The following is a 72,089-nucleotide window of genomic DNA, read 5'->3' as shown; positions in this document are numbered from 1 at the left end:
ATTGCTATTATATTCAATAAATAGAAACTGTTGGATACAGCGCCCCTTATTGCTTTTTGTTACTATTTACTATGAAGCAGATCCAGATTTCTGCTTGAAGGGAGCTGCGGTCCGAACACCATATACTATTAATTGATTCCTAGCGCCTTAATTTTTTGTTTTACTGTATTTTATAATTTTGATAGCAGCTAATTAACCTACCAGTATGTTTTTGGAGTGTGGGAGGAAACAGGAGCACCCGGAGGAAACCCACGCAAACACAGGGAGTACATACAAACTCCACACAGATAAGGCCATGGTCGGGAATCGAACTTATGACCCCAGTGCTGTGAGGCAGAAGTGCTAACCACTTAGCCACCGTGCTGCCCATATGCTTAAGCGTCACTTTTACCTTTGCAGTCTGGCTGGGCCTAGATGCAAAATGTAGACCTCATGTATCAAACTCCCATAGATTATAAAAAAGTTTTGGATCACCATCTGTTGTCTGCCCTCATTCTCTCAAGTGCCATTTTAGAAGAGACAACGTGTATGTGTCACGAGCCGCGGCGGTACGCCGCATCCTGGAGTGAATTAGCAGCCGGGTCCATGCTTTAGTTTCTATGCTCTGTTATTATCCTTGTGGTATAGATGTAGGAGAGTGTAGGGACATCCTCCAACACCAGGGGAAGCTCTCATATGATTTAAACTGGTTCATTTATATTTTAATACATGCTTCCTGGTTTATGTAATTACCTATGCTAGTACTAGCTAGCAATTAATTAGCTGCCTCCTGAGGCTGATTGTCAGCCCTGTCCTCCTCTGTCCTAATTGGCTCTTAGTACTATTTAAGGCAGTTAGATCTGAGCCTCACTGCCGGTTATAGCTTCTCTATTACAGTCTTGCTGACCTGCTCCTGCTTCCTAGTCCCTGTCCTGTGGATACTCCGTTTGATTCCCTGTGTATGACCCCCTGCTTGGATTATTGGACTCTGCCTGTTTTGCTTGTGACCCCTGACCTCGGCTTGTTTGTTGGATACGCTTTCTGCTGTCGGCCCTCGACTCTTGCCTGGACTTCACTCTGCTTTCCTGGGTTCTCCCCAGCTGGTACACATTTCACAACCCTCTGTTAGTCTGCGGCCAAGTCTGTCCCCAACCCTAGGGGCAACAGTGAACACCAGACTTTCAGAGCAGACTCCGGATTTGGCTGTACTGGTTGGAGGGGTTGATAACATTAAAACCGGCCATACAGACATTCAGGAGACAAAATTGCGATGGATGAAAGCGGAACCAAATTGTCTTCATTTCAAGCCCTAGCGGGTCATGTTGAGACCCTGTATCAAATGGTCCGGAGATTGTCACAACGTTTGTCCGCTCAAGAGGAGGACTCCTGGACTACATTAGCCATCTCCTGACCGAGTTGCCTCCGCTGAGGCTCATCTACGGGCTCTAAAGCAAGGACGACGTCCTGCAGAAGAATACTGTGCTGAATTCCGCAGATGGTCGCCTGACAGTGAATGGAATGATCCATTGTTACGCAGCCAGTTTCACCTAGGACTGTCAGAGCAGATTAAAGAGTCCCTTGTGCAGTATCCTTCCCCCACCCCGCTGGAGAGCCTTATGCAACTCGCCATTAAAATTGACAGGAGAATCAAGGAGAGGAAGACAGAGAAAGAGGCATCTTCCTTTTTGTCTGCATTTATCCCAGTTCCCATGGATGTAGAGGAGCCTATGCAGTCAGGGGCGTATCGCCTCTCTCCTGAGGAAAGAGACAGAAGACGGTTACAATGCCTATGTCTTTATTGTGGTAATAAAGGCCAATTCTCCTGCTCTTGTCCTTACAAACCTGAAAAAGGAGCATGTCCAGGGAATGAAGGGAAGGTCCACCTAGGTCTGCAAATTGTTTTCCCAAAGAATGCTGTCCTGATACCCGCACAAGTCACTTTTGGTGCCAGTTCTGTGGCTCTGTTGGCCTTCATTGATAGTGGAGCTGCAGGCAACTTCCTCGACATCGGGTTTGCCCACTCTGCTGGGATTCCAACTGTGAAGCTCAAATCTGCCATTACTGTCGGTGGCCTAGATGGGAGTCCATTGCCCGGTGGAAAAATCCTTTGAAAAACTACTATGCTGCAGCTAACCGTGGGTGTTCTTCACTCGTAGGCACTGTCATTCTTCCTAATTGATTGCCCGTCTGTTCCTTTAATTTTGGGCCATCCCTGGCTTTCCCTCCATAACCCTGTTGTAGATTGGGTCAAAGTAGAGATTATTCACTGGAGCCCTTATTGTTCACAGTCCTGCTTGACCTTGCCACTCCGGATCCTGCAATCAGTTCCTGAGCAGCTTCCCTCTCAATACCATGAGTTCCTGGATGTGTTCTCAAAACAAGCTGCTGACTAACTACCACCTCATCGCGACTTTGACTGTGCCATCGAGCTGATTCCTGGTTCCAGGTTACCTAAGGGTCGCTTGCATTCTCTCTCTGGTCCCGAAACCAAGGCCATGCAAGCTTATATTGAGGAAAATCTTGGGAAAGGGTTCATCAGGCCATCTAAATCTCCAGTGGGAGCCGGATGCTTCTTTGTTTCAAAAAAAGATGGTGGATTGCAGCCCTGCATTGACTACCGGGGCCTTAATCAAATTACAGTCGAGAACACATATCTTCTCCCTCTCATCTCAGTGCTATTCGATCAGCTAAGGGGTGCCACTGTCTTCACCAAAATCGATCTCCGTGGAGCATACCACCTCATCCGCATCAGAGAGGGAGATGAGTGGAAGACGGCATTCAACACACACTCCGGCCTCTACGAGTAGCTGCTCATGCCATTTGGCCTCAGTAACGCACCTGCTGTATTTCAAGACTTTATTAATGAAGTTCTCCGTGAATTTCTCAACCACTTCGTGGTTGTTTATTTGGATGACATCCTGATATACTCTCAGTCGCTGTCCTTGCATCGGAGTCATGTTAAGCGTGTTCTCCAAAAACTTCGGGACCATCATCTCTTTGCCAAGTTGGAGAAGTGCGAATTTGAGGTACAGAAGGTGTCATTTCTGGGATACATCATCTCCCCGGCTGGCTTCTCCATGGACCCAACTAAAGTCCAAGCCATTCTCGACTGGGTACAACCCAACAACCTCAAAGCTGTGCAGAGGTTCTTGGGCTTCGCAAATTATTATAGAAGGTTCATCCGCAGTTTTTCTGATATAGTGGCTCCTATTGTCGCCCTTACCTGGAAAGAAATGGAGCCTACTAATTGGCCTCCTCAGGCGGTAACTGCATTTGAAGCCTTAAAGAGGGCGTTTGTCTCTGCTCAAGTCCTTAGACACCCCAATCCAGATGTTTCCTTTGTATTAGAAGTAGATGCCTCCGATGCTGGTGCTGGCGCTGGCACTATCCTTTCTCAGAAGGATCCTCACACTTACCATTTACATCCATGTGCATACTTCTCTCATAAATTCTCTACTGCTGAAGCTAATTACGACGTGGGCAACCGAGAGCTATTGGCCATTAAGTGGGCCTTTGAGGAGTGTTGTCACTGGCTGGAAGGAGCGGTACATGTTATCTCCGTGATTACGGATCACAAGAACCTACAGTACATCCAGTCGGCCAAACGCTTGAATCCCAGACAGGCCCGCTGGGCACTCTTCTTTACCCGCTTCAATTTCGTAATTACATACAGACCTGGTTCTAAAAATGTCCGGGCAGATGCTCTATCTAGGAGCTTTATGTTGCATCACGTTCCTGTTACTGATCCCTTGCATATTATTCCTTCCTCTATAATCTATGCCGGACTAACTCAGTATTTAAGTATGACGCTCCATAGATTCCAAAAGATAGCTCCTGCTATCACTCCAGTGAACCGTCTGTTTGTGTCAATCCACTTGAGAAAAGCTGTTCTTTCTGAGGCACATGACAACAAGACAGCCGGGCATCCTGGAATCCATAAAACATTGGAAATTCTTTCTCGTGCCGTGTGGTGGCCCTCAGTATCTGCAGATGTCAGAGACTTTGTCCTCTCCTGTGAGACTTGTGCAAGGAATAAGGTCCCCAGGAACTCTCCTTCAGGCCAGCTTGTTCCATTGTACATTCCCTCAAAACCTTGGACACACTTATCGATGGACTTCATCATTGATCTCCCATCCTCTGCAGGATATAACACCATATGAGTGGTTGTAGATCGATTCAGTAAAATGTCCCATTTCATACCGCTAACCAGACTTCCCAGCGCTAGAGATTTGGCTATTCTCTTTGTCCAACATATATTTCGACTCCATGGTCTTCCTGTTGATATTGTCTCAGATCGTGGCTCTCAGTTTGTTGCGCAGTTCTGGAAATCTTTCTGTACCCTTCTTGGAATCAAAATCAGCCTTTCATCCGCATACCACCCTCAATCTAATGGACAAACTGAGAAGGTTAACCAGTCCCTGGAGCAATTCCTGCGATTATACACCACAGAATTCCAGGACAACTGGTCCTCTCTGTTACCTTGGACAGAATTTGCGTACAACAATTCTTGTCACTCATCCACTCATACTTCTCCGTTCTACTGTAATTTTGGTTACCACCCCAGGTCCAATTCTTTTTCTTCGCTCAGGTCCGCTGGTATTCCGGAGATACGTTCTACAGCTACAGATCTCAAAATTATCTGGAAGAAAGTTCAGTGCTCTTTAAAACGAGCCTCATTTTTCTCTAAAAAAAATTCTGATCAGCACCGTACAACCTGTTCTTTCAAAGTGGGGCAGAGAGTTTGGCTTTCAACTCGCAACATCAAGCTCAGACAGCCTTGCAAGAAACTTGGGCCTAAGTTCATTGGACCATTCACGATCACTAGACAATTCAACCCTGTAGCCTTCAGGTTAAAAATCCTTGCTTCCTTGAGAATTCCCAACACCTTTCACTGCTCTCTTCTTAAACCAGTGTTATATCCAAGCCAGTCTCAGCATTCTCAGCCTTCAAGTTCTCAAGTTCCAGATCTAGATGGTCCCAGGAAATTTGTGGTTCAGAAAATTCTTGATTCCAAGAGAGTTCAAGGTCAGATCCATTTCCTAGTTCAATTGGAAGAATTGTGGTGTTGAAGAACGGTCCTGGGTTCCTCGAAGGCGCCTTCATGCGAAGAAACTTATAAAGGAGTTTTTCAAGCAATTCACTAGTAGGCGTGGGTGTCGAGGTGCCTTGACCCCTCATCAAGGGGGGGTACTGTCCCGAGCCGCGGCGGTACGCCGCATCCTGGAGTGAATTAGCAGCCGGGTGCGTGCTTTAGTTTCTATGCTCTGTTATTATCCTTGTGGCATAGATGTAGGAGGGTGTAGGGACATCCTCCAACACCAGGGGAAGCTCTCATATGATTTAAACTGGTTCATTTATATTTTTATACATGCTTCCTGGTTTATGTTATTACCTATGCTAGTTCTAGCTAGCAATTAATTAGCTGCCTCCTGAGGCTGATTGTCAGTCCTGTCCTCCTCTGTCCTGATTGGCTCTTAGTACTATTTAAGGCAGTGAGATCTGAGCCTCACTGCCGGTTATAGCTTCTCTGTTAGAGTCTTGCTGACCTGCTCCTGCTTCCTTGTCCCTGTCCTGTGGATACTCCGTTTGATTCCCTGTGTATGACCCCCTGCTTGGATTATTGGACTCTGCCTGTTTTGCTTGTGACCCCTGACCTCGGCTTGTTTGTTGGATACGCTGTCTGCTGCCGGCCCTCGACCCTTGCCTGGACTTCACTCTGCTTTCCTGGGTTCTCCCCAGCCGGTACACATTTCACGACCCTCTGTTAGTCTGCGGCCAAGTCTTTCCCCACCACTAGGGGCAACAGTGAACACCAGACTTTCAGAGCAGACTCCGGATTTTGCTGTACTGGTTGGAGGGGTTCCTAACAGTATGGAGTAGGTTAGCTGTGGTGTTCTGCTGATAATACAGCATTCAGGGAGAACAAGGGACATAGGAAAGCAATAGAATCCTGTCATTATTGTAAAGCAGTTCTGTAGAGAATAGTCATCAACAATAGTGTCACACTATAGCAGCAGAATCCAAAAAACAAGCAGATTTCTTTCTTTTAACAGTGAAAGATTATCTAGTGAAAGTAATCTTGTGTGGGGCAGTGACAAGTGAAATAATTTTGAAAAAATCTGGGTGTTTGTGTGTGACATTCAACAGCAGTTGCAGACCCCATAAAAAGCCTATGTATTTTAATCTTTTCTATTTTTTTATACTTGACCATTTTGAAAGGGTCATTTAGTGAAATCTATATTTACATAAAGGCAGTTTGTGAGGGTGAGCACGCAGCAGTACATCCCAAAAAACGCTATATATTTAAAAGTTTTATAATTTTCAATACTTGTCCATTTTGAAAAGGTCATTCAGTGAAATCTATATTGGAAAAAAGGCTGCTTGTGTGTGAGGGTCAGCAGGGTCAGCAGATACACACACCAAAAATAAAAATATAAAACTCATTTGTTAGAAGTATATTGTAGAGCAGTGTCCTAAAAGTATCCTGTAAGATATTGGGTGTTCCCCTTGTGTGGTGGCAGGAATTTACATGTAGCACCAATCTGTTCAAGTAGCATTACTCCTCTTGGCAACCATTGATCACTGCGCTGAACAGATCAGGAGCAGCTCAGTACCAGTAATGGCAGTAGTACAACTGTTATGACCTCTACTAGTAAAAAAGGTAATGTGGGAAGAAAGTTGACGAAAGCGTCCTCAAAATCCAAATATTTTTTGTCAAATTCAATCTCAAAGAAACCTTCAGTTCCTGATGTAAGGATGAGGATTAAGAAGGAATTTTCATCTTGATTCACTTTGTCCAGAACAACAATTCCTCAGCTGTACTGTGAGGTTAAGTCGTTTAGTCCCTAGAAGATGCCATTGTACCAACAGTCCACTTCTTAACTACGGATATGTGTACAAGCAGTCCTGGTCAAGGCAAAGACTATATGACCGTGAGAGCCCACTGGGTAGGTATATTGCCATCAGCAGCAGCGCCAGTAGCTTCCCTATCATCCTTGTCATCAGTTATGCATAGTAGACCTAGCAGTCACTGCCAAGTCATCATCATCATCAATTACTTATATTGAGCCACCAACTCCGAAGCGTTGTACAGAGAACTCACTCACATCAGTCACTGCCCCATTGGAGCTTGAACCTAATTGAACCCCTGTTAGGAACCCAGGCAGCCAGTACCACAAAACCCGGAGTCAACTCCGAAAGTCTGGTGTTTACTATTGCCCCTAGTGGTGGGGACAGACTTGGCTGCAGACAAACAGAGGGTCGTGAGATGTGTACTGGCTTGCGGAAAACCCAGGAACGGAGAGTTATGGCAGACTGTGTTTCCAGAGAATGAGCCGAGGTCAGAGGTCACTTGCAGAAAGGGATAGTCAAAAACACGCCAAAGGGTCGGGGTCATGAGCAGGTCAGCAGAATCGGGGTGCAGGCCAAAAGATCAGGGACACAGGCGAGACGGAAAAATCCAGTAGACAGGCAAGGGGTCATACACGGGTAGTCAAACTTCCAAAGGCAATACACCACTGAGGCATAGGAGCAGGCTAGGCACAGGAGCACTGAGCTATGATCGGCAGGGAGGCTAAACCCTCCGGCCTTAAATACCAATACCAGCCAATAGGAGCAGGCATCGCTAGCCACAGGGGGCTGATAACCCTAACTGCCCAAATTGCGCACACGCCCGGCTGCAGCTAATGCCGGGACGCGACGCTAACAGTAACAGCGTCCCGACTGTTGCCTAGGCAACGGCCGGGACAACCCCGGAAGTGACATCCCGGTCGCCATAGCAATGGCCGGGACGCAGGCGAGAGGGTCGCCGCGGCTCGTGACAACCCCATTGAACCTAATAGTATGTTTTTTAAGTGTGGGAGGAAACCAGAGCACCTGGCGGAAACCCACACAAATATGGGGAGAACATACAAACTGCAGTCTTTTGGAAAAACTCAGGAATGTGATAACAAAATGGCTCACCCCACTAAGATTCTCCTCAGGATCCCTCATCGCAGATAACAGAGCCAACAATGTGTGTGCATGACGACCTGGTGAATTTCAACAAATACCATGCTTTGCACACACAATAAACTTGGTGGTGCAGAATTTCTTAAAAAATGAAAGTGGAGGAGCTGCTGTTCGTGGCCCGTAAAATTTCTGCCTATTGTAGACATTCTGTGACCGCATGCAGAACATTGCAGCAGCTGCAATTAAAATGTAATTTGCCATGCCAGCACCTGAAACAAGACGTAGTAACAAGGTGAATTTCCACACTTTAAATGCTTCAGTGACTAGTGAAACAGTAACAAGATATCAAGACCTACACAGCAAACCATGAGATGAGGGGGGACATGCTATCTTACACCAGCACATTAAAGAATCCTTACTGTTTAATGCAAGCAACTGAAACCCTTTGAAATTGTAACAAATGAAGTGAGCTCAGACATTGCCAGCCCAAGTCAAATCATAGCCATAATCAAAATACTGGAAAAGCAGCTGGCTGGAGAAGCTGAAGGTGGAGATAAAAGTTAGCATTCTAAATCCTGGGACAAAGCTTGACTTCTGTCTGCTGTACTGGAGGCTGCCATCTTTAGTGAGACATTTTGCTACATCCTGCTTATTCTGAGCACCTAGCTTCATCCACCTATTAGATCCCTCTGCAGACTACAAAAAAGTCACCTCCTACACTCAGCTAATTGCCAGTGCAATACGTCCTAGTTTCTGATTTCAGCTTACCACTATTGCTGTTTGCTGCTTCATTCTGCCTGCTGTAATACAGACTTTAGCCGTTAACCCTTCATGGTAATTCAGGTGCCTGCTGTAATACAGACTTCGTCCATTAACCCTTCATGTGAATTTAGCTTCATTCTGCCTGCTGTAATACAGACTTCAGCCATTAACCTTTCATGTGAATTCAGCCTCATTCTATCTGCTGCTGTACAGATTTCAGCTGTCACCCCTCGTGTGTATCCAGCTCTCTTCAGCCTATTCCTGTCTTACCTACTGGCTATTTGGGGTAGTAAGTTACTGCTCTGAGTCTTCCAACTTCTGGAGCCATCTCTGTGTCTCTGGGTACCAGCTTCCAGTTCCAGGCTTGCCTCAGGTTCTGAGTTCTGAGTTTTCTGGGGCCAGTTCCAGGCTTATACAGCTCAGGTGGTAGTCACCAATGATAATCAGCTGCAAATGGGACTGAAAAGGCTCAGATAAATTCTAAACCTTTCCAGTCCCACTTTTGATACTATATTCATCTGAGTTTCTGGAACCTTGGAGGTACTGAGTCTCTGGCCGAGGGTTCAGTCCCTCTGTTCCAGCATCCAGGTTCCAGTCCACCAGGTCCAGATTTCAGTTGTTTATTTTAGTGTGGAGTCCTTTCTAGCATTCCTCCTCCTAACATCTGGTGTACAGGAATGATGCACATCCTCCATTAGCAAGACTTTCATCCTGCCTCCTAATTTCCACTTCATCCCTGCCACAGCTTTTTTCCAAAGGGTCCAGAGACGGATCCCAGAAACCCTATTGCTGTGACAGTTTGCACTGGCCCAATTGATCCAGCAGAAGAACATAGCCCAAGGGCGGACTTAGTCCAAAGCCTAGCTGAATGCATGAAAAAACAGGAAACTACCTAAGAGCAAGTGATGAGATTCTTGCAACAGCTATCGGCTTATATGGAGAACCTACATCTCGCAGTGAAATGGTCACCTAAATAAACCCCTTTGGAGAGTGCCAGTGCCATTGTTGTACCAGGTCCATTTTCTCGATTATTTCTCCCAACACCGGCCAAATACGATGGAGACCCAAACAACTGTTGAGGGTTCCTGAACCAATGCAGTATTCATTTCGAGCTGCAGCCGGCTAATTTTCCCACAGACCGAACTAAGACTGCTTATATTATCTCCCTTCTATCAGGGCAAGCCTTTGACTGGGCATCTCCCCTCTGGGATGAGTCTGATCCCATTCTGTCAGACATCAATCGGTTCCTGATCCTCTTACGGTGAATATTTGATGAACCTGGGAGATCATCCTCTGCCGCTGCCGACATCCTGCAGCTGCAACAGGACCGTTCGTCTGTAGACCAATACTTCATTCAATTCAGAACCCTCTCATCGTCACTCTCATGGAACAATGACGCACCAGTGGAAGTCTTTTGACCAGATCTTTCTGACCGCATTAAGGATAAGTAAGTCACACAATACTTGCCTACCAGCCTGGATGAACTGATCTCGTTCAGCAATCGGGAAGATCCGAGGTTTTGAGAGAGACTATTGGAGAAAAGTAGTTTGGGGTGTGTCAAGTCCCGTCAGACACCTCAAGTCCACTCCACTTCTCCCCTTCAAGAAGAACTCATGCAATTGGGCCCGTCTTTCCACCATTGAGGAGCGTGAACAGAGGGTCACAGAAAGATTTTGCATTTATTGTGGTGCTCCCGGCCACTATTTAAAGTATTGTCCCTAGAGGTCGGGAAACGCTTTCTCCTAACAAATAGTGAGTAGGTTAGGTTAGGAGTAGCAGTTCGTCCTCCTCAAGCTAGAGACTGTCAATTACTAGTGACATTGAGACTGACTCAAAATTCTGTGCTCTCTCGGACTATGGTGCTGCAGGCAACTTCATGCCAGCTCAAGTTAGCCAAGCAGTCAGCCATCCCTCTGGTTATGATGTCTTTACCCATCTTTCTGACAGCTGTAGATGGGAGTCGTATTCCTAGTGGCACTATTTCCTGTCAAATCTCCTGTGACCATGCAGGTAGCAGTCTTGAGACCATTCATGTCATGATCTGCCTACAGCGTATGCATTACATGCTGCCTTGCATGGCAGCTCCTGCCTTTTTGTCATTCTATTATTTGTATTTCTATTTTGTGTTCCAGCAGTACCTCTTTTCACCAGAGGTGCTGCTATCGTGCATTATTCTTGTGCTTAAGGAGTTAACCTGTATGTTCACTAATTATCTCATGCACCTGGGTGTGTCTCATTCCCCTTATATATACCTGATCCTCCCAGCAGTCATTGCTGGTTATTGTTGTCCCATCCTGTGATGTCATTTCCTGTTGTCCTTACCTGATTGTTTCTGGACATTCATGCTACTTGCTGCATCAGCTGGAACCTGGTATTTATCACTGCTCCTTATTACCTGTTGTTATCACCTCTCTGCAAATAAACACAGAGTGTTTTCACCGAATTCATGACTCCTAGCTGTACTTCTGTTTGAGAACCGTGACAATTCAATTCCTAGTGACTCATGAGGAATTCAACCCCTGTATTGACTGGTCTTCTCCCCAAGTGCTCTCCTGGGGCTCTGAGTGCACTAAAGCCTGTCTTCAGAAGGTATTGCTTCATCGTAATACCTCCAGCAAAAAGATACCTGTTGTTCCTATGCCCTACCGAGATTACATGGATGTATTTTGTAAACGGGCTGCAGAGACTCTGCCTCCTCACTGGGTCTGGGACTGCCCCGTTGATTTGATACCAAGGAAGATTCCACCCCGTGGACGGGTTTACCCTCTCACTGTTTCCAAGACAAAGGCGATGTCTGAATATCCCAAGAAGAATTTAGAAATGTGATTCATTCACCCATCTTCCTCATCTGCTGGGGCCAGATTTTTTTTTTGTTAAAAAGAAGGATGGCGTCCTTTGCCCCTGTATAGACTATTGGGGACTTAACAACATCACTGTAAAAAACAGATACCCGCTGCCATCATCACAGAGCTCTATGATCGGGTCAAAGGAGCTACCATCTTTGCTAAACTTCATCTCCGTGGTGCCTATAACTTGATCTGAATTCGACAAGGTGATGAATGGAATGTTATGCCCTTCGGCCTCAGTAATACCCCAGAGGTCTTTCAGGGCCTCATGAACAACAATTTTAGAGATCTCCTGCACAACATCCTAATAGTTTACCTGGATGACATTCTTATTTTCTCTCTGGATATCAAGTCCCGTAGAGCCCATGTCAAGGAGGTTGCACAATTTTACATTTTGGCCGTGGTCTATCAGTTTGTGTAAAAGTAGACAATTCCGGTGTCAACAGTTTTATTAGGTCGCCAAATCACATAGTGGACAGTATGATTAGGTAGACTATTCAAATGTCGACAGTATTATTATAGTGATAGGTCTAGGTATATGGTTAGGGACAGGGATAGGGATAGGGACAAGTCTAGGGATATTGACAGAGTTAGGGACATGAATAAGGACAGGGTTGTGCCCTTATTGTCTCATCATCAGTAAAATAATGTCTACTGATGCAAACGCTGTCTGTTGAATGAGCTCTGATACTGCTACTGCTGTCCCCTCTCCAATGTATTTCTTACTCACCCTCTCCAATGTATTTGCTGCAGTGCTGACCCTTTCCAATGTATTGCTGCTGACCCTCTCCAATGTATTGTTGCAGTGCTGAAACTCTCCAGTGTATTGCTGCTGACCCTCTCTAATGTTTTACACATGCTGCCTAATGGGTACCTACTTGGTGTATCTTCTATATTCTAAGAAAATGTCATTGACGTAGATATCTTCAATAAGGATGATGATTGGTTACCATTGAGGAAGATAACCACTGTTATCCAAATGACTAGAATTAATTTGTCCAATTAAACAACCAACAACCAAAATGTTTGCTTTTGTGGTGGCCCAAACAAATTCAGCACAAACAGTCACTGCCCCACAAATGGGGCAGTGACTGTCGCTAGAGTGCTTGGTTTGTTAACCTTTGTGCATGTCGCTTTCAACATATGGGTGGCCCCAAGGACAATGCCATCTTGCACGATCTTGGCTGCTCCACTCTTCCCCAAGAAACTTTAGATGTCTTTGTTACATTCTTGCACCAAAATTACCTTTTTTGGGGAGCACTTTGTAACTCATTGCAATGCTTAACTGTTTTAAGCATGTTACTAGTGCTGCCAACTGACTGCTGGTTGGGTGACCAATATGCCAAATTCTGTCTCAGAATGTGAGCCTTCAAATTCAATTGTTTTGACTTGTCAAGACAGATGTTTGACAACCAAATCTCCATCAATGTGAGTTATACATACTTGTGTGAGAACGACAACTATTGCCCAATCTGAACTGTCTGGTTTACATTTTATGTAGTCTAGTGGTTTCTGCCTTTTAAAGCTATACAAATATCTATAAATATTTTTATATACAGTACATTCCATATTTATATACATGACATATATTATGCATGATTTATATTTATTTATAATTTGTTTGCTTCACAAGGGCGGCATTATTCAAACCATAAAAAGCACTTATTGTAAAATAAGGTGTTTAAAATCTCTAATCTTGGCTCCTGGTGAATAATTTATCCAACGATAAGTGCATAGTACATAAATAGATGAAAGTGCAGGCCATATTTGTCTATTTAGTTTTATCAATATCTACTGTATTAATTGTACCACTGTCCATCCGATGAACGCTGCTGTTTCTGGAGCATAAGTGTTTCTATCATGGATGCTCTGTTATGTTCTTTCTTGATTATGAAGTAGATCAGACAGAAGATAGGCATCATAAAGTAATCCCCTTATGTTTGAAAGCTTGACTCTTGGCTCCCGGGGAATAGTTGGGCTATGATAAGTACATAGTACAGAAATAGAAGAAGGTGCAGGCCACCTTTGTCTATTTAGTTTCATCAATGTCTGTATTAACTTTATTAATAAACTGTATTAATTCTACCTCTGTCCATCCAATGAACACTGCCTGTTTCTGTTGCATAAGTGTCTATGATGAATCCTCTGTTACGTTCTTTTTGATTATGAAGTAGATCAGAGAGTATAGAGGTATCATAAAAGTAATCCCCTTTTAATGAAGTTACTTATGATCTCTAAAGTGCTTTTTTGCAAGGCTGCCAGATCATCGATTGTGTCCCCTAGTCTAGTCTAATAAACTGCTATGTATTTGTGCCACTGCTATGTCACTCATTTTAGCCAGCCAGATTGCTGCAGACTTTGACCAAAATTGGTAAAAACTGGGATCGTTGTGAAGAGATCTTTAGTAAATAGACTGGAAATGAATGTTAATGAATTAGTAATATAGGAGCAAAAACAGCTCGAAATGATGATTTTACCTATTTATCACAGTTTTCAATTAAATCTAGATCCAACCATTTTGTGTTTGTTCAACAAAACCGATAGCAATGCTGAAACACAAAGTTGGGTTAGAACAGACACCAGCTTTGAAACCGAAACACAAGGGTCAGCCCACCCCACATCTTAATATATTTGTAAGTGCAATTATGTTGAACTATAAAAAGTCGCCTGCCTCATGCTGGATCCACCCCACCTGACGAAGTCGCTTCAGAGGCAAAGCATAAGGGTTTGGATGAGGAGTACTATCTGTGAGGTCTGCTCTGATTTGAACATTTTCAGAGAAACAATTGGAGCAAGTGATAAGTGACTTTTGATATGCTCGACACTTTCTATGATCTCTGGTACAAGCACAATCTATGTGTGTTTTTATGAATAAAGTTGTAATCTGGTTAATACACTATGGAAGCTCCCCATCTGTTTGACTTTTCAGAATAAATATTCTCTGTACAATGCTGTGTAATATGGTGGTATATAAATAAATGATCATAATAATTCCTAGTGAAGAGGGAATTCCAAGTGGGATTAACCCTTATTTAAAAAATGCCTGGAACCATGCTTTCATCACACGGAATATATATAATAAGGTCACATATGCCCACCCTATTCTAACCTTATCACATATGGAGAGGGGTCCAAGCAATAATCTTTCACACAGGCCAACTAAATTCATAAATACCACCACTATTATGAAGAGAGTATGTACAGAGACTTGGCAATGTAGATACTACTGTATGCAAAATTATCAAGGAACCTGTGATTGATTGATTGATTGATTGATTGATTGAGGACATGATGATAGTGGATGATGATATGAGGATTGAGTCTGGATAATATGATATTGGGGGGGATCGATGGGGGACATAATAATGTGGGGGATTGATGGAGGGAATGATGAGTATATGAGGAGGTATGGAGATGATATGAAAATGATTATGGTGCACTAGATACGCCCCTTTTTGTGTCCCTGCCCAGAAACTGTGGAGATTCCTTCAAGGTTTTGCTATAGGGCCCACACATATCTAGTTAAAAGCATGGGAGGAAGAAGTAATGAAAAAAGAGAAGGGGAGAGAGAGAAACATTTTACGAGATAATAACTCAGAGGAACTGCAGTAAATTACTTTCTCCCATGTTCTATGAGCAGAATACTGCAAATGTTTTAGACCATTTGCTGCTGGGAGTTTGACTGCAATGGCAACAACTGTTGAAAGTACAAGCTTACATTTTGTTTTGTAGCAATAACTATGAGGAGACTATTTTTACTATGTACTAGCATTATAATGCCTGGATTTCTGTTGTATATCTACATGGATTGTGAGGAAATATTGCCTCAGAGACTGAGAGCACCATTCTGTTTAAGGTTTATACATGGGTATTGTTTCCTCACATCCTTATAGTAAAATGATGTAAAACCCTTTACCATTATTGTGGCAAATATTGTTTCACCAGCTAGCAAGTTGGAAAACTAAGCTGTGCAGTCAAGTTAAAGAAACTTTGACCAGGAAAGCATTGACTCAAACATAAACCACTTACAATTGCTAGTATATTGCTCTTTTTTATTTTCACCTCTTCATTGTCATACATTGGCACTGTGTTGGCAGTTTGAATAATGCAGTCACTATATTAATTTAGCCTGACATAGACACACTGTAAGCTGAAAACTTGATGATTTTAGAATTGAGATTTAGAGATGACCAACCAAAATAACAAGTGTTTTATTAAGCCCTCATCTTAAAGAAGTATGTAAAAGTCTGGTTGGCCCTAATCCTTCCCATTCTACAACTCCAAGAGGGTGGACTGCAAAGAAAACTTCTATTAGATTTAGGAAAGAACTTGCATAGTCACTATACTTTCGATAAAATGGCCTAGTTAAAATGCCCTCCTTTAGAAAATGTGTGCAGGGGAAGTGCATGAATGAAGTGGGGAGATACAATAAATGTAAATATACTTCTCACATATAAAGCACTTAAATATACAACATATACTAATTGTGAAACTTATATCTTAGTTAGACTAAGTACAGGGAACATATATCACTGGGGAAACCAATAATTATATCTATAATTATATAGTTAAATCTCTGAAAAATAGGCCTATTATAGCAAAGAGAAGAAAAAGTCCTTAAAGGGTGATATATTGAAAGCTTTAATATATTTACTTAATGGCTTCCATTATTTTTCATTCTTATTTCTTATCTTATCTCCAGAGTGTTACATGTTTTACTGCTGGCATAAGCCCTCCATCGGTGTTCTCATGTAGGCCTAATTGGTGTCGGGGTTTATGTAGTCGTTTAAGTGACTACTACCAGATGGCAGCTGTATCCCCCATAAAAATGGCTGCAGCAGTGTGAATATATTAAAATAAGCTGCTTCAGGTGGTGCCCAGGTAAATCTCAGTTTGTGCTTGAAATTTCCCTCTAAAATTGCTACTGTTGTCACTGAAACACACTGCCAAAAATAGAGCCTGACAACATCACAGTATTCATTTGTCAGAACCTTAAGTCCTGTTCTTGGACAATTATTTACAGTGTGGCACAGAACCATACAGAAAATGAGATGTGTATGTCTGGCGACCTATACTTCAGTGTGAATCTTTGTCTGCAACTTCCCAAAAGGACGTGAGATGTCAATATTGTATCTGATCTGATTAAGAGACCCTGTTCATTTTCAAATTTTAAATCTCCTTCTTTGCACATTTTATATCTTAGCACTGTAAATGTTTATAGTTATTCACTATGACAAACTTATTAAAAACAAGTGAAAGAACAAAATACTGTGTTGAAGCTCAGATATAGGTGAGAAAAAATCCTAGTATTGTGATGAAAAACTGATTATTATTAATAATGAGACATAGAAGAAAGTGAGTACACATCAAAGAGTTTGTCACATTTTCCTTCCTGCTGTCACATACTGCATGCTACATTTATCCATTGTAAGAGGGTCATGTGTCAAAAAGAGACCAATTACTCTGAATGTTCATGACTCATTTAATGTAACATTTGATGGTAGCAGAAGGACACAGAGGACATGTATACAAAGACACAACTATAGAAAATATAGATATACACATTGGGCTGATTTATTAAGGAAAGTAAAGAAAAAAAAATGAGTAACCTTGAACCTTGGCAAAACCACGCTGTATTTGGGGGTGGGGGGTAAATTTAAAATGTAAGGATAGATTTATAATTGGGGTAGAACATGTCCTAAATCAACTTTTGTCAGTGTAAAAATAAAGCTATCAAGTATTTGCCTCCTACATGAAAAAACAGCCAGCATTTTCCTTACATGCAAAATAATAAATTAATTTACACACCTTGCATTGTAACATGGTTTTACCAAAGTTCTAAGTTACTAATTTATTTGCTTTACTTTCCTTAATGAATCAGGCCCCTAGACTGCAAGTATATTCTAAAAATAATTCCAAGCCTATGATGTTATAATAGTATGTCATTCTATTTAGCCTTAAAAGGGAAAATAATCATAATTTACATAACACATGAACAAACTAGCACAATAATACAAGCTGATTGACATGGTGTAACCTATTAAAGTGAAGATAGCACATACAGGCATGTTTAGGGTCGCATTGTCTAAAATATAATATTGACAGCATAATAATTTTAGCACAGCTTTCAGTATCTGGATTTATGTTAAACAAATGTTTATATTGTATTTGGTGTAATGTCACTAAACAACACTAATACTAAAATACATTTTTGGACCACTACCTACGAGGAACAGCTGTCAGGATCTGCCTGCAACCCTCTGTATTGCATGCTGCTTATTGGCAGCTCCTGCCTCCAGGACCTGGAACTTGTTTTATTATGTTTTATGGCAGTACCTCTGTTCACCAGAGATGCTGCTATTGTGCCTTTTCCTTTGTTATTACTACGGTTTAACCTGTCTCACTAATTTTCTCCTGCACCTGGGTGTTCCCTACTTATACCTGCCTCTCTTCCTCTCCTGTTGCTGGTCATTGTTGTTGCTGTTCCATGTTGCTGTGCTGTTCCCTGTTGTTCCCTACTGTGCTCCTGGTTCATCCGTTCCCTGGGATCTCTTAATATTACCTGCTTATATGTATCAGCTGTGTACCTGGTATTTGCTTTCTGCATCTCCCTGCAATCCTCATTCCTACACCATCCGGTTTGTACCTTACAGCAATAAACATAGTGTGTTTCACCATATTACTGGCTCCTTAGCTGTGATTTCTGCATTAAAGTGTGACACCAGTCTAGCTCATTTATTTCCATAGTTTCTTTTTCTTGTCTGACAAGTGCATTTTAAAGTGCACACCCACATCCCTATCTCGGAAAATGGGTCAATCCCAGCCATTGCTATCCAGGGCCCCCACTCTCTGCCATTGGTGCTGGTTACAGCGCAGCTGGGGCAGTACATGTACTGCTTTGCCCCGGCATTCAGTAATATTGAAGAAGGAGCATGTTTGAGCCTGGAATGGAGCATCTAAGCATACATCATTTCCAGGTGCTGGGGCAGTACAGACAGGCATGTACTGACCCAGTGATTGTGATAGAAAAGGAACAGGAAGATGAAGGAGGACTGGATGTGACAAAGGAGGAAGAAGCGAAGGGGAATCATGAAAAGGGAGGAAGGATGAAGAGCATGATGAAGACAGAGGAAGAAAAGAAAGGAGGAGGAAGAAAAAGGAGGAGGAAAAAGGAAAAGCATGAAGGAGAAAGAAGAGTAAGCAGGAGTAGTATGAAGGTGGATGAAGAAAAGGAAGGATGAGGATGATAAAGGAGAAGGAAGAAGAGGAAAGGTGAGCAGGCTAAAGGAGTAAGGGGATAACTGGGCCTTGGTGAGTGCCATTCATTGCGAGGATAGTGGGTCCAACTTTTCTATTCCAGTGGAGAGAAGAGGGAAGAGATAACATACGATTGAAACAGAGAGAACAGGCGGCTGGATTCACGTACCTCTGGCAAGTGAATTGCTGTGGGGATATGTAAAATACTTTCTGATATGTATTCTCTGTGTCCCTCCTATGATGGAGGGGGTTTAAGAAACATATAAAAAGTGCAGCTTATGTATATGACTAGAATTATTTGAATATTCAGTCTGGCTTACAAAATTACTCCTGAATTAAAAGCAATAAATATATATATATACATTGCCATGAGCCACGGCACCTAGGCAACTGCCATGACGCTTTTATTATTATTATTATTATTATTATTATTATTATTAATAATAATAATTTTTATTTATACGGCGCCACTAGGTATCCGTAGTGCCGTACATGGACACACAGAATCACAGTACAGGGTGAGACAGCACAGTACAGTTAACAAAAAGCACAGTAACTCGGAAGCTCAAAGTACAGCTAGATGACAGGTGAGAGCCCCCAGCGGGGAAGAGAGAGGGGTAGAAGGGCAGAAGGACCTCACGGAAGGGACAAGTAGCTGGAGAGCAGAGTTATAAGTGGTGGAGAACAGGAGGAGAGGAGGCCCTGCTCGAAGGAGCGTACAATCTAAGGGGAGGGGAGGACGGACAGAGACGCAAGGTTAGGAGGAGGAAAGGGGAAGAACAGAGGCTGAGACAGGGAAGGGGGAAAAGGGCGGTAGAGGAAAACGACAAGGAGGGAGGTAAGTGGGAGACTGGAAGGAGGTCAGTTAAGTGGGAGACTGGAAGGCTCTTAAGAAAAGCTGGGTTTTTAAGGCCTGTTTGAAGCTGGACAAGTTGGTGGGATGTTCTGATGGAGCAGGGGAGTTGGTTCCAGTGGAGGCGGGCAGCGCGGGAGAAGTCTTGGATGCGAGCGTGGGCAGAGATAACAAGGGGGAAGAGAGGAACGTCATTGGCCGAACGCAGAGGGCAGGATGGAGCATGAATGGAGTTGAGGTTGGAGATGTAGGGAGCAGTGGAGTTGGGGAGGGCCTTGAATGTAAGTGTGAGGAGCTTGAACGCGATTCTGTAGGGGGTGGGGAGCCAGTGAAGGGTTTGGTAAAGGGGGGAGACAGAAGAGGAGCGGCGAGAAAGGAAGATGAGCCGAGCGGCTGCATTGAGTACTGAGCGAAGGGGAGCCAGATGAGAGCAGGGGAGGCCAGTAAGGAGGAGGTTGCAGTAGTCCAAGCGGGAGATAATAAGAGAGTGGACTTTAGCGGCATCTTGTGAGACGAAGGGCCGAATGCGTGCGATGTTGCGCAGCTGGCAGGATTTAGTGAGGGAGATAATGTGAGGGGCAAAGGAGAGAGAGGAGTCAAGGAGTTTTAGTGATAGTGACGCATCCCGCTAAATTGGTGCATGCGCAATTGCCATTATTATCAATCAGGCTTCTTGGGCATAAGTGGAACTGATTTTTGATTGTATGTGTGTGTGTCTTTGATTGGCTGCCTTCTGTATTTAAGACAAGTACAAGGAGGGTTTAAATTCCCTGCTGGTTATAGCATTTGTATGCCTCACAGTTTGCTGAACTGCTCTTTGGTATATCTTGCTGTCCTAGATTTGTCTACCTGTTTTGACCATGACTCATGTACTGAACCTTGCTTGTTTTAATGTTCCTTTTTGACCATTTCCCTTTTTCCTGGATTTACCGTGTTTGCTACCTGCCTTGACCTTCGGCTTGGATAATGACTTTCCTGCTTTCTATAGACCCACGACCTAGTCCTGTACTGGTTTTCTTCTCCAGTATTCATGTACCCTACCTTGCACTGCGGTTACACTGATAAGTTTCTACTACCAAAGAGATAAGTCCTGGGGCATCTGAGTACCTCCACATGCGTGCTGCTCTACGGGAAAGGCGACTGTTAAAGGGGAAGTCTTCCACTAGACCAGTTCTAAAATCTTATCAGTTAGCCATGGCCCTAACAATCACATATATATATATATATATATATATATATATATATATATATATATAATTTTTTACCATGACTAAAAACCATAAGGATGCCTGGGAAGAATCAGTACGGCAAATACATGTATATAAATAATGTATATATATTTATCAGCAGCAGTGATTCCTCTCAGGCCTCACTAGGGTTATCAGCCATGTCAGTACAAATTCACACTCCCCCTCCTTGCTGCCAGACATCCAATTTGCCACATAATATATCATAATGTGATGCATGTCACCTGCTGTCAGATCAAAGGAAAGACATTGCAAGGCTGGGTACACATTACAGAAAATTTCTCCTATGTAATATCATTAATGATTTTACTAACGACTGAAAGTCCTGATCAGCCTGTCGATTCTTGTGTATATACTATACATGTTTACAAGATTTACCTTCAGATCTGTGCTCCTCACCTGTCGTAAACAACAGCTGAAAAGATCATAACTCTATAAACGCTTTGGAGATCTGCTTACACTGCTGGTCATAAATGCATAAATACCTCAGAATTTGCCTGACATCTTTCCATCATATATAGAGATTTTAAGTCAATTTATAAAATCAAATCAAACCATACAATGTGCTTTGGAATGATAAAACATGAACGTTTTAACGTACACACCAATGTGATATTGAACCCAACGGTCATTTATTGTGTGGTTGGCACGATATTTGGGTGAAAAACCTTTAGTGTGTACTCAGTCTAAGAGTACGGCAACAGCGTGTGAGCATACGTACCCTAGGATTGTAATTTACATACATGATTACCATATTTGAGAACTGTTTTGAATCATTTTAATTTTTTTCTACATTACATTCAGATATTTCTTTTCAAGAGATGGAAATGCCAAAATATGTTCATAAATATTCTCTTTAGTTTTCCTTAGAGACAAGTATAAAAATGTTGCTACAGTGTTTATCTAAAAATAATGCATTTGGTATACCTGTGCACTGGATGTCTTTTTTTTTTAATCAATGCTTAAAATCCATTAAAGATTTATGAAATTTAGATAATAAGATTAATAAAAATGTACTTGGGGAAACAGTATATCCCAATTTAAGTCTGAGCACAGCCAGGTAACAATCATGAATGGAAAACAACAATGACCCTTTGAAAATTCAGTTTTATAGTTCTGGGAGATGAGTTCTGAGTTATTTTTTCTCTCACAAGATCAGACACAGATTTTAGCAGAGTAATGGAGGTGTTACACTTTTCACATGTATTACAAAAACTCTTCCAGCTTTAGTAATTACAATGATAGCAACTGAGGGTTTCAGTGAAACTTGAAATGAATGGGAGTTAGAAATGAACTGGGCTGCTCTTTGACCTACAGTATATAGAAGGAACATATTCTCTTATGTTGTACTGGAAAAAACATCCATTGTAACCAGAGATGAGAGAACCATCTAATATTATGTTTTGGTGTTAGCTTTGTTTTCGGCAAAGCCAGACGGATATTCTTTTGAATTTTACCCTAAAATGTTCATTAAATGAAAATAATTATAAAAAAAATCATTAAATTGTGTAAATTTCAGGGTTTTTCTTTATTACTACATCATACATGCCAACTCTCCCGGAAAGTCCGGGAGACTCCCGAAATTCGGGTCAGTCTCCCGGGCTCCCGCGAGAGCTGGCATTTCCCCCCCGCATCCCGGAATTCACAGAGAATTGCGTCATTTGACTCGATTCTCTGTGAATCACGCCATTTTGGAGGGCTTGAGGGGGCGGGGCGCGGCCAATCGTGTCATTTTGGCCCCTATTTTTGCGGGGGGCAGGGCCAAAATGACGCGATTGGGGCCCCGTTCCGCCCCCTCCCGCCCTCCAGTCACGCCCCCTCTCCCGGAAAAAAGTTTCCAGGAGTAAGCAAGTATGTACTACATTAGTATTAATATCATTTACACTTACAGTTTATTTGATAAAGACCACATTACAGTTAGCTACATGAGCCTAAGACTGCAGTGAGCTGACTTGTTGAAAATGTTACCTAGGCCGATGGAAAACAAGCTTGTTCCTTTCATTACACACCTTGACCTGGTATTGTTATTCTCTTGTCTATAGAGCAAATCTCTAGCCCCAAGATAAAATTGTGTCTTTCAGCTACTAGAAGATGACTTTTGATACAAACGAAAATTACTGACACAGAAACCTCAGGTAGGTAACGTAACGCTTACGGATTTCAATTCCTCAACAAAGGGTGGATTGACGCGTCACATACGGGAAAGAACGCAATGTGTTCAAAACCTGTTGTTCAAAACCTGTTGTTCATTCTGTGTTGAGAAACCGAATGTCCATTGTTGCATAATCTGAAGGAACACTAACTTGAATCTAGGGACGAGAAAAGAAAAATGTTTCTTTTTATTGTCGTTTTACGTTTTAAAAGGTACTGCATTGCATGGGGTATGTGTACTTCCTGCTTAGTGTATGTGTACTTCCGGTATTGTTGCCACGTGTTTAAACAATAGTTTTGATAGTTGTTATACATGAATAGTATGATCACTTGTTAAAGCCTCTGAAACGTTATTACTATTGTTGGGAACTTTGATTTTCTGCACAGAAAAGGTGTATATTGTGTGATTTTGTGATGTCAGTACACTGTTTTATTGTTGATTGGTCTCAGTTGCTGTCTGACGAGGCAGGTTGCCCAACTGAAGGACGGTATACGGGGCAGGTATACCGAAGGCGAAAATAAAGGAGGTTTTCGCAAAGCGTGCCCAATAGTAATCGCAACGTTTACTGATAGTTAGTATCTTTAAGCGGTGCAATCTGACCGCACGGTAAGGAAGGCCGTGATTGTGACTTGGGAGGGCAGCTTGGAGGAATTATATTGAAAAGGCTGGTTGATTGCATTGACTTTGTGCTATCAGTGATAATAAACTCAGCAGGTTTGTGAAAGAGACAGGGTACTGCGGTATTCCTGTGGTTCACAGTGATATTTCTGTGTTAGGGGTCCTTGTTTAGTACGAGAAGAAGCGAGTGTATGCGGCTTGAGCAAATACGTCCACGGCCATTAGAGATCTCTAGCAGTAGATTGTTTATAACAAGGGGTTGAAATTGTTTGCTGGAAGGGACAGAGTACTGCGGTATTATCTGGGTCCGCATAAAGGGTATTGTTTGCTGGAAGGGACAGAGCACTGCAGTGTTATCTGTGGTCCGCATATAGGGTATTGTTCAACATGGGTGATAAGCATACGCTAGAGATGGCCAATGTACTGCCTAAAGAAGGGCCTGTTGGTTCAGCGAGATTTCTTATGTGTAAGAAATATGGTACATACGCAACGGCATATTGCGACAAATGGGTCAAGATGACCAAGGATTGTGTTAGGCCCTTCCTAACAATATTAAGTTTTGATTCAGAGGTACTGGATAATGTTAAAGAAAAGGTGTGGTTGATTAGATCAACAGAAGTGAGAACTAGACATGATGATTGTTTAAAGTTGTGGCAAATGGAAGGCAACATGTGGCAGAGCAGCGAGTGCACAGCGGAAGTAAGTGTGGTGAAAAGCGCGAGCATAGCGGAAATAGCCGTTGAAAAGCATGGAGAACTGAGCGCAAGCGCGCCCCCAACAAATGTGGTCGAGGCGGTAAGTACAGCCAATACCAAAAATGTAAAAACTGTAACTAGTAACTTGTATGTTGTTTTAAGTAATGTTAAAAGTAATGTTTCAGGACAAAGAAAAATAACGATCCCACCAGCAGGGGCAGCGGTTGAAAGTGGTGAGAATAATGTAAAGGTTAACAAAGGGGGAGACATACATTATACTACAAAAGCTAGTGAAGAATATAGTGATTTGGTAGGCTTACATCCTGTTCGCACAACAGCAGTTCCCAATGGGAAGGAGGACAAGGATGGTGAAGTTCCCTTAAAACATGTAACAAAGCATGATCCATGGACTAGGTCTGAAATGTTTTCAATTTTGTCTGATTTCCCTGATCCTAGAAAAGATCTGGCCAAATGTCAGAAGTTTATTAGATATTATGGTAATGTGTACGAGCCAACTAATAACAATTGGGGAGTAGTTTTGAAGACCTGTCTTCCTCTCAATACTGATATACAAAGGTTTATTAAGGATTGTATGTTGGAGGAGGATAGATCTTCAACAGAGGGTGATAACCATGAAAATATTAAACGCATAATTTCTCAGTTGGCCATATACTTTCCAACGATAGTGGACTGGAGTAAAATTTTTACTATCAAACAAAAGGATAGTGAAAATGCAACAGACTATTTTTCCAGGGCTCTGATAGCGATGGCCATTTACACTGGGGTATCAGACATAAAATATAATGTACACTACAGGGAGGTTGCTGTTTCAGTTCTAATGGATGGCCTCAGGGAAAACTATAAAAGAAGGGTGCAAACTTCATTACCAAACTGGAAAGGAATCACTGTAAGTGCTCTCAGGGAGTCAGCTATAGGACATGATAGAAGTATAAATAAACAGAAATAGACACTAAGTGATAGGGTAATGATGGTAAGTATCCCGGCACTAGAGGGACTGCACACACGACCACAGTATAATAACACCTGGTTTAAGGAACAGAAACAATATGAGACAAGAAAGTGTTACAACTGCCATAAACAGGGACACATAAGGAGATACTGTAAAGAGAAAAGATCAAAGACACCCACAAAGAAGGCGTACACAAGTCTCAAAGGTTTTCCAACAGTACCTGCACACCTCATAGCAACAAATACTTTGAGGAAGTACTATAGTCAACTCTAGAAGTCGGGTCATATCTGTAGTCCTACAGCCAGGCAAGGTAAATGTTAATCTGTGGTAAGTATTAGTGTGCAGGTTTAGAAAGAAACTGATTTAAAAGTATACTTTGCTGATTTTGCTTGTTTGTTTTATGTTGTCACATGTGTGCTTTCCTGATCGCTGGTGGATAGTAAAGAATGAAAATGTTTGTTTCAGTTGTTTTTTAAATATAACTATCTTGTCTTTTCTTCTCACAGATAAGGGTAGACAAAAGGAATATAGACTTAGTGATTAAGGGGGGGGTGGGATAGAGAAGTAGAAAAATTACTCTTGAAAGACAAATTAACAATGGATCATCGGAACACTCTTTGTTTTAGGCTGCAGTGGCTCACGATAATTTTTTTGGCTGAGAATCATTATTCAAAAATGAAGTATGTACATACTTTGCTCTAAAATATCCTTTTATATATATATATATATATCAGATAAGTATGAGTCACTAAGAGTTAATTTTTCATTTCTCTATCATAAGTCAGGAAGTCCGTCGCAAAGGTACATAGTTATGGTGATACCGAGTTCTTAATGGACAAATGACGGAGGACACTGGATTGCACGGTTGATGTAAGACCCCCTAGTCAAGTATGGGGAGGGGTCATAGTTTAGCAAGTAGCTAAGGGGATTAGTGGATTGAATACAGCCATTTTCCCATAGTGTTCAATCCAGTTGTCATGCTTGCTGTAAAATCTCCTTTTCTGCATTTCTATTTGTTTTCAAACCCTTGTATTCAAATCTTTCTATTCTTATTATTCGTTGCTCCCCTATTTTCTCATTAATTACATCTATGCTAGAATCTCTTTCTCTTCTCTTGTATAGAGATACAAAAAGACATAGACACGGTCTCAGTAATGGGGCTAAGACATTTTTTACATAAGACGGACTCAGGGATATACACACTAGATTGACATAAGTTACAGAAACAGTTAGGGGTTTGTTTTATGTGTATAGAAGCTGCTAATTTTAAGCAGAAAGGTTCTGTTATGAAAATACGATTCACGTTTTATAGATTGCATATCTGTTTTTTCTTTTTTGGGGGTTTTTTTTTTGTCTCGGGCCTCCTGAGTGCCAAAGAGTGTTTAGGAGATTGCTGGAGGTTAGACATACAGATATGCATCTCTGTGTAGGCATTGGAGTAGGATTTTTGCCACAAGATATGACATAATGTGAAACCCTAGTAAATGTAAAATTTTCATGTTTTATATTTTTTCACTGTTAGACAGACATGTACTGGATACTGTTATATTTGACGAAAGTGTTATAGAGATAGACTCCTTTGCCCTTCTCACTTAGCCAAGTAGCTGAACATGGGGTACTGAAAATGGCATGTGAGTTGGCAGAGAGAAAATCGATTGATATACATTGGTCTTCAGCATTGTTCTAGTCCAGGGGGCGACGTTGAGGTGACTGAAAAATCTTTTTATAGGAATACCAGCACTTGAGTAGGAAATTACATAGAGGACTTGATACAGTGACACAGTTACCAACTGAAGTAGCTGCTAGTAAAATCCACACTTACACATACGACTATACATGGCTGTCACACCAGGGCGAACATAGCTGTCAAATAGACAGCAGGGTTTTATGTGAAAGCTGACAAATCTATGTTTTGTTTTGTTTTTCGTTTTATTGTTTTAAAATGTGAACACACACACACACACACACACACACACACACACACACACACACACACACGCATACACATATTGGTTAATATATGAAGATTTTTGTTACCTGAAGAATAAACTGTCTGGAAGCTGAAGAGATGTGGTTAGGAGTCTGACGGACCCTGGAGAGATGGACAAGGTAGACCAGTAGCTCCCAGAGTGTATCTTCCAGACCTAGCCGAGGCAGCACATGGTCTGGCTCAGCTGGGTACAGAAGGTATGTGCAAGCTGGTAAGAGTATATTGGGGTGCATCAGACATTTCTTCTCAAGCTAATAGGACTTCAACGTCCTGTCTTGATTGAGAGAATGTCAGGAAGATGATACCAATAGAGCCATCCCATATCCCTCCTGCAGATGGGTTTTTCTCCAGGTAAAACAAATCCACATCATCCAATTACCACCTTGCAGGATCCTCAAGTATGCACTGGTGTACCAATGAAATATGTCTGGGTAAAGGTGTATTGAAATGTGTCTAATGTATTACTGTGTCATACTCAAAGCTTTTGTTTTTCAATGTGATAGCCCTAGAGTTATAATAGGTGATAGGGGTATACATGTTATTGATAATAAATGTATAATGTATGAGTAGTGGTAACAAATAACAAACTTTTGATTAGCCACAAATCAGTGTGAACATAGAGTAACGGTACTAGTTAGAACGAATTGAATAGAATGAGGGTCGAGACTTGATTGAAGTGGCTGGTAGTTTTGGCTACTGGTCCTTCCCACTATCAAGACCACTCCTGAACTGCCTCCTAACCTGTTGAATTTTGAAATGTTTTTGACTTCTCTTGTGATGAGTTTGTAACTGAGAGACTGGTCTAGACCTTGAGAGGAGAGGTAAAACGTGAGACAGCAACTGAGAACGTTCAAAACGTTATCTCCTGAAAAGTTACACTAACTGTCAGGACGTTGGACTGGGAGAGTAAGTTGTGGAACAGTAATTTCCTAGGTTTAGGTTATTTGACAGACAGGTACCAAGTGTAGGCTACCAGCATCACAACCTCAAGGGTAGCAGAGACACACTGGTACCCATTTCACCCATTGCAGAGGAGCCAACACCCAGAGAAGGGTCCAAGTGCTGCACTCATGAATCTGTTCTGGGAGGCCTCGTATGCAGTTAGTAGCACCTGAGCCAAAAAGTAAGACAGTTGTCCAGCATCAAGTTGTAGTTTTATTCCTGTTCTGTGTTTCTCTCACCCCATTCTCTTTTCAGGACAGTCGATTCTTTAATTTGTGGACAGGTGACAGAGGCAGGTTCAGGTAATGATATTGAGAAGTTGGGGATAAAGGAGAAGTTAGTAACACAATTGGTCCAGCCAATTACTCTATTCAATTCAGAGGTAAAGGAAAATTTGGAAACCTTGGAGCTTTGAGAAAGCGCGAGGGGCTATTGTCTGAGTAGCCTTACGTCCGTAAGTACGTTGACCCCATAGTTGAAGAGAAATACATCCAGCGATACCAGTCCAGTAATATTCGGACTTGAGCAGGAATCCTTGAGAATGATTATCATTCTTGGGTGGGTAAGGTTGTAAACCAAACTAAGTGCTGGGTGTGCTCTCACGTGTCTCAGAGATTATATCAAGTAGGACTAGTTCTCTTTCCACTAAATATTCCTGAGGTACCTGAATTATGGAGTGGGCGGTCTCTAGGTGAAAGGTAAGACAGCTAGGTCCCTTATTTTAGAGTCTCCCAATATTTGGCAAGCCGATCACTGTTTCACGTACAAAGAAACTTTAGTATTGGGAGACTGGGAAGAACGAGCAGACATTAGCCCACCCCACAAGTGTTGAAGAAAGGAAATGTCGATATTATTGGAATGTATATTGTAACTCAGGTTTATTATGTTATTGGTGAATATGAAATGTTTAAATGTAGTCTGAGCTTAAAGACATGCGTTGGTCGGATGAACCTGTTAGACATAAACAACTGTAGTAGAGTATTCTGTATTGATGATACATGTTCTATTGTACCCTGTACCATTCCAAATAATGTATTACATGTTCTATTGTACCCTTGAAGGGCATAAAAAAAAAGTAATCTCCAAGCTCCAGAGGTATACGCTCTATAGTAAAAGAAGAAAATTGTTTTGAGGATTAAGACTCTCTATTGTGATAACTTGTTTAGATCTACAGACAGCATGGTCATACACCAAAGGGGACTTGCATTACAGAGCAATGAAACGTGGTAGTGAGATCCTGCATATAAAATCTTTAGAATGATAGTTTATTATGCTATCAAAGGGTGGAACTGTCAAAGTTGTATATGAGGATGAGCAAAAGTATATTAGTTAATATTGTTTTATCGTGCGATTGCACTCAGTATGCCACGCTACGCGTGACATGGAGCGATCATGCGGTAAAATACGCATGCACACACTCACACTACAACATTTAGTTATTTATATATTTCATATTTATATTGATTCCATTCCACAGTGATTTATGAGCAGATAGTATTTAGTTTATTATTAGTTTATATATTATGATTATATGTACACTTTAGTGTTATTTAAGGTCCATGTTATAGGAAATGTGTCATGTCTGGTGTCATTTTAATCCCCTATTCATCAGTTGTTGTCCGGTTCTTTCGCCGAAGAGATCGCACATTGCATACTCTAGTTAGTGATGTTAGGGAATAAATACTTAAAGTGATACTGACTGTAATGTGTAAATAGACTAGATTAAACTGGTTTCTGGACGGGAGTATCATCTGGAATGTTAACCCTCAGCCTTGGAGGGGGTTGTTTGAACTAGCCTATGACCTGTTTACACTGGACCCACCTGAAGTCTGGACCTATAGAAGCAAGCCACGTCATTTCCATTGTTTTCTCTGTAACACTGAGTGTATATAATATAGCTGTGCTGGCACTGGCCTCAGTCTTCTCTGACCACAGTATTCTGGAGTGAAGTACTGGTACCAACTAGCGCAAGCGAGCGCAGCGGTATGTATTTATCTTTTGGTATTGGCTGTACTGTATTATAATCATGTATTGAATTGTTAAATTTTACATCTGCTAAAATAAATTACTTTGTGCTTTGGAAAAACAATACAATCGCTTATGCAATACTTATTTGAAAACAATAGCATTACTTTAATAGTCCTGTCACGTAACACTTGAGCTGTCGTCTTGCTCACCAGGAGCTCATTGCATCTCTTTAGATCTCGGTCAGTTTGAAACAAAGAGAAGACTTAACTCTTAAACCTAGGATCAAGCACAGTCGCCAAAATGTAGTAATCCAATTGCAAAATTTTGATAACACTTGAATCCTGACAAAGCAAATATAGTACTTGATCTACAAGTCCGACATACTTAGCATAATTGCTTTGTTTAATCTCCTCCTTCAGTTTCTCAAGCTGCTTTTCCAAAAGTCTAATTAAGGGAATCACTTGACTCAAGCTAGCAGTGTCTGAACTCCCTTCACAGGTGACTACTTCAAATGGTTTCAGCATCTTGCACAACACAGAAAGTATTCTCCACTGCATTTTACTAAAATACATCACCCCTTCTTTCCCAATGTCATGGCTTGTGGAGTAAGTGTGAATGGCTTTGCGCTGTTCCTCCATCCGCAGAATCATATACAGGGTGGAATTCCACCTTGTCACCACCTCTTGCTTCAGTTTGTGGCAGGGTAAATTAAATTGCTCTTGCAGCTTCTGCAATCTCCTACACCCTGTTGCCGAATGCCGGAAATGTCCAAATATTTTACATATCCTGAGGAGAGTCCAAGCGTGATAAGCCATGTTGCAATGACATCCCTTAGCTTTTGCAACAGATTATCAGCTGTATGCCTCTTAGTGAAGCCGGTGATACACAGAGTAGCCTGCCTCTGATAAATGTGATGAACTTGGGTACATGCTGCTGCTGTTGTGGGCTTTCACAGTCATATAATCTTTAGTTTGCCCAGTTCCGCTTGTCCACATGTCTGTGGTTAAGTGTACAGTGTGTAGAATGGCATTTTGTTGCCCACTAAGAAAATTTTTGCGAACCTTCTGGTGAAGGTGAAGAAAAGCTTTTCTACTGAAATGGTGTCGTGATGGAATTTGTTAACGGGGAAACAAGACCGCAAGTAGCTGTCTAAAACTAGCTGCAATAATAGTGGATATTGGGCGCAGATCTAATACTAGCATAGTCACCATGGTGTCTTTGATCCGCTTTGCAACTGGGTGACAGATTTCATACTTGCTTACTCTTGCAAACGATTGTTTAACAGTCAATTGTTGTAAACTACTACTAGTATTCTTCTTGGTCTGCTTCTGGGATGAAGTTTCACCCCTAACAGCAGCAGCTGCAGCAGCATTTGGACTAACGCTCAAGAATTCTTCTGAGGAATTCAGGATAGTGGAGGAGTCATCTAGCCTTAGCAACCTGGATGCAGGATTAACTCTGATCGTTACTGAGGATATTGACGAGGACAGTTTTGCGGGTGTAGACTGCAGGCGTCGGGATGTAGGTGAGAGAAGCGTCCTAGCTGATGATGGACTGCTTGTTGTTACTTTTTTAGCATAACTTTCTGATTTAACCATCATCTTGCCATGAACTTGCGTCAAATGGCGTAACATGGATGAGGTTACTAGATGGTTAAGGTCTCTCCATTGACTGACTGTGGCTTTACATACACTACAAATGGCTAGACAACTGTTGTCAGGATGCGGGTAAAAATAATTACACACAGAAGAAGTGGATTTTTTGGTCTTATGTCCAGGCATGAAAATGGCCTTCTTCTTATCTCATACCAGAACTGCTTCCACCGGTGCAGGACTTAACATAGTAACATAGTTGATGAGGTTGAAAAAAGACACCAGTCCATCAAATTCAACCTATTTTGGATCTCCTGCGATCCTGCACTTATATTTGAAATTAATCCAGAGTAGGCAACCGCCCATCTGTTTCAATTTTGAAAATCCCCCCAGACTCAATATTGCAATCCAATTTTTACCCTATATCCACTACTATCCTTTATTTTAAATTAACGGTCGTATCCCTGGATACACCTTTCCGCTAAAAATTTGTCTAACCCTTTCTTAAACATATCTATTGAATCTGCCATCACAACCTTCCCTGGCAATGAATTCCATATCTTGACTGCCCTTACTGTAAAGAACCCCTTCCTTTGCTGGCTGTGAAATTTCCTCTCCTCTAACCTTAGGGGATGACCACGTGTCCTGTGTATGGTCCTTGGGGTAAAAAGTTCCCATGAAAGCTCTCTGTATTGACCCCTAATGTATTTGTACATAGTAATCATATCTCCCCTTAGACGCCTCTTTTCTAAAGTAAACATGCCTAAACTGGCTAACCTTTCCTCATAACTTAATGACTCCATACCCTTTATCAATTTTGTCGCCCTTCTCTGAACCCTTTCTAGTTCCAAATTATCTTTTTTATAGAGTGGTGCCCAGAACTGTACTGCATATTCAAGATGAGGTCTTACCAATGATTTATACAGTGGCAAAATTACACTGTCTTCCCTTGCATCTATGCCCCTTTTTATGCATGCCAATACTTTGTTTGCCCCTGCAGCTGCTGCTTGACATTGAGCACTATTGCTAAGTCTACTGTCTACGAGCACTCCCAAATCCTTTTCCATTATAGATTCTCCCAAATTAATTCCATTTAATTTATAGATTGCGTTCTTGTTTTTGATCCCTGAATGCATAACCTTACATTTATCTGTTTTAAACCTCATATTCCATTTAGCCGCCCAATCCTCCAGTTTATTTAAGTCCCTCTGTAGAGAAGCTACATCTTGCTCTGATTTTATTACCTTACAGAGTTTAGTGTCATCTGCAAAAATAGAAACTTTACTCTCTAAACCATTACCAAGGTCATTAATAAATATATTAAAAAGGAGTGGTCCCAGCACGGAACCTTGAGGTATTCCACTTAAGACCTTTGACCAATTAGAAAATTTTCCATTTATCACAACTCTCTGTTCCCTATTCTCTAACCAGTTTTCGATCCAAGTACAAATTTTGATTTCTAGACCCAGTTCCCTTATTTTGTAAACCAACCTCTTGTGTGGCACTGTATCAAAGGCCTTTGCAAAATCTAAGTAGACCACATCTACTGTCCTGCCCTGGTCTAAGTTCCCACTAACTTCCTCGTAGAAACTAATTAGATTAATTGACATGACCTATCCCTCACTAATCCATGTTGATTCCCACTAATAATTTTATTGCGTACCAAGTAATCCTGAATACTGTCCCTTAAAATACCTTACAGTAGTTTCCCCACTATTGATGTCAGGCTTACAGGTCTATAATTCTCTGGTTGTGATCTCGTCCCCTTTTTAAACAACGGCACCACATCTGCTATTCACCAATCCCTTGGTACTGAGCCTGATGAGATTGAATCTCTGAAAATTAAGAATAGCGGTCTAGCTATTTCCGAGTTTAACTCCATAAGGACCCTTGGGTGTATGCCATCTGGACCTGGAGCTTTATTTATCTTAATATTCTTCAGTCGCCTTTGGACTTCTTCCTCGGACAACCAAGTATTAATTAATGGCATGGTTTAATTTCCATTTTTATGTATTACTCCTGCCATTTGTTCCTCTCTGGTAAATACTGAAGAAAAGAACGTGTTTAATATCTCTGCTTTTTCCTTAGTATCATTTATCAATTCACCCATCTCACTTCTTAGGGGTCCTATATTATCTTTTTTAATCCTTTTGCCATTTATATACTCCAAAAACTTTTTGGGGTTTGTCTTACTTTCTTTTGCAACGTGCCTTTCATTTTCTAATTTCCTTTTTGCATGTTTTATTACATTCCTTGTACCTATGGAAGGACTCCTCTGACCCTTCAGACTTAAACAATTTAAATGCACGCTTCTTCCTTTGCATTTCTTCCCTTACCTTTTTATTTAGCCACATTGGTTTAGACTTAATTCTTTTACATTTATTTCCTATAGGAATGAACTTATACGTGTATGTTTCCAACAACATTTTAAAGACAGCCCACATTTCTTCCGTATTTTTTCCTTCAAAGGCTTTGTCCCAGTCTATGCTCTTTATAGACTCCTTTAGCATATTAAAATTTGCCTTTTTAAAGTTTAAAGTCCTAGTTGATCCCTTATACTGTTGTTTCTGGAAACTAATTTCAAATGAGACCATATTATGATCACTGTTTCCCAAGTGCTCCTTTACTTGAATATTTGATATTACGTCTACATTGTTTGTTATTACTAGGTCCAGTATAGTCCGGTTCCTAGTTGGTTCCTCAACTAATTGGGACATGTAATGGTCTTTTAGCGTGCTCAGAAACCTATTTCCCCTAGCTGTACCGCAGGTCTCAGTACTTCAATCAATGTCCGGATAATTAAAATCCCCCATAATTAAAATTTGACCTAGTTGTGTAGCCTTTTCAATTTGCTGTAGAAGTTGGGCTTCCTCAATCGTACTAATATCTGGCGGTTTATAGCATATCCCTATCAGAAACTTCTCTGAACTTTTTCCTCCGCTGGATATTTCCACCCACAATGCCTCTATATTATCACCAATATTCTCGTATATAACTTCCTGAATACTTGGTTTTAATTCTGGCTTAATATAAAGACATACTCCTCCTCCCCTTTTATTTACCCTATCCCTCAGGAAGAGAGAATAGCCTTCCAAGTTGACTGCCCAGTCATGTGTATCATCCCACCAGGTCTCAGTAATACCTATAATATCATACTGCTCATTCATTGCTACTAGTTCTAACTCCCCCATTTTACCTGTCAGGCTTCTTGCATTTGCAAGCATACACTTAAGTCTATTGCCTCCCTTAGGTATTTCTTTTTGCTTTAAAAAGGGCCGCTCCTTATCGGCTATGCTTCCCTTTCCTCCCTCTCCACCCCCTTTACTCTTGTTAAATTCCTCCTTACTACTCTCAATGTCTATCCCATAAATACTTGCTTGCCCCTCCCCCCGGAGCCTAGTTTAAAATCTCCTCCAACCTTCTAACCATCCTCTCCCCTAGCACTGCAGCCCCCTCCTCATTCAGGTGCAATCCACCACGACAATAAAGATGGCAACTGACCGAGAAATCAGCCCAGTGCTCTAAGAATCCAAAACCCTCCTTCCTACACCAATCTTTTAGCCACGCATTAACCTCCCTAATCTCCCGCTGCCTCCCTGGACTAGCGCGTGGCACAGGTAGTATTTCCGAAAATACTACCTTGGATGTCCTTGCCTTAAGTTTGCGACCTATGTCCCTGAAATCATTCTTTAGGACACCCCTTCTTCCTCTAACTCGGTCATTGGTGCCAACATGCACCAAAACCGCTGGGTCATTCCCAGCCCCTCCCAACAATCTGTCCACCCGATCCGCAATATGCCGAGTCAGAGCACCCGGGAGACAACACACTGTTCGGCATGCACGGTCCCGGTAACAGATTGCCCTATCTACCTTCCTAATAATTGAATCCCCTACCACCACAATCTGCCTGGGTCCCTCAGTAACTTTGGTCCCTTCTGTGCTGGAGAGACCATTCCCCTGGTTGCTAGAGGAAGCAGTGTCATCCAACTCTACCAATTCTGAACTGCCTTCCACAGTATCTTCATCCAATCTGGCAAATCTGCTGGGATTGCCTAGCTCAGTACTGGCCTGCCTCTTCCTCCCTCTGCTACCCCTAGTAACTGTTACCCAGCTGCCTACCTGTGCATCCTCCTCTGTCTCTGCTCCACCCTGCTCAGCTAACGCATCAACAGTGAGCTGTAAACTCTGCTCCAGGTTGGCAATGTCTCTCAATGTTGCAATGGTCTGCTTTAGATCAGTTACCTGGGCTTCCAAAGAGACCAATTGCTCACATTTCTCACAGAGGTATAAACCTTGGAACACTTGCTCCAGGTGTGCATACATATGACAAGATATGCATTGAGTGAGATCATCAAGCCTGCTACTACTCATCTTATTATGGCTAACCTAACTTCTTATAGCCTACAGTGAACTTTAGTACTAGCCTTTCCTAGCCACTTACCAGATTAAACCCCTTCCTGGATTCAACTCCTTACTGGAACCAACTCCACACTTTAAACAAAAACAGCACTTGAAATCAAAAAAGCAGTGAAATCACAAGCTCAATGAAATCGCTTGCTACCTCCTGTTAAATAGAGCTTGCACTAGCACTATGCAATTAAACCACACCCACTAGCTCTAACAGAGAGAAGGAAAAAAAAAAAAAAAAGACACTTAATAAACACACAGAAAAACGAATCCCGTTCAATAAACACACAGAATAATTCCCCAAACTATATCACTCTCTCAGCACAGCACAGCAATCCTTACTGGAACCAACTCCACACTTTAAACAAAAACAGCACTTGAAATCAAAAAAGCAGTGAAATCACAAGCTCAATGAAATCGCTTGCTACCTCCACACATTTAATAAACACACAGAAAAACGAATCCCGTTCAATAAACACACAGAATAATTCCCCAAACTATATCACTCTCTCAGCACAGCACAGCAATCCTTACTGGAACCAACTCTACACTTTAAACAAAAACAGCACTTGAAATCAAAAAAGCAGTGAAATCACAAGCTCAATGAAATCGCTTGCTACCTCCTGTTAAATAGAGCTTGCACTAACCAGCTGTATCAACTATGCAATTAAACCACACCCACTAGCTCTAACAGAGAGAAGGAAAACAAAACAACACTTAATAAACACACAGAAAAACGAATCCCGTTCAATAAACACACAGAATAATTCCCTAAACTATATCACTCTCTCAGCACAGCACAGCAATCCTTACTGGAACCAACTCCACACTTTAAACAAAAACAGCACTTGAAATCAAAAAAGCAGTGAAATCACAAGCTCCAACTTACACAAACAACATCATCCTCATCAACATCCTCATTAGCACCCTTGTTGGCTACACAAATATAGGGGGATAATAATGTTGTGCGAATAAATGTCTTAAAGTTGACCCGTCCACTGGACAAACGTATGAGAGGGCATCCTGTTGCAATTGGATAGTGACATCCTCAATTGGTGTATCACCGGCTACACTCGGGCTGTTCAGGCACACATCTTCAGAAATGCTGAAAGAAGGCCTTTTTATGGGTACAGTATCAGAAAGGCCAGGCTTACACAAAGCACTTGTGGATAGACTCTCCTCAGGGATTTGTGTCATTTCTCAATCTAAGCATACATTTTCTTCTAATGCCTTACTGTTTTCTTCCAGCTCGGCTTTTGCACGCAAAAGTATTTGGACACCACTTTTGGACACCACTTTTGGAGTCCGAATTACTTGTCTTGCTTGGTCATGACTGACCATACAAGAAGATACCTCAGTGACAGTTGCAGAACTAGCACTCATAGAGACCTGATTCTTTCCTTTCCACTGAGTGTGTAGAATGGCATGTTAGCAATTCAATTTTTTTCTGATGATAACTTTGCCTGTATTAAAGCTCTTTTTTTCTTGACCATGGTAAAAGGTGTTTTTTTACATTTTTGCTTGCCTGAATTAAATACACTATGTACTTTTACATAGGCTTTATCAGATGACAGGAAGTACTATCATCGTGACTGGTGGCAGTAGCTGCTTGGTGCTTCTGCTCTTCTCTGTAATGCTGTGAATCCATTTTGATAACACTGTACACTGTGACTGCAAATTCAGAAGAAAAGCCTGCAAGGTCTAGTATTTGAATATCAGCAATGACATTTAGCAATGGAGCAATGGACCTCTTCTCTTTGGGTGTATATAACACAGTACACTTTGACTGCAAATTCAGAAGAAAAGCCTGCAAGGCCTAGTATTTGAATTACAGCAATGACAATTAGCAATGGAGCTCTTCTCTTTGGGTGTATACAACACCATACACTTTGACTGCTAATTCAGAAGAAAAGCCTGCAAGGCCTAGTATTAATATTTCAGCAATGACATTTACCAATGGAGCTCTCCTTTTTGTGTGTTTCCTATATAGTACAGTAGAATTTGACTGCAGAATTACACCAACCCTAACAGCACTAGTATTTGTATTTTTCTGCAATGAGAATTACCAATGAATGTCTCCTTTTTGTGTGTTGCCTATATAATACAGTAGAATTTGACTGTAGAATTACACCAACCCTGACAGCACTAGTATTTGTATTTTTCTGCAATGAGAATTAGCAACACAGCTGTCCTTTTTGTGTGTTACCTATATAACACAGTAGAATTTGACTGCAGATTTACACTAACCCTGACAGCACTAGTATTTGTATTTTTCTGCAATGAGAATTAGCAACGCAGCTCTCCTTTTTGTGTGTTACTTATATAACACAGTAGAATTTAACTGCAGATTTACACTAACCCTGACAGCACTAGTATTTGTATTTCTCTGCAATGAGAATTACCAATGGGGCTCTCCTGAATGTCACCATAGACTTTCTTGAATACTGCTAACCCCTCCTCTTTCAATTCTATCTACTTGGCTGACCATCTGCTCTACACATTGTGTCTCTCTTTCAAATGGTGCTAGATAGCCGTGGAGGGCGGTATTTATAGATTTCAAAACTCGCGAGATCCGAAATCCGACGGCGAAACAATGATGTTTTGCCTCGTTTTCGAATCCGAAAAAGCTCAAAAGTAAGGAGCCGACTTGGCTCGTTACTCAGATCCCCTAAATTCGGGTGAGTTTGGTTCTTGAGGAAATGAGCCTGAGCATCTCTAGTAAATATAGACATGATTACGAACTAGTATTTCTATTGTTGCTGTATGACTCTGAGCCGCACACCCCAAAATAACATTTAGGTTTATTTCATGTAAAATTCAAAGATTTTCTGTGAAGGAAGCCATCTTGTGAGAGTCAGTTTTAATGACATTTTATGAAGCAGACAAAAAACAGAGTTTGTCTGTGAGCAGTATCCACCAAAAAACAAATATATATATTTATTTTATATCTTTTCACTTTTCTAGTCAGTCATTTTAAATTTTGTGAGGGCCTGTGTCAGTGATCTCTTTATTAAGCGTGGTAAAAATGGGGTTGTGACTATGAGCAGCAGTGTAGCAGAACTCCCCCCCCCAAAAAAAGAAAAAAAACAATAGATTTCTTTTTTTCTAAAATGTAAAGATTTTTAAATTTTTTACTCAAAATTATTTTGCAATTGGCAGTCAGTGATATCTTTATTAAGTGTGCAAAAAATAGAGTATTGTGGTTGAATGTGAGCAGCAGTGTAGCAGCACCCCCCAAAAAACAATATATTTCTTTCTTCTAAATTCTCTTTTGTACTCAAAGCAAATTTTGTCACGCTCGAGCAGTGAAATTTTTTATTAAGCATGGTTCTGTTCTTGATTGTGAGCAGCAGTACCACTCAAAAAACAGGACTCTGAGTAGCACAACCCTCCAAAAAACAATAAGATTTGTTTGTTAAGAAATAAGAATCAAACTACTGGAAAAGCAAATGGAGAAGCTGAAGTAGGAGGTGAAACTTAGCAATTCTGGTAAGAACGTGGGCCTTGTTGATCAAGTTCTTTATTCACTTTGCCAGAACCCAAGTGTTTGCAGCATCTTCAAATTGGATCACTACATTTTGGCAGCCCTGCTAGATCCAAGGTTTAAGAAGGCATATGTAATGTCTTTCCTTCCAAATGACACAAATCCTTACAGATGCAAAAAGCTCCTTCTGACCAAGCTGACGGATCAATTTGCACATGTCACGTCCACTGCTTCATTTTACCCTAAAAATGGCAGTGCCAGAAAAAAATGTTCCCCTTTCTAGGAGTCACACTGATGATGAGTCAGCAACACAGCAGCACACCAATATGAACTATTATGACATCTGATCAGGTTTAAATGAAATGCTTTACTGTTGACAGACCGCAAAGAACTTCTGACTATCCTTTGGTTTTAATTAAAACCACCTACATTATATTCAATATTGTCACTACTAGTTACATCTATTTATTCTTATTCGTAGGAGATGCTTCCAGAAAGATATCAATCTTAATTAAGGAAAGGAAAGAAGAGAAAAGACTATCTTATCGTGGATGCACTCCTAGGTTCTTTAAAAAAAATATGGATTTTATTAATCTTGTTAAAATCAAGAATACTTGAGCGAAATATCTTAAACATTTTTAGAAGGAAAAGTGATGAGAGTACAAAAAAGTGACATTAAAAATTTCAGATCCAACACATCTAAGCCATTATTGTATCTTACCACTTTGTTTGCAACAATAAACATCTTTTGTTTGTCAGAAATAGTTATTTGTATTATTTATGATCATTCCAAATGGTTATTTTCTCAAATGTTATCATAACCAATTATGTTGCAATATGTTAGTTCATTGCATTAGGGTAAATTGCCATTACATCACTAACTTATATTATTCAAAATATTTTATTTAAGAATTATTTATATGTGTGTTAATTCTTCCTTGGGCTATTCCATGTCAGTTCAACCAGGGTTGTCCACCACCCATCTCAGATTTCTACGAAAATGTTTTAGTTAAGAGAACAAAACAACTATTTCTGCCAAATATCTCAACTGTCTGACAATTAGTTGATTAAATATTGATTTTTCAATTTATTAAATAATTTACTAATCGCAGTCCTTATTTAAAAGACTACCAAATGAGCAGCTGCCGTGATTGACTCTTCCTGTGTCTCCCTCTCTCGTTCTTTGGAAAGTTTCAGTTTTGGTCTCTCTAAAGGGAATCCCCTTCCCATCAGTTTCTGTTTGTTTCATTTCCTGTATGGGAGTTTTATTCCATTTCCTCAGTTTAGTTCACTCTTTTGGTATGGTTTTTAACAATGTGTAAATTATGTATGCTGTACAGCAGTAATCGAGCATCAACTTCATTATTTTTTTTCTCCACTATGAAAGAGAGTACCCAGCTGATTTTTTTTGTGGTAGTAAATTATACCTTTTTTAAACACCCCCAAAAAATGGGATCTCTAATGTCAATTGAATCTAGAATTTTTAATTATATTCGAAAAACGTGTGTTTTTCCGCAAAACATGAGGCAGATAAAGTAATTTGGTTTGGATTTTTGGATTCGGCAGCAAGAGTTACCTTAGGGGTCCAAATTTTGTGTTGATTCCTTAATAAACACTTCAAATAAACTGGATAAAGAAGCCGCGATTAGTAAAATATTTAATAAATTGAAAAATCAATATTTAATCAACTAATTATCAGACAGTCGAGATATTTGGCAGAAATAGTTGTTTTGACATCCTCTATTAACTAAAAAAAATTCAAAAAAATCTGAGATGGGTGGTGGACATTTCATGTTTTTTTGGATGATCTGATGTGGAATGACCCCCTTATGAGAAGGAATATAGTTCTATAGTGTCCTTTCTTCTTACTGTTAATAAAGAGATGCTCAACTATTTCATAGCCTTATTAATATGAAAGATTGATTACCCCCAAAGAAATCATTTAAAGAGATCTATATTGGATGATCATCAAGATCTAACATCTTGTTGAGTTTATCTTTTGGCTCCATATGATAAGGCATTAGTTACAAATAATACACAATAATTGTATGACGTGACATATCTTACTATAGTAAGAGGGTCGGGAATTATGCACCGCTAACCCTCTGCTTATTATATGCACTGTTAGCTTTTAATCACAATATGCTGCTTCTCATTGATACTAACAGTTACAAAGAGATTGATTAAATGCAGAGTAAATGATGTTATTGTTATATGGAGAATTCACATCAAGATGTTTTCATAATTTAATAATCAAAAGAAAGTGGTGATTAAACAAATGTCACCATCGTTATTAAATTCAAATGGAAAAGCAAAAGGATAATTTATCTTACAGAAACGAGTTATCATTCCCCATTCCTTTTGTTATAATAACATTCCACTTTATCCCATCATATAGAAGATAAAGTCATTCTCTATATTGATGAATTAGCCTTGTTAACATACCAGTATTCAAATATCTTCGGAATCTAACTTTAACATACGTTTAAGTAAATATGCAAACTCTCTAAGTAAACAGAGAGTGATGGGTGTCTGCGCTTTCTGGGACCTTATATATTGGGTTGCTGAAAACTAGGAACAGTGAACAAAGGAGGAGGGTTCCAGCTCTCCTAACAGGCTGAAAGGTAATAGGTCCCTAAGGTGCCTGGAAATGCCAATCTAATGTGTGTAAATAGGTTAGATGCCTACAATGGTTGGTGAGAATTTGTAGCAAAGTGTGTAAATGGCTGTGAATATTCAAGGTAGATGTAATGATGACATATCAAGTGCACACAAAACATAATAAAACTGTTTACAAAACGATAAATCGACCAAAAAATGTAAGTGATCACTCAATATGTCCATCTCACAAGAAATAATAAATGGAATGTCCTCCAAATGTAAGGAAAACACTTCTACAATGGCAAATCAGTCCAAAAACAGTCTAATGTAGAGAAATAATAGTAAAACTAGTGCTGAACTGTCAAATCTGTCTGCAGCAAGTTTCGCTGTGGAAGTAATAAAGTTTAAACAAGTGGGTGGTCCAAATGCAAGCTCATACTTAGTTCATATAGATCAATGAGAAACTCTAGAAACAATCTCTAAATAAAGTCCAATGTCCTCCTGTCAAGCAAGATGTTGCGGCTAGAGAGGCAGTTAGAATACAGACAGAGGCGATTTTTGATAAAGACGTGGTGAGCGTGACTCACCCTACTTACAAGTTTCTTGCCCAGATCCTCCGGTATTTGGAGCATCCCTTCATTGTTGTCCGCACACTAGCTTCTGCCTCCCAGATATGAAACAGATTCCCGGCTGCACATGGTCCTTTAGTACGCATGCGATACTGACAGAATATCAGTGTTCACATTGCCACCGGTCCATAGTATTTGATGGTGAATGAATGAAAGGCAAAATCCAGTACTATAATAATTCAAATCAGTTAACCCAACACGTTTTATAAGTAGACTGGCTTTCTCAGGGATAGTGAAGCATTTAATACAAGGCTCCCATATATAGACTGATTTCAAATTGCTGCTAGTCTGCCAGTCTTGGCTGTTCCAAAGCAAAGCAGCTGTGTGGAAAATGTATGCTTATGTGTCCCAGCTGCATTTCCAGTAAGTCTTTGTAGAAGGGAGTGCCAGACAATATAATGAAAAGAGAACATAAGTTTGGTTAGTCCATACATATAAAGGAAATACAGGTTGTGCATTTTCAAAATAAATAGCCAGAATCGACATTTCTCCCCGTTTTGAGATCCAAGATTGGTGGGAGAAACTGAGTCACGGCTCGGTTTCACTCAGATCCCCACCATTGGATTTTTTCACATGATCCGAACCCTACAAGTGCTGCTTTGCTCACAGCTGTCTCACAGATGCTGTTTATTTCACAGCTAACTTATCAAAAATTAGTATCCATCACCGACTTCCTTCTCACATTAATGAGGCTCTTTTCCCCCTTAAAAGTGTTCTCTATAATCTTTGATAAGCCCTCTGCAGGTTTTTTCTGCCACTCCAGCTTTCAATTGTTGGCATGAGCCCTTGTGCCGAGTACCGTGCATTCATGATTCTGTAATATAGCATTGGCCACTGGGGTCATCAGGGCCACCAAGATAAATTCTGGGCCCTGTTACAGCAACTTCATTAAACTCCCTATAGTTGACTAGAAGAGAAGCTTATGTGCCATCAAAGGAGTGTGGCCATACCATTGGGGGCCTGGCTGTGCGTCATTGGGATCTTGCATAGGAGGTGAAAGTGCAAGGCAAGGAATAATTTAATTTAATCCTCACTAGAGGATACAATCATTTGTACTGCAGGGCTCTCGTAGTCTAGGAGAGGAGCCCTGTAGCACTGTCACAAATATTTACCATGCAAACTCCAGACCTTCAAGTCTACACAGCATTGGGCACAAACAAATGGATTTATATTAAGCATATACAGATTGAATTAACTTCTTAGTTGTTGATATGCTTTGGTAAAATATATACAAGAGCATATTTATTTAGATCACAATGTCAACATTAAAAGAGCAATGGAAACGGTTCTGGGCTATAGCCACCGAACCCGCCTCCATTACTCTTTTAATGTCAGCATTGTGATTAGCGGCATTGTCAAGGTCGCCAATTACACTATCGACATTGTGAACCTGTCAGCACAATGGAAGTGTTGGCATTTAGCCTGCCGACATGTTCATGTCGGTATGCTAAATGAAGAAGAAACAAAGATAAATCTAGTAGATTTATGTATCTAGTAGAATGCAATAATCTTTATATGGAGAGATTAATCAGGTCATGCAGAGTTGAACGCAAGCAGCCATTTTGAGCACATGTTGCATATTTTTGCAATGTGCATGCTCTAAAAACAGACACTATTGATGCAGACTTTGCAAACTGTTGTAAAAGCTCCTGACGCAAGCGTTTCTTTTGCATCTACTCGATGGTGCAATACTAGTGATGACGATACTAGTCAGGGGCAAATGCATGATTTGTAGAGAGGGATTTCCACACCACACCGCCAGTGGGCGTGACCAGCATGCATGGGGGCATAGCTATAATTTTAGACAGTGCGTGGCTTCTCTGCAACTCTTCCTTTCCCTATCATATACATGGGCAATGCTGCATCCACTACTGTTATTTGCATGCAGCTCTCGCTTTTCGAGCAGAGCTGTCTAAAGTGGGACATATCTGCCAACTGGCCCTAGAGTCAGGACAAAGTCCTGACTGTAGGGAAAAAGTCCTGACTGTAGGGACAAAGTCCTGACTGAGTGTGTCAGAAGAGTTTGCAGACTGTCCTGCTCTCTCCTACCTGTTCTTGCTGCTTTCAATATTTGTTCCTGGTGATCTTGTTCTAAGCTCAGTTGTTGCTTGTCTGGATCCTGGAAGACTGGGTCCCTTGTTTTAAAAAGGACAGGTACATGATATAGAAATCCCATCAATGAGTGAACACAGTAGGCCTTCCTCCCCCAAAGCAGCCCGATATTAAATTAAAGGCACCCACGTTTAATAATTAGGACTCCCAGCAACCAACCCGGAGAGTAAACTAAAGGTATTCTCCTTTGCTAAAAAAATTAATTTCCTTCCAAACAACCCCAACATTAAATGAATAGTATTCACATTTAATAAGTAAACCTATTTCTATGACAATGTATATTGTATGTAACCTTGTAATTTAATCTCAACGTGAGCTTTGTTAAATGACATGAGTCTGAACCTATGCAAGTGTCAATAGACTTTTGAAATTAGCCAGGCCCAGGGACAGATAAGCATCTCTGAGAAGTTTTTTTGTGTGCAGAGGATGTGGACCTGACCAGCCAATCAGAATGAGCAGAGGTGAGAACTCAGGCCCTGCAAACATTCCAGATCTCAGGACATCCATAACTCACTTTGTCATCTCGGGAATCAATCTGACCTAATTGAAAATGTAATTCCTCAGGTGGGGGTGAGAGCTATGTGAAAAAAAGGTTTAAAATCTCCTGCCTTAGACAATAAAGTGTGCATTTTCACAAGGGGAACCTGTGAAAGGTGAAAGTGTGCCATCCTTCTCCTACTCCTCACACGCCATATGTTAACTAGTAAGTTAGTGATTCTGGTTTTATTTCCTATTTTATTTCTGAAACTTTTTTGTGAAGCTTATTTTGTATGTCTTGTTATTAACTGTTATGCTATTAAGCCTTGGAAATATTTTTTGTATTAAATAAATTTAATGTAGCATATTCTCCCTGATTCTTTGTGAACTTACGAAGTCAAGTGAGGCTCATGCTACATGTGTATGCGATTTAAGTGTAAAACATTAGTAAGTGGTTTTGGTGAATGCAAGGACGCCATAGTCAATCCTCCATTGTGGCACACAAGCTGCAAAGTGGCTAGTCTCGTGGGCAGGATTCAGCCACCTCAAGCATACAGTGCCCCAGGCTCAGAGGGGAGTTTACAGGCACTAGGAAAACCCCCTTCCCCTGGATTTACCTATGCTAGTGATGATAAAACTAGTGTTCCCAATATCAAAGCTGACACTCACACATAGGGAAGTCGATCACAAGTTACATGATTGTGAAACTACTTACACAGCTGAAATAAGTGTTTTCAATCAAGTCGCAATATAATCTGATTGACAGCTTCAATCTGGGTGGAACTTCAAAACTTGTGGGTGGGATGGTGGTATGTAAAAGTATTTTCTTTTGATTTATAACAGTGAACATATGCAAAGCTCCTGAGCAAAATAAAATGTACATGTACTTTAAACTCATACAAAGAATTCAAATGAAATTTCTAATGCTTAAGCAATTATATATATTGAAATGTACTGCGATTGTTATAAATTTACTTATGTTAACACATAATACTGTGCGGCTAATTTTTTATTTTGTTTTAAATTCTAGTTTTCATTCTCTAAAAAGTGCAGCAAATTAATTTTTCACTATTAGAAATATTATATTATCTGCAATATAATATTGGACACCAAAAAACTATTATAGCAACATTTGTACATGTTTTTTAATATAAGCTTTGTGTGAAATATAATCTATGTGTAATAGTTGGTGTAAGTCATAGGCCTATTAATGACAAATGCAGAACGTCACTCTCACTAATATTTCCCTTTTACCATGGCCCAATCTAATACCCAAAGTGTACAAAGTGTACAAATATGTAAAAGAATACAATGTCAACAAGATGCATAATTATATGTATGTAGTATATAAATATTTGCTGGTAACAATTTACAGAGAGGATAATTAAAAGCATTATTTTTCTTTTTTAATAGTTCCATGGAATCATTCTATGGATGGCAAATTCAAATTAACTCAGGTGACTGGAAATGGATGTAGTCCAGGTATGCCTGATGAGTATTGCTGATGCAAAAAATAAAATTTCACAGCTATGGCACTAAAAATGTGCACTGATTTAATTTATACTATGCAAAAAAAAATTGTTAAAACATAAATGTTAATAATGTTTACAACTTAATTTTATTTTATGTTTTCATCATTTTATTTTTAAGTTTTATTTTACATGACTAGTGCATCACAAATACAAATGTCAAGCAAAACTCAGGTGAAACAGTCCAAATAAGTGAACATGACTGAGAGCAAAACAAATAGAATAGTACAACCTAGGTGGGGAGATGGCAACTGTGTTAAAATAAAGAGAAAAATCAGATAGAAGTAAGCAACCAGGAATTTTTAAGAGGTATAGAGGGAAAAGAAGAAAAGATAGAGACGGGAGAGGAGCAAGAAGAAGAGAAAAAGTGAAGAAAGTAGATGGGGGAGGAGGAGAAGAGAAAAAGGAGAAGAAGGAAAATGTGTCCGACAAGGAACAGAAAAAGTGTGGAAACAGGCATCAAGGTAAACTGTGAAATGAAAGATGCATGTTATTGTATATTGCCCAGGGTTTCCAGGCTTTTCAAAATTGCTCTGCAAAATTATAAATTGGACCATGGTATCCATTTAATATACATACCATATTCTAGTAAGTACAGCCGCAACAGAAGGGATAAGAGACTTCCTGATGGCCGCTAGCTGGCAGATAGCAGCAGAAACAAAGTGATGCATTAGCTTAAGTTGATGTTTTGGATAAAGTATTTGGGAAAGAGTGGTAGGTCACAAAGAACAACTGAGTGGATCAAATTACGGCAGGCTCTTTATTACAGGGACCAATAATTTGACAGCGTAGGGCAAGACCACCAGATCTGGTGGAACGTGCCTTGAGCCGGACACCCCTTCCAAAGTGTCTGAGAAAATTATACATCGTTTTCTTGGAACATAGTACCAGTGGTACAACAATTTATAAGCATTTTCTTTAGTCGTAACACAGATAAAGCTGGTGGCGATGCATTCCCAAACGTCTAAACATTTCTCCAAGTTTAGAGATTCACCAATTCGCCAAGGGGCCAGGGAGTACAAGTTCGGAATAGAGCATTGAGACGAGGCCTTTAGGAGAGGCCTATCGCAGACACAGCATTTCAAATGTAATGAGGGGTCTGGCTGAAGGAAGGGGATGTGAGATGTGTGAAAGTTTTGGATTTGCATGAATTGGAAAAAATGTTTGGGTGTTAATGGGAGTGAAGATTGGAGGTTGTAAAACAGAGGGAATATGGGCGGTGAGAGGTCACTAAGAAATCTGATACCACCAGCCAGCCACGGAGAAGAGAAAAAAAAGGTGAGGCCCGGCTGAAATGCAGGGTTCCCAAAGATACAAAAGAGTGGGGAGGGGTCAGAAGTTTGTTTATAGACCTTAATAGCTAAAAAGTCCAACAGTGAAAGAAAGAGAGCTACTACTAGTTGCAACTTGGCCAGAGCCTGACAATGGGGTGTGAGGGAGCCAGAGTAAAGTAGACAGAGTAGACAAAAAAAGAGACTCAGCCTCTATAGAGACTCATAATTTAATCAGAGATGCAACATTCCATTGGACACACTGGGTGAGCTGTGCACCCTGATAGTATCATTTGAAGTTAGGAACTCCCAGACTACTAACCTGAGATGACCTTTGGAGAATTTTGAGGTGGACTCTAGCTCATTTTTTGGACCAAATAGATGTGGTGGCTCTATGCTGAATAAATTTAAAGGTTTGAGGTGGAATGCATACATGGAGGGCCTGGAAAAGGAAAAGCAGTTGGGGAAGAATATTAATTTAGCTTATACGGCCAACTCAAGAGAGAAGTTGGGTATGCCATGTAAGGAGATCTGCCTTTATGGTGGATAGCATAAGGGGTGAAGTTTGCTTGATAGAGTTTGTGGTAGGATTTAGTAATGTACACAGCAGGATATTTCAAAGTGATATCGAAAGGGAAACCATGATTCCAAAGCTGCCTTGTCAGAAGTGGGGGGGGGGGGGGAAATTCCAAGACTTCTGTCTTTTTCTGTTTTTATTCTGGGTATTGATTTTGTACCCAGTCAGGGAGCCATAGGTCTCCGCCTCTGTCAGGAGGGTGGGGAGGGAAGCTTGTGGATGGGTGACAGTGAGAAGAATGTCATAGACGTATAAAGCAATTTTGTATTCTAACTTACCGTGGGGATACCAGAGACCACTGTAGCTTTTGACTAATGCAAAAATATGCATGAAAAGGGGGCAGGCTTGTCTCGTGCCGTTAGTGATCATGAATGCGTTAGAGACTACACCGCTTGCTTGAAAGCAGCAGAAGGAGAGTGATATACTGCAAAGATACCAGAGAGGAATTTCACAGAAAAGTCAATTTTCGATAGAATAAGAAATAGAAAAGACCAGGCTATTCAATTGAACACCGTCTCTATGTCCAATGCTAGAATGAAGGAAGAAAGTTTAAGTTTATTAATGGAATGAGATCAATTTTATGCCTGATGTTATCAGAGGACTGACGATCAGGGACGAAACCTGGTCAGGAAGTTTTAAGGATGGAGAAGGACATCCAATCTGGTAGCTAAAATTTTAACAAAGAGTTTTAATTCCACATTTAACAATGAGATGGGTCTATAATTGGAGCAATACTTAGGAAGACTGCCCCCTGTAAAATCTCATAGAAAAGGGCAGTGAGCCGAGAAGCCAAATTCACAGAGAACTTTTTGTAGTATTGGGAGGAGAAACCATCCAAATCAGGAGCAGAGGGGGATTTCAGAGACTTATTTACTTGGAGAGTTGCTTCAAAATGGAACATCAGCATTTAGAAATATTGTGTGTTCTGAGGAGAGTGGAAGGAGGAATTTAGTCTGTATGTACTCGTCAATAAGTGCATTCTGAGAGGACACAAAGAAATGGGGAGACTGTAAGTTATATAAGGATTAAGGATGTGTATTAAGCACTAAATTCTTTTACAATGTCCACTGGGTCGTAAATGGGAGCATCGTGACACTCCAGTTTGATCTCACTGATCAGGATTCTAGCTCACTTTTGACATAATTTGTGTGCTAATTTGGAGTCTGCTTTGTCAGGTATGTCGAAAAAAACATTGTTGGGGTCTTTTAAGGGTGGCAGCTGCCCATTTTGAGAGTACGGCATTAATTAGCCCTTAACTGAGTCTATCTCAACAAAGAGTTCAGAAGAGAGTGTCACTTTATGTTGGGACAAGAGTGCAGTCAGATGAGATTCCAGAGTTGAAACTTCAGCAAGTCCTAATTTGAGAGAAGTAGCCAAGATGCTGATAAGTGTAGCCTTGTGTGCTTCCCAGAGGATACCAGGAGACATGTCAGAAGAGGGGTTAATGTCAAAGGAATCAGTTATGGCTGCTTTGACCTCCTGAAATTCTCCAGTCTCTAACAATGGGGAATTGTCAAAATGCCCAGCGCTGTGGCAAGGGACTGGGACAGATAAATCTAGAATAAGAAGCATACCACCATGGTCTGACCATGAGAAAGGGGTGATAGAACAGTAGAGGCGATTTGGGTTAGAGAGGTGAGGAGAAAGAGCATGTCTATGCAGGCGTGGGTGTGATGAAGAGGTGAATAGTGAGCAAATTCTCTACCAAGCAGGTGTCTAAGTCACTATACATCATATGTACATCGTATATATTAAGTAAAGTAAGGTGAAAGGCCAGTGCTTGGGCATCTCTAACAACAGAGTATGAGGAGAAGGAAGGGGCTGCAGACATTTTGACAATAGTAGGGTACAGTACTTCATTAAAGTCACCTCCAATAAGAAAAATTGCCTTGAGCCACTTACTCAGTGGGGCCAAAGTCCTTGGCAAAGAAAACTTTCTGGCCTTAGTTGAGAGCAAAGAAGGAAACCAGTGTGTATGTTTCAGACCGGATCGTGCTAGTCACTATTAGGCATCGGCCATCAGAGTCAGTGAAAGAGTTTAAAAGTGTAAAAAAAAACCTTTGAGTGAATGAGAATAACCACAGCGCCTTTTACTGTCGGCAGAGGAAGAAATGTTTGAGAGAATTGCTTACCTTGCAGATGGATGTGATTACCTAAAAGAGATGAGTCTCTTGCAAGAAGACAATGTCCATTTTCTCGTGACTGCAAGCACTCAGCATCACGTAGTGCTTGGTAGGCAAATTTATGCAATTCACATTGACTTCAAGGACTCTCAACACCATTTAATAGCCAAGCGATGGTGAGTAAAAAGTAAGAGTCAGAAAGCAGAGTAAGAAGAGTAGGATACTGTTCCCCTCGGCTGTAGGCGGAGCATATCAAGAGAGGGAGAGGAGTAAAAAGGAAACAGGAACACCAGGAGAGAGAGAAAGGTACCAATAGGTTCGAAACCCATATGGAGGAGGACCTGGGAAAGGTCCATCTAAAATGAAAGAATGACTATATGATGAATACAGCAAGAAAAACAAGGGGGTGGGGGGTGGGGGGAGGAAATGTACTAAAGCAATGAGAAGAAGGAACTCACCCTGAGAGAATGAGAGCACAAGTAAGTGTAGCAAGAAAGAGGAAGAACTGCACCAGGGAAGGGGGGAGTAAAGGAAAGGAAGGTGCTAGGGGTGACAAGAAGAAAGAGAAACAAGACATTAAGTAGACTGACATGTCAATGCAAACTGGCATCATAGAGGAGATAAGCTCTGAGCTATATCAGTAATTACATGCTAAATTAACAATTAGCTACAATACTAGGAGAACAACTTGAAAATCAAAGCAACAAGTCTAAAATATGAATAAGAATAAATGACCAGAGAATGTTCAAGTAGCAGCCTGGTCATAAAAAGAAGCCGGAGGCTGATTGCAGTGAAATCCACACACAGAGCTCAGGATGGCTTTGCTACATTGTGTCTATGACAGACATAAATCTTAGCATAGGGAGGATGAGTAACCAATACCCAGGAGGCAGTGTTGTTCCACAGGGAACGAGTGCCAACCCCCAGCCAGTATGGGGGTAGAGTCTTGGCAGGTCATGTAGGGGATGATCAGGCAGGAGTATGGGAGGGAGAGGATTCAGGTTGGATACCAAGCTTTGTAAAAATAGCTAACCCCTGTTCCAGGGACTTGGCGTAGAGCACGGAACCACCAGAGGAAAGTTGCAGTTGAAATGGGAAGCACCACCTAAATGCAATGTTATGTTGCTGTAAGTGCTTCATGATCTGTTGCAAGTCCCGTCTTTTCTGGATAGTGGAGGAGGCTAGATCTTGAAATATTTGAAATCTGGGAAAATCAACAATCAACATGAGGTGTGCTCCGGAGGGCTAGGAGAAATTGCTCCTTAATTCGAAAATAGTGAGTCTAAAAATGACGTCACAGGGATTCTGTCCTGCAGAGGGTCTTATGTGTAGCGCTGTGTAAGCCCTATACATGAGAAGATCAGCTTCCAATGCATTAAGAAGGATGTACAGAGCCTGGAGATAGTCAGGGAGTTTGGTTGGGTCTGAAAATTCCGGGAGTTGTGCAGTCTCAAGTTATTGCGACGAGAATGGTCTCTAAGTCCTTTTGTTTTTCTTTGATACTTTCAAGCTCAGGCCGAATGTTAGTTCTCTGCCCATAGATGTTTGAGGCTTACACAGTTTATCGATTTTATTTTCAAGGGCCTCTGTCTTAGATCCGAGGGAGACCAAGTTCAATATCAAGGATAGGTGACGGAGCTGCTGAGGACACTTGGACTGAGGGAGAGTGAGTCAGCCTTTAGACATTTAATGCAGCAACATCATTGTTCTATGGACCACAGTGTCACTGATGGAGTGCAGAGCAAGCAATGTAGTAAGGACACACTTTTATGATGGCTTACAAGAGGGCAGTGTCACGCTTCAATACTGAAAGCTGGAAATGACGGCTGTGAAGCCCGGAATATGGTGAAAGCACATGATATTTTTTGAACATGTATGATGCAAATAATGCAAAATGTTTTAAATTGAGTATTGCAGATACTGAACAAGGATTGCTGAAAGAGGTTGAAGGCAAATAACAAGGAACATGGCTGGGGCAGGGGAACTGGTTGTTGAGAGAAACCAGGTAAAGAGATGTCTCAGGGAACAGGAGAAACAAGTGAGCACAACAATGTCAGGCACAGCAACAGAACAATAAAGCCCAGCAAAGGTAACTGGGAATCACAAGTATAAATAGGGAGACAACAGGTGCAGATGATTACTAGTGCAGCAGATTAACCCCTGGTAGTGAGAAGAGACAAAGCACAATAGCAGAACCTCTGGTGGATTAGAGGTACTGCAGGATAATACAATAATCTAAAATCCAATATAGTCCCATAGGTAGGAGTTGCCGATGCAAAGCAGCATGCAGAGGCAATGCTGCAGTACAAACGGAGGCAGATCGTGACGGGCATTCAGAATAGAAGAAAGATATGATAGACTGCTCAAGAAGGGTCACAAGTACTTATTAATAATAGAAGGACATTGTATTAAGGTGCAGAATAGAGGATGTTGCAGAGAAACCCAGATAAATAGTAAGGATGTCACAATGGAGGGGTGGCAGATTAAGTCCAGAAAGGTGGGGGTGGCCAGAAGGCACATGGCCCAATGAGGGCTGGTGGCAGAGGCAATGCCTTTACTTACTGGTGCGCTGGATGGTCCACCTGGAATGTCCATTCAGCACTGTTATTGGTACCTGGTGACAATGACAGGATCCGCACCCACACAACAGTGAGAGCCTGTGCTGTGCGTCCAGAAGCATCTCCACCTGCAGACACTTGATAGAAGTTCAAACATCTAAGACACAGACTGAACCAGTTAAGGCCAGTCTATTGTAGTTGGTGGGCAGTAGAGAATTAGGGAGTCAGCTGTTTATGAGGGAATCAGAGGACGGAGAAGATCCCAGTGCAGTCTAGCAGTTGGAGGGCGCATTGTAGACCGCATACTAAGGTACGTGATAGAAGTCACTCGGAAAGGCGGAGGTGATCGGGAGGGGTTCACCAGTGTGGGAGACAATTTAAGGAGAAATATCCTGGAAAAACTGAGCAAAGTGGACACAGTTGCAGGAGCCTCTCAAACCAGTGTCTGCCAAAGTCGGCTAATAATCCATGATCCTATATATATCTATAATATAAATGTCTAGTGGCGTGTGTTAGTCTGTCTGTCTGTGTGTGTGTGGAAAAAATAAAACCAAGCTGTAGCGCCACCTGCTGGGCAGAGTTATACACTGACCTACTAAATTCTTAGTGTGTGTGGAAAAAAAAATTCAGAAAGGGCTGAAATTTGGTATACTAAGATGTTTTTAATTTGTTAATTTAATTTGTTAATTGTTAAAAGTGTTTATAAAGATTTAAAAAATATATATATATACAGTGAGGAGTGGTTGGTGGTTGAGGTCTGGGCTATGGCCCAAATGCATGACAAGAACCTTTTTAACACCTTAAGTAGCTTGATTTGACTAGAATGCATGAGTATCATGAACGGGTTAACTTGTATATATATATATTTACACTAGGTGTGGCGCTCCTTTTCTTTTTGTGTTTTGATTCTTAGGTGTGACACTCGCAAACAGGTGTCTATTGATTTGGGAGCAGCCTCCATTCATCCTAAGTATATGTTTGATGTTTTTTCACTGTTTTATTGTTAATACCACCTTAATACCACCTTTTAAGCTTAAAATGTGCCTTTTAAGGTCTTCATATGTATATTTATATTTAATACATTGAAATGTCACATAACATTAACAAAGTTAAAAACTATGAAAATTTACATAACCATTAACACGTAAGTATTTTCTTCATTAAGAAGTTACACAATTCTCCTTATGAAATGCACAAAAATATACAAAAATACATCAGTTTAATAATGGGCTTAAGGTGATAAATGGTGCACCACAGCAGTACAAAGAAAACCTAGCAAGAGAAGATGATGCACTTGGGATATGTATCATAAAACAATTCAGTTGTATATGAGAATACTGTTGGTGATTAAAACCTTGAGTATTGTGTGTTTTAATGGTTAAATATAATTAGTTGCAGCTTAGAAGTAGTGTGTTATGATGTTTAATTAGGTTGTAAAAGCATTTGCGCACTGGTTTTTTCAAGAGTATTTACACTGTGCATACGTATGACGCATATACGGACCATTGTTTCAACTCTGCATCAAACCACCCAATACGCACATCGGTACGTGATACATACCTGCTGAATATTGCAGCTTATGCCAAGTGAGACATTTCCTCTGCATGACTCGCAAATATACTCTCTTTTTCCAAGCGCTTTCTTCAATCACACTTTTTGTGCAATTTTACTATCTGGGAGAAGTCTGGTGCTAAATGTTGAAATGAGGGAGATGTTTTTGAGGAAACGTTAAGGAATATTGAGAGAATGGTAGTGTTTAGATTTTATTGTGTCTGCACAGGCATCTATACTTTTGTTGCTTTCCTGTCTATAAAGGGGTAAGGTGGCATGCCCAGCCCAGCCCAGCTTAATCTAGCATATTTCTTCAGTCATACTTTACCTTCAGGTTAAAAAAACACTGCAATAAATAGTTGTTTTACATTTACAATCAACATTAATAAGGAAGCAGCATTTAATATTAACTCTTCATGCTGGGACAATGTAGGATTCTTAGAATAAACAGGCAAAGCTCTGCACACCAGCAAAGGCTCAACATGAATCAATAAGAGGAATATAAAAACCAGACTTATTATAATCAGTAACTATTCAGTAGATAAGTATGTGTGCCACATAATATTACAAATATTAAATGGCCAAAAGCATGCAAAGACATTTCTCACACTGGCATTAATTTAACCATGCAGTTTAAAAACAAGTATTTATGTGTCGCTTTACCGTTAGTAAATCTCTTGGTTTCCAAACCGTACATAATATTCTCACAAAACCATACACTTTTTCAAAACCACCCTTTAGAAAATGTACACCTGTATTCGTAAATGCACACTTCTGATAGGTCTCTGCCTGAATCTGTTGTTGCTATAGACTGAACCATTTATCATTTCCTGCATCCTTGGCTTAAACCTGGTAGACCTGCTACCTTGTGCTGCAGTTAACCCTTCATATTCTGTACCTGTTGTTTCCATGGACTAAACCTTGCCATTTCTGATGTTTATAACATATCATTTCTTGAACTGAGATTTTGTTTACAGGTTCTCTGCACTTATTGGTATTCCATTCCATGTATCTCTATCTTAATAAACAGACTTTGTTTTTATTCAAAAACTACTGTTTGGCCCGAGTTCGTACTAGGAATCATAACCACTTTATGAATACAGAGCAAATGAATGAATGAAGCTGGTGCAACGTTGTTCAATTATTTCTCTCTGTGATCTGATTGAGGTAGGTTTGGGAAAATTTATTTCCACTATTAAGACATGTAAAATTATATGCCTGAATGAGGAATGAGAAAAATATGCCTTAGAACATTTTTGAGAATGTTATTAATCACTAGTTACCATCTTGGCACTGACAACAAGTATTTCATCTTCAATTCTGTTACATTAAAACTGACAGCTCTCTTTTAAAACTAGAGACAAAAATGTCAAAAGTCTTTATAAGGGCTCTGCAACTTCCCTCTTGAAAGATAGGGGTCTAGATCAACTTTAAAACCATTTATACCTGGTGACATTTTTATATGAGGGGTACGTCAGCCCTATTTTCATCTGTAATGTAACTTGCTATGAATGGCAAGTTTTTTCCCCACTTCACAACTGAGATTTGTCACTATTTATTAGGGATGAGCGCACTCGGATTTATGAAATCCGAGCCCACCCGAACGTTGCGGATCCGAGTCGGATCCGAGACAGATCCGGGTATTGGCGCCAAATTCAAATGTGAAACTGAGGCTCTGACTCATAATCCCGTTGTCGGATCTCGCGATACTCGGATCCTATAAATTCCCCGCTAGTCGCCGCCATCTTCACTCGGGCATTGATCAGGGTAGAGGGAGGGTGTGTTAGGTGGTCCTCTGTCCTGGTAGATCTCGTGCTGTGCTGTTTAGTTCTGTGCTGTGCTGTTTAGTTCTGTGCTGTGCTGTGCTGTGCTGTGCTGTGCTGTGCTGTGCTGTGTTCTGCAGTATCAGTCCAGTGGTGCTGTGTGCTGTGCTCTGTCCTTCTGAGGTCAGTGGTGCTGCTGGGTCCTGTGCTGTGTCCTGTTCAGTCCAGTGGTGCTGTGTCCTGTGCTCTGTGCTTCTAAGGGCATAGTTATTTCCCCAATATTCCCCTGTGTTTAAAAAAATAAAAAAAAGTTTTTTAAAAAAATACCAAAAACTACTTTAATTTTTTTTAATTACCACAAAATTTGCACAACCAATCCTGCAGTATAAGCCCATTGGTACTGCAATATTACCAAGTTCACACATTCAGCAGTAAAAGTCCAGTGGTACTGCAATATTACAAAGTTTACACATTCTGCAGTATCAGTCCAGTGGTGCTGTGTCCTGTGCTCTGTCCTGCTGAGTTCCGTAGTGCTGCTGGGTCCTGTGCCGTGTCCTGTTCAGTCCAGTGGTGCTGTGTCCTGTGCTCTTTGCTTCTAAGGGCATAGTTATTTCCCCATTATTCCCAAGTTTTTAAAAAATAAAAAAAAAGTTAAAAAAAATAAAAAATTTAAAAAAAAAAAAATATATATAATAATTATAACCAAATTTGCAAAACCAATCCAGCAGTATAAGTCCATTGGTACTGCAATATTACAAAGTTCACACATTCTGCAGTATCAGTCCAGTGGTGCTGTGTCCTGTGCTCTGTCCTGCTGAGGTCCGTAGTGCTGCTGGGTCCTGTGCCGTGTCCTGTTCAGTCCAGTGGTGCTGTGTCCTGTGCTCTGTGCTTCTAAGGGCATAGTTATTTCCCCATTATTCCCAAGTTTTTAAAAAATAAAAAAAAGTAAAAAAAAATAAAAAATTTAAAAAAAAAAAAAAATATATAATAATTATAACCAAATTTGCAAAACCAATCCAGCAGTATAAGTCCATTGGTACTGCAATATTACAAAGTTCACACATTCTGCAGTATCAGTCCAGTGGTGCTGTGTCCTGTGCTCTGTCCTGCTGAGTTCCGTAGTGCTGCTGGGTCCTGTGCCGTGTCCTGTTCAGTCCAGTGGTGCTGTGTCCTGTGCTCTGTGCTTCTAAGGGCATAGTTATTTCCCCACTATTCCCAAGTTTTTTAAAAATAAAAAAAAAGTAAAAAAAAATAAAAAATTAAAAAAAAATAAAAAATATATAATAATTATAACCAAATTTGCAAAACCAATCCAGCAGTATAAGTCCATTGGTACTGCAATATTACAAAGTTCACACATTCTGCAGTATCTTGTGCTACATATAATGGAGACCAAAAATTTGGAGGATAAAGTAGGGAAAGATCAAGACCCTCTTCCTCCTAATGCTGAAGCTGCTGCCACTAGTCATGACATAGACGATGAAATGCCATCAACGTCGTCTACCAAGCCCGATGCCCAATCTCGTAGTACCGGGCATGTAAAATCCAAAAAGCCCAAGTTAAGAAAAAGTAGCAAAAAGAGAAACTTAAATCATCTGAGGAGAAACGTAAAGTTGCCAATATGCCATTTACGACACGGAGTGGCAAGGAACGGCTTAGGCCCTGGCCCGTGTTCATGACTAGTGGTTCAGCTTCACCCACGGATCTTAGCCCTCCTCCTCCTCCCCCCCCCTACAAAAAATTGAAGAGAGTTATGCTGTCAGCAACAAAACAGCAAACAACTCTGCCTTCTAAAGAGAAATTATCACAAATCCACAAGGCGAGTCCAAGGATGTTGGTGGTTGTCAAGCCTGACCTTCCCATCACTGTACGGGAAGAGGTGGCTCGGGAGGAGGCTATTGATGATGTAGCTGGCGCTGTGGAGGAACTTGATGATGAGGATGGTGATGTGGTTATTGTAAATGAGGCACCAGGGGGGGAAACAGCTGATGTCCATGGGATGGAAAAGCCCATCGTCATGCCTGGTCAGAAGACCAAAAAATGCACCTCTTCGGTCTGGAGTTATTTTTATCCAAATCCAGACAACCAATGTATGGCCATATGTAGCTTATGTAAAGCTCAAATAAGCAGGGGTAAGGATCTTGCCCACCTAGGAACATCCTCCCTTATACGTCACCTGAATAACCTTCATAGTTCAGTGGTTAGTTCAGGAACTGGGGCTAGGACCCTCATCGGTACAGGGACACCTAAATCCCGTGGTCCAGTTGGATACACACCAGCAACACCCTCCTCGTCAACTTCCTCCACAATCTCCATCAGATTCAGTCCTGCAGCCCAAGTCAGCAGCCAGACTGAGTCCTCCTCAATACGGGATTCATCCGAGGAATCCTGCAGCGGTACGCCTACTACTGCCACTGCTGCTGTTGCTGCTGTTAGTCGGTCATCTTCCCAGAGGGGAAGTCGTAAGACCGCTAAGTCTTTCACAAAACAATTGACCGTCCAACAGTCGTTTGCCATGACCACAAAATACGATAGTAGTCACCCTATTGCAAAGCGTATAACTGCGGCTGTAACTGCAATGTTGGTGTTAGACGTGCGCCCGGTGTCCGCCATCAGTGGAGTGGGATTTAGAGGGTTGATGGAGGTATTGTGTCCCCGGTACCAAATCCCCTCGAGATTCCACTTCACTAGGCAGGCGATACCAAAAATGTACAGAGAAGTACGATCAAGTGTCCTCAGTGCTCTTAAAAATGCGGTTGTACCCACTGTCCACTTAACCACGGACATGTGGACAAGTGGTTCTGGGCAAACGAAGGACTATATGACTGTGACAGCCCACTGGGTAGATGCATCCCCTTCCGCAGCAACAGCAACAGCTGCATCAGTAGCAGCATCTACAAAATGGCTGCTCATGCAAAGGCAGGCAACATTGTGTATTACAGGCTTTAATAAGAGGCACAACGCTGACAACATATTAGAGAAAATGAGGGAAATTATCTCCCAGTGGCTTACCCCACTTAGACTCTCATGGGGATTTGTGGTGTCAGAAAATGCCAGTAACATTGTGCGGGCATTAAATATGGGCAATTTCCAGCACGTCCCATGTTTTGCCCACACCATTAATTTGGTGGTGCAGCATTACCTCAAGAGTGATAGGGGTGTGCAGGAGATGCTTGTGGTGGCGCGCAAAATTGCTGGACACTTTCGGCATTCAGCCAGTGCCTACCGCAGACTAGAGGCACATCAAAAAAGCATGAACCTGCCCTGCCATCACCTAAAACAAGAGGTTGTGACGCGCTGGAACTCCACCCTCTATATGCTGCAGAGGATGGAGGAGCAGCAAAAGGCCATTCAGGCCTACACAGCCACCTACGACATAGGCAAAGGAGTGGGGATGCGCCTGAGTCAAGCGCAGTGGAGACTGATTTCCGTGTTGTGCAAGGTTCTGCAGCCATTTGAACTTGCCACACGAGAAGTCAGTTCCGACACTGCCAGCTTGAGTCAGGTCATTCCCCTGATCAGGCTGTTGCAGAAGCAGCTGGAGAAAGTGAGGGAGGAGCTGGTAAGCCATTGCGATTACACCAAGCATGTAGCTCTTGTGGATGTAGCCCTTCGTACGCTTTGCCAGGATCCGAGGGTGGTCACTCTTTTAAAGTCAGAGGAATACATTCTGGCCACCGTGCTCGATCCTCGGTTTAAAGCGTATGTTGTGTCTCTGTTTCCGGCGGACACAAGTCTACAGCGGTGCAAAGACCTGCTGGTCAGGAGATTGTCCTCTGAAGAGGACCGTGACATGCCAACAGCTCCACCCTCATTTTCTTCCACATCTATGGCTGCGAGGAAAAAGCTCAGTTTTCCCAAAAGAGGCACTGGCGGGGATGCTGATAACATCTGGTCCGGACTGAAGGACCTGCCAACCATTGCAGACATGTCTACTCTCGCTGCATTGGATGCTGTCACAATAGAAAAAATTGTGGATGATTACTTTGCTGACACCATCCAAGTAGACATGTCAGACAGTCCATATTGTTACTGGCAGGAGAAAAAGGCAGTTTGGAAGCCCCTGTACAAACTGGCTCTATTTTACCTGAGTTGTCCCCCCTCCAGTGTGTACTCGGAAAGAGTTTTTAGTGCTGCGGGGAACCTGGTCAGTGAGCGGCGAAGGAGGTTGCTTCCTCACAACGTTGAAAAAATGATGTTTATAAAAATGAATAATCAATTCCTCAATGAAGTACAGCACTGCCCTCCAGATACTACAGAGGGACCTGTGGTTGTGGAGTCCAGCGGGGACGAATTGATAATGTGTGATGAGGAGGAAGTACACACTGTAGGGGGAGAGGAATCAGAGGTTGAGGATGAGGACGACATCTTGCCTCAGTAGAGCCTGTTTAGTCTGTACAGGGAGAGATGAATAGCTTTTTTGGTGTGGAGGCCCAAACAAACCAATCATTTCAGCCAAAGTTGTTTGGTAGGCCCTGTCGCTGAAATAATTGGTTTGTTAAAGTGTGCATGTCCTATTTCAACAACATAAGGGTGGGTGTGAGGGCCCAAGGACAATTCCATCTTGGAACTTTTTTTTTGGCATTATATGACCAATCAACAGTCGTTTGCCATGTTCAAAAAGTAAAACCAAATTTAAAAAAATTCAAGAAATTAAACCAAAAGTAAAATGCCGTGTCATAATTTAAAACAAGAGGTATTGACGTGCTCTAAAACTACTGTATTGTTGTTTATATTTTATAAACACTACACTTGAAAGCTTGAGTCTTTCAATAAAAAAGTAACTGTCCATTGCACGAATATTTGCAACAGGGACAATTTTAGGGTTAAGAAAGTCAACTAATAACACTTCGACGCTGTCTGTCTTTATAAACACTACACTTGGAAGTTGGAGGAGGTATTGTGGCCCCGGCACCAAATTTACTACCGGGGCCACTCCACTGTGCAGTATATATTTAGGTGTATCAGATATTAAACAACGGTGACAGTTGATGCCCAATTTTTTAATTATATTGTGGCCTCGGTACCAAATTGTGTACCGGGGCCACCACACTACGCAGTCAAGATAGATAGATGCGTATCATAGATAAAGTACATTCAGTGGTGTGGGGCAAATTGAAAAATATTCAAAATGCACTGACATTATCAAAAACAAGAGGTTGTCACACGCTAAAACTCCAACATGTATATGATGGAGAGGATGGAGGAGCAGCCGTATGTGTAGTGTAATGCAGACCTGTTGAAGGTTTTTTATATATTTTATTGTGGTGCCCAGTGCCCACTCCTCTAGGCAGTCCAGATACATTTATTGGTGCGATTCATAAAAGTTCAGGGTTTTTAATATATTGTGGTGACCCACTCCTCTACGCAGTCCAGGTACATTTATTGGTACGAATCAAACAAGTTGATGGTTTTCTTATTATATATATTGTGGTGACCCACTCCTCTACGCAGTCCAGGTACATTTATTGGTGCGATTCATAAAAGTTCAGGGTTTTTAATATATTGTGGTGACCCACTCCTCTACGCAGTTCAGGTACATTTATTGGTGCGAATCAAACAAGTTGATGGTTTTCTTATTATATATATTGTGGTGACCCACTCCTCTACGCAGTCCAGGTACATTTATTGGTGCGATTCATAAAAGTTCAGGGTTTTTAATATATTGTGGTGACCCACTCCTCTACGCAGTCCAGGTACATTTATTGGTGCGAATCAAACAAGTTGATGGTTTTCTTATTATATATATTGTGGTGACCCACTCCTCTACGCAGTCCAGGTACATTTATTGGTGCGATTCATAAAAGTTCAGGGTTTTTAATATATATTGTGGTGACCCACTCCTCTACGCAGTCCAGGTACATTTATTAGTGCGAATCATAAAAGTTCAGGGTTTTTAATATATATTGTGGTGACCCACTCCTCTACGCAGTCCAGGTACATTTATTGGTGCGAATCATAAAAGTTCAGGGTTTTTAATATATATTGTGGTGACCCACTCCTCTACGCAGTCCAGAAAGATACCTTGTTGCAACGTTTTGGACTAATAACTATATTGTGAGGTGTTCAGAATACACTGTAAATTAGTGGAAATGCTTGTTATTGAATGTTATTGAGGTTAATAATAGCCTAGGAGTGAAAATAAGCCCAAAAACTTGATTTTTAAACTTTTTATGTTTTTTTCAAAAAAAATCCGAATCCAAAACCTTAAATCCGAACCGAGACCTTTCGTCAAGTGTTTTGCGAGACAAATCCGAACCCCAAAAATAACGAAAATCCGGATCCAAAACACAAAACACGAGACCTCAAAAGTCGCCGGTGCACATCCCTACTATTTATCCATCTATAAATCCATCCAAGAACACTGGATATATTGTATACATACTACATATAGATATATATTATACTTGTTAAATGTTAGAGTATTTGTTGAAAACATCCATTATGCTTTGAATTTATTTCTCAACCTTGAATATTTTTACTGTGTCGCACAAAAGCTGGCCTTATTATAGATTCAGTCTCATAAGTGCTCACTCTCCCAGACTCCCCCTTTCCTGTACTGATTACCAAGATATTTTAAAGAAAGCAGTTGTGACCCCATGTTATAATTTTAATTGCTGCATGCTACTTAAACTTTTCAAAACATTCACTTAATTATGTGCATCCCTTAATAAATAGAGGAGATAATTATAGAAATATTAATCTTCATTAAATTAGGTGATGTCCTATTTCATTTAGGCTGTCTGCCATTCCAGTTACACACTGTGCAACAGAAGTGTGAAACTAACGTGATATATTAATATTTTAAAGTTGTTTTTCCCCTGATCATCTTGCTTTTGAATAATAATTCCAGCAAACAAGGACTTTTCCCTAAGTTACCATAGCAGAATTACACTAATTACTAAGGAATGAGAAGCTCATGTTAAAAAAATATATTTACTAAATGCAAGAGTAAATGCACAGTTTAGCTCAAAAGTGATTTTTTGTGTACCCAGCACATACATCATCATCAGCTTTTCACATAGCATCACTAATTCACAGAGAACTCATTCACATCAGTATCTGCCTCTTTGGAGCTTACATTCTAAATTCCCTAAAAAAACACACACACAGACCAAGAGAGATGAAGGTTAATTTTTTTAAAAGCAACAAATTAACATACTAGTATGTTTTGGGAGTGTGGATGGAAACCAGAGTACCTCGAGAAAATCCACGTAAATATGGGAATAAAATACTCTCCATGCAGATTAGGCCACAGTTGAATTGAACTCATGACCCCAGTGCTGCAAGGCAGAGGTGCTAACCACTAAGCCACCATGCTGCTCCACATGCATTGGAGTATGCCAACTAGTGCCACTTTTGGTAACTGCTTTGTAAAACAGGGATGTGCCTACTTTTATGGGATTGCACATAAAAAAAGAAAGTAAAGTAAAATTACAGAGTAGAAGGTGTACCCACAAAGTACAGCCTACTACCGCTTTACAACATTCCCTTCATTAATATCAATTGTTCCAATTTTTACCTAAAATACTGTTAGACTGAGTATCAAGCAACATTTATGTCTTAAATTAACCATGAGAGTGAGGCAAAATCTGGATCATCTTTATTACATGTGTCACTTTTGTGTGTTAAAAGTTTTTATCAAATGCAAATAAAATCTGCACTTAATCTGGAGTCATAGAGATTGGGTCATAATGACCCTGGGTGTTTTAAATTACATGTATCTTTTTACTTAGGTATGCAACGTTGCCAAACCTCTGGGTAGCTGGAGTTAAGACCCCTCACTACCCATTCCTCGCTACCACTCAGTCAGTCATCATCAGCGCAGAGAACTAGTCAGGAGCAAACTCCAAATAGGTTATTATGACCCAACCTCAATGTCGGTATAACACTTTTTTACCATGTATGTGATGTTTTACTTAAAAATAAAAAAATTCCTCCAGAGTTCACTAAAACCTGTGGTAGATATGTTTTTTTCATCTATATTTGGATTTCAAAAAGATGCTATGATTATGTCCCAGTACGGTGGCTCAGTGGTTACCACTTCTGCCTCATAGCACTGGGGTCATGAGTTTAATTTCCAACCATGACCTTATCTGTGTGGAGTTTTTATTTTCTCCTTGTGTTTGTGTTGGTTTCCTCCGGTGCTCCGGTTTCCTCCCACACCCCAAAAACATGCTAGTAGGTTAAGTGGCTGCTATCAAAATTGACCCTAGTCTATCTCTCTCTCTGTGTGTCTGTGTGTGTGTGTGCATGCTAGGGAATTTAGACTTTAAGCTCCAATGGGGCAGGGACTGATGTGCATGGGTTCTCTGTACAGCGCTGCGGAATCAGTGGCGCTATATAAATGAATGGTGATGATGATGATGATGATATTCCTAAGAAGAAAAAGGTGGTTTTGCTTATGTCAATTTGTTCACCATGGTGAACAAATTGATGAGTTAACTGGAGAAAATAAGAAACTGAAAACAAATCCATTTTATAACTTGACAAATGGCGGAGTAGATGTTGCAGACAAGCTTTTTCGATATATGATATGAGCCGCAATTCAGAAGAGTGGCCCCTGGCTATTTTTTATGCCATGCTAAATATGGCTTGAATAAATGCGAATATAAACTATCAGTGTAATAATAATAGTGTGTTGCAAAAACTACGTAAATTCATCAAAACCCTGGGTCTTGCTCTCCTAAATGAACACTTGAGCATCCGCAAAGATGTATTTTGTTTTCCAAGAGTAATGCGTAAAAGAATTAAAGATTTCACTGCAGAATCTTCAGAGGAGGCACCAGCAAAAGTACCAGGAGTTTGAAAAAGATGTCAAATGTGTCCCGCTAAAAAAGTTTGTAAGACCACGCATACAAGCATATACCCGGAACACCTGATTTTGCAGTGATAAGCTGGGTGAAACTAATAAGCTGTAAGACTGATTTTGTTTTTGTTTTGTTCTAATTTTCAAAGATCTCATACTTTTAGATGAAAAGTTTATTTTTTGTTAAGATATTAGTAATAACATATAAATTGTCAAATTTGTAGATTTTTTTGAAGACTATGTAGAAATAAAAGAAAGTTCGTTCTCTGTTCTTTATTACTTTTTTTAATCAAAATACCTCTATTACCATTATTCCAAATATACTAATAATCTTTTAAAATCATCCTTAAAATTTCAAAATCGGGCATAAAATATACCTTGGTCATAATGACCCACCTCAACATCCGTGTAACAACTTTCCACCACAATGTCGCCAGGTTAAGTGCACTTAACCCATATAGATCTAAAAATGGCCTGCAGAACCTCTTAAAAGAACATGCAAACTTACACTGATCAGCTACAACATTAAAACTTATTTTCTAATATTAGGTAGGTCCCCCTAGTGCCGCCAAAACATCTCTGACCCATCGAGGCATGGGCTCCACAAGACTTCTGAAGGTGTCCTGTGGTATCTGGCACCAAAACGTTAGCAGCAGTTCCTTTAAATCCTGTAAGTTGCGAGATGAGACCTTCGCGGCTCTGACTTATTTTTCCAGCACATCCCACAGATGCTCGATCGGATTGAGAACTGGGGAATTTGAAGGCCAAACCAACATCTTGAACTCTTTGTCATGTTCCTCAAACCATTTCTGAATAACTTTTACAGTGTGGCAATATGCATTATCATGCTGAAAGAGACCACTGCCATCAGGAAATACCATTGCTATGAAGAGGTGCACTTGATTTGCTGCAATGTTTAGGTAGGTAGTATATGTCAAAGTAACATCCACATGAATGCCAGGACCCACAGTTTCCCAGCAGAATATTGCGCAGTGTATCTCCCTGCTTCTGCCGGCTTGACTTCTTCCCGTAGTGCATCCTGGTGCTATCTCTTCCCCAGGTAAATGACTCCCACGCGCCCAGTCGCCCATATGATGTAAATGAAAACATGACTCATCAGACCAGGTTAACTTGCTCCATTGCTCTGTTGTCTATTTGTGGCGCTCACATGCCCATTTTAGGCACTTTGGGTGGTGGACATGGGTGAGCATGTGTATTCTGCAAGCTGCGATGCACTGTGTGTTCTGACACCTTTCTATCATAGCCACCATTAACTTTTAATCAATTTGTGCTACAGTAGCTCTTCTGTGTGATTTGGATAGGATTCTGTGCTCCTCACGTGCATCAATGAGTCTTTGGCGCTCAACAACCTGTCGCCGCTTCACTGGTTGTCCTTCTTTGGACCACTTTGGTAGGTATTAACCACTACATACCAGGGACATCCAATATGTCCTGTCAATTTAAACCTTGTCAAATTTTCTCAGATCCTTACGCTTGCCGTTTTTTCCTGCTTTCAAATCATCAACTGATGGTTGCCCAGTGTCCTGCCTCCACAGAAATAGATAAGTGTGCTCACAGTTGGTATACATGTACATATATGTCAAACAAAGACTGAGGCTTGAGTGCAGAACCACTTTGTTTTTCAGTTGTGTGATTGCTGTATTGCAATAATCATTACATAAGAAAACAGATAACTTTGACTTGTTAGTATTTCCATTCTGGAGGACTATTAAAGATCTCCACTTCAGAGATGCATACTGTTGTCAAGTTAATGTAACACCAACACTACCCAATGTTCCTTATTGTAATTATATTGTTTGCATTAGAAAGGGTTTGGTTTGAGTGTAAGTGTGGTGCAAACTGAAATCCCTTATTTTGTTTCCATGCATGTAAAGAAGAGATTTAAGTTGCAGCATTTACTTACTGAGCTTTAGTGACACTCAGCCCCTCATGTTGTTGATATGATATATTATAGTTATATTTAAGGTGTGTGTTCACCCAGTTCTGTCTAATTCCAGTCTATTCAATTCTATTACAGTCAAGTCTGTTCATTGTATCTAATCCAGTTCTATCATAGTGAAATGAAATTCCTGGCAGGCAACCAGGTCCCATCTTGGTCGTGTATTGCGACTGCCAGAGTTGCAGAACTGTAGGGACATGTAGTCTGAATACTGAGAGATGTGTTTCATAGTGAGGTAATTGATCATTTGCATTACTACCGCAATTGAAAATTGCATTGGAGATTAAACTATATATTGCATTTTGTATGTTTCCAACTGTTTAGACCTTGTCATCAGTCAAATTTGAATACACTTTCCCATTACCCTTCCCCTTTAATAAAGGCATTGTGGTGGTTTTTATTACTTGCCGTGTCGTATTATTCCTGTGAGGTCTCAAGGGGATCTCCAAAGTCATCTCCTGGTAAGGTAAGCTACCACATACCCACACAGTGCAGCAGAGAAGACATGGGTGGAGGCACTACGTCATCAAAAGTGAACGTGAGTAATGCACACACACCATATCTGCAACTACCCTCTCAGGATTGAAGCGAGAGTGTGTTACATTTTCTCCCCACAAAAGACTAGTGATGGCATAGAGAGGGCATAGAGATAGTGTAAAAAATGCTAAGAGTTGTGGCTTGACAGTGTTATTCACAAATACTAATGTGGCAAGAGAGAATATTGTGTTAACAGTTCTTAATAAATACAAGTCACATATTTCATATAAAATGTAATCAAGTAGAAACACAAATACAAAATTAAAATTTAATTCAAACATTTGTTGTATTCCTATTTAAGAATCTCATGGGAATCCTCTTTCCTGCAGAAGACCAAATGGAAATGGAAATTAATTAATGTGCATAGATGGCTGTGACTGATCTCTTGTGGACAAAAACTTGAAAGCTGGCATCCATTAGTCAGGATCTTTCTTCCCGACTTTCTTGCAACTCCATCCCTCAACTTACTTCTTCATAACCTGGGAATAAGGTAGGGTATGCACCTAAAGTCAGTGTGAAGTAGCATAAAGGAGGAAACATAATGGACCAATGGGCCTATGACGACTAGGATTATAATTCGTGCAGTAGAGCATCTTCAGACCAGAGCAACAACTATGCTGAATACGTGACAGGACAAAGTTCAATGTAGGAAATATGTATATATGGAAGAACCTATTATTTAAAAATACAAGCAGCTGCTTATAATAACAGATGTCATAGGGTAAATGCACTACAGTAATGACCAAAGGTTTTGAGAATGAAACAAGTATTGGTTTTTACAGAGTTTGCTGCTTCAGTGTTTTTAGACCTTTTTGTCACATATTGCTATGGTATACTCAGGGGCGGGCTGGACCGGGAGGCAGGGGGGCAGCGGGCACCCAGGCCGCTCAGTCTAACGACTGTTCGGCCGGCCGCCTCCCCCCGTGCCTCGCCATGGATGCAATAATTTTTTTTATATTACCGGCGGCCACATCGCGAGTGACGCGATGCGTGTCATGTGATTTATTGACAATTACATTAAGTTTATGCAAAGAGTCAATATTTGCAGTGTTGACCCTTCTTTTTGAAGACCTCTGCAATGCGCCCTGGCATGCTGTCAATCAACTTCTGGGACACATACTGACTGATGGCCACCCATTCTTGCCTAATTAATGCTTGGAGTTTGTCAGAATTTATGGGTTTTTATTTGTCCACCCGCCTCTTGAGGATTGACAACAAGTTCTCAATGGGATTAAGGTCTGGGGAGTTTCCTGACCATGGACCCAATAATTTGATGTTTTGATCCCTGAACCACTTAGTTATCACTTTTACCATATGGCACGGTGCTCCATCGTGCTGGAAAAGGCATTGTTCATCAACAAAATATTCTTGGATGATTAAGAGACGTTGCTCTTGGAGCATGTTTTGGTACTATTCTTTATTCATGGCTTAGTTCTTAGGCAAAATTGTGAGTGAGCCCACTCCCTTGGCTGAGGAGCAACCCCACACAATAATGGTCTCAGTATACTTTACTGTTGGCATGACACAGGACTGATGGTAGCGCTCAGCTTTCCTTCTCCAGACAAGCATTTTTCTAGATGCCCTTAATAATCTGAAAGGGGGTTCATCAGAGAAAATAACTTTACCCCAGTCCTCAGCAGTCCAATCCCTATAGCTTTTGCAGAATTTCAGTCTATCCCTGACGTTTATCCTGGAGAGAAGTGGCATCTTTACAAGCCTTCTTGACACCAGGCCATACTCAAAAGTCTTCACCTCACTGTGCTGCAGATGCACTCACACCTGCCTGCTGCCATTCCTGAGCAAGCTCTGCACTGGTGGTGTCCCGATCCCGCAGCTGAATTAACGTTAGGATATGGTCCTGTAGCTTGCTGGACATTCTTGGGTGCCCCGAAGCCTTCTTCACAACTATTGAACCTCTCTCCTTGAAGTTCTTGACGATCCTATAAATGGTTGATTTAGGTTCAATCTTACTAGCAGCAATATCCTTGCCTATGAAGCCCTTTCTGTGCAAAGCAATGATGACTGCATGTGTTTCCTTGCAGGTAACCATGGTTAACAGAGGAAGAACAATGATTTCAATCATCACCCTCCTTTTAAAGCTTACTGTCTGTTATTCTAACTCAATCAGCATGGCAAAGTGATCTCCAGCCTTGTCTTCATCAACACTCTCACCTATGTTAATGAGATAATCACTGACCTGATGTCCGCTGGTACTTTTGTGCAGGACTGAAATGCAGTGGAAATATTGTTTTTGGGCTAAAGTTCATTGTCATGGCAAAGAGGGACTTTGAAATGAATTGCAATTCATTTGATCACTCTTCATGACATTCTGGAGTTAATGCAAATATCCATCATAAAACTGAGGCAGCAGAATTTGTGAAATGTGTGTGTGTGTGTGTGTGTGTGTGTGTGTGTGTGTGTGTGTGTGTGTTTTACTTCTGGATAGAAGAGGGACAGAAGATAGACACAATATAAAGGAACTATTGATCCATATGAATTACTATACAGCATGTGCACTCAGACTTTTATAACATAGCGTATAACAGGTATTAGGTGTAAGACACTAGATAATGTTTTATTTTCCTAGATCCATGCTTCATTTGGCTTTATATCACAGATATTTTAAAAACCAAATTTGAAACCTTTAGATATGACATATAAAAGTAAAATACATTGTTCAGTGTTATAGAGAATCTCTGGTAAAAAAAAAAAAAGTAACTTTTACTAGACTATAACCTCCTAAAGATTATTGACAACTGAAGCCCCATTCTCATCTTTAGGATAATTTACGAACATTGTTCAAAGTTGCAAATATCCATTAAAACAATAGCAACTAGCAGCAATCGGCAGTTAACTTTTATCTGTCCATCAGTAGTACAGAAAAATTTCCAAGCACACTGACTATCGTTTTATATATGCGTCTCTAAACCCCATTCTTCATCTGTTAATTGTTTAGAATATACAAACATATTTATATAAATATATACCGTATATACTCGAGTATAAGCCGAGTTTTTCAGCACATTTTTTGTGCTGAAAAAGCCCCCCCTCGGCTTATACTCGAGTGTTGCTCCAGGACCGCAATAGATTTCTTTCTTTCTCCGGGCACCGGTTACTGCGCATGCGCGGGTTACAGCAGCAGGACATCCGGCAACAGAGCCAGACACGGAGCGCACAGCGCTTGCACAGGGGAATACCACCACATCATCAGGATTTGCGTCAGACACACAGTGGTCCCGAGCACATCCATAGCTGCCCTAAACATCGCGTTGACCAATGACACGCTCCACCACATCAACACCAACAACGAACAGAGGTGCGCATAATGACACTGAAACCAGATCTGGGAGCTGCAGCATCCTCCATTATGGCAATTAAAGCGCATTAACTACCATACCAAGGTAATTACACAATATCGCTGTACACATATAGAGGACAATAAGAGCAACATCCATAATCATATTTCCTTCTGACATCCAAATTTACCAGAAGCTGCTGCATTTCCCACCCTAGGCTTATACTCGAGTCATAAGTTTTCCCAGTTTTTTGTGTTAAAATTAGGTGCCTCGGCTTATATTCGGGTCGACTTATACTCGAGTATATACGGTATATATATATATATATATATATATATATATATATATATATATATATATATATACACACCGGTATATATATATATATATATATATATATTGTAACAAAAGGAGGCATTTAGCTGGCAATATGCAGAGGAAGCAGGGAAGTAGAGTATAACATTGGCACAGTTATGTACCTAGGTGGAGATTAAACCAGGTAAAAACATATGTGTAGTTTAAAATTGGTTTACTTACATGATTTAAAAGCTGCTTCCTCTCAGCAAACAGACAGGGTGGGTCTG

Source organism: Mixophyes fleayi, chromosome 9, assembly GCF_038048845.1.
Source record: "Mixophyes fleayi isolate aMixFle1 chromosome 9, aMixFle1.hap1, whole genome shotgun sequence".
Classification (NCBI taxonomy): domain Eukaryota; kingdom Metazoa; phylum Chordata; class Amphibia; order Anura; family Limnodynastidae; genus Mixophyes; species Mixophyes fleayi.
This window is presented reverse-complemented; position numbering follows the sequence as displayed.